General features: G+C 39.3%; 1 long non-coding RNA gene across 1 annotated transcript; it reads right to left on the reverse strand.

Annotated features, from left to right (window-relative positions):
- Positions 1–13815: 13815 nt before the first annotated feature.
- On the reverse strand, positions 13816–34258 carry LOC309657866. The gene is made up of 2 exons (XR_014261933.1): positions 28721–34258; positions 13816–28409 (listed from the first exon to the last, which is right to left on the reverse strand). It is a non-coding gene; the product is annotated as an uncharacterized lncRNA (long non-coding RNA).
- Positions 34259–72089: the final 37831 nt, after the last annotated feature.

Raw genomic sequence — 72089 nt, forward strand, 5'->3', positions numbered from 1 at the left:
AAGTAAACATTGTAAAATAAAGCACGTTGTTATTGGTAACTAAGTGTAGTTATTTTCTTTCCAAACTGCTTTGCAAAATACCTATTTATATTATTTTCTGTTAACCTTCTAGGAAAAGATATGCAAAACAAATCTGCTTTCAGCAAGTGCCCATTCAGGGGTCAAGTTATTCATTCTGATGAGAACTGCATTTATCTGAAATGATCTTCGTGAGAAGAGAAAATTCTAAGAAGACCTTTCTGAGTAGTCAAAGCTTCCTCTCAAGTAGTGCCACTTTAGTTAAGTGATGTGCCATGGCAATTCACTAGTCCTAATTTCCTTCTTTGCCCTTTTCCTTCTCATGTCTCTCCTTGCAGCTATCAGTTCTTCCTTTTTTCCCCCCTTGTGTTTGCTTGCTAAGCACTTAATTGGGTGCAAATGTTAAGTACTAAGAGACAGAAAAACACTCAGACCTGGCATATTTTCCAGAGACAAGGACTGGAGATACTAAAACTACAGTCTGCCAAAACATGGGAAAGGCAGAGAGAAAGCATTGCTTCTATAATATTCGATGCCATTTGTCAAGGCTACTGTATATGGAGTTAGCGAACTGGGGGGATACTGGGCAGGAAGCCCATTAGGACACTCCCAATTCTAGGCTCCTGGCTCTGCAACAAACTCAGAGAAGAATTGCTGTGTCCATCCAAGAAAAATGATTTTCAATTGTAAAGAAATAAATTTTTATGAAGTTGAAAGAAGAGCTAGAGATGCTGGTATTAAGAAGAAAACATGTATTTTAAAAAACTGTTCTGGGGGAGGTACTGATTTGCAGAGACACCAAAAGTACAATGTGCAGGATTAAGAGAATTGATAAGAAATACATATAAGTAGGTATGAGAGAGCAAGCTAATTAGAATAAAATAAGGGCCACTGTCCCCGGAGAGGACCCTGGTTTATGATAACAAAGGATAGCAGAAAAGAGAGAGATGGACGTTGAAGGGGAATGGGCAAGTCTTGAAGGAAAGGGTGGGGTTGGAGGGAGTCATACAGGGGTTAAGTTACCTTCAGCAAAAAGCAACCCAGAGACCAGAAACGTCAATATTTCTGCTTCAGGTCTTATAGGAATATGTAAGTAATCAATTTCAGAATAATTCACAGGCTAAGTACGTGCTTGAGGACCACCTAGAGCAGACGATGATGCCCACATGTGCTATTTGGGAAGAGACAAGAAAAGCAGGAAAACTGCAACAGAAAGCACAGGGGAAAAAAAAAAAAAAACTCGGAGGAAGTCATAATAGAATCACTTGTTGCCTACCCTTAGTCACTAGAAGGTTGTTTGAATGGTCGGAATATTGCCAGCAAGAAGGGGCATTTTTACCTTCCATATGCCACAATCTGACTTAAATTGCCTGTTATTTTTATGTTGATTTTTTTCCATTTAATCATCTGGCAAGAGATCTATAAAGAAAATTTCATAGACCTTGTCTTCTCCATGTATTAGATTGTCCCAAGATTGCTTGGGTGTAGCAGACATAGGCTGAGGGTTTAGAGGTTTTGAAAAGGTATGTCACCCAAAATAATGCCTGGTACACATCACTATTACTGTGGTTATTGCCTTGTTGTAATCCTGTTTTGTTTTGCTTTTTGTTTTTTTTTTTTTTAAAGTATTTCTTGTTCTCCTACTCAACTCTGAGCTCCATGAGGTCTGGAAGGCATCTTATTCTTATTCCCTCAGGTAGCCTGGTACCTGGTACAGACTTGCAACTCTATAAATGCTTGTTAATTGGGTGAATGAAGGTATCAATCTAGTTACCCAAGGATCTTATAGAAAATTGAACAAACATTTGTGTTAAAAACGTATGAGGATTTTCACTTCCAGGGAAATGGAGGAGATGTACTTTTCCTTATGCCTCTCACCAAGTACAACTGAAATACCTTTATCTTTGTTAGAGAACAAACATAGTAAAACTTTGAAAAGTAGGAAGAAGATAGACAGCCCAGAGAACTCAGAGACCCAAGGAAAGTTGTGGTGGTGATTTCCAAGGTTTTTTTTCCCCCTTCATATATCCCAGACTTGGAGCTGAAGAAGCCAGATGGCTGGTAATGCCAACAGGCACAGACAAATCAAGTCCCAACATAAAGCTTGCTCTTTCAAGCCGAAGAACCAGGAAGGGACAGCCTAACAATGTAGGAAACTTTTAGACAGTAACGGTTTTACTCTAATCAAACACCACAGGAAACTATGTCCTGATCCACACCCAGGTTGGAAAAGGCTGAGTAGGGCACTGAGATTACACTCTGGCCAGGTCATAATTGAAACCGTGCCCCACAGAGTTAACAAAGCTGATGGCTAACACAAATTCTTCAGTTTGTCTTGCAGGGCAACAGATAGAGGAACAGCTTGTTAGAACCCCTCTGCTTGTAAACTGCCTTGTATGCTTCCTTTAGTTTAGTTTTGTTTTTTCCTCTCTTTAATTGTATACCTTCCTGGCTTCACATAGCACAGTTATTTTACAGGAACGTAGAGTCAGCTCTTGTTCAGAGTGAGCTGGCTAAAGCTCCTTGGGACCACCAACCGTAAAACTGGGCCAGTGCAGGTGTCCAGTGAATGGCCTTCTGATGTTGAAGGGCCGGAAAACTCCACCCTCAGATCATGCTAAGTGCCTCCATTTTCGCTTATGCATGTCACCTAGATACACTTGCACAGAACTCCAATTACCTTACCTTTCCCCTTGCCTCCCATAACCTTTCCCCACGCCTAAGACCACCCTCCCTTCTTATCCTATAAACATTCCAACAGCCTCACCTTCAGGGAGGCAGATCAAAGACGTGTTCACCCATCTCCTCGCTTGGCTGCCTTGTGAATAAACTTTTCTGGGATGCAGGCTTTGGCATCTCAGCACGTGGCTTTCTGCACATGGGATAAATGGACCTGGTTCGGAAACATAACGAAGCACCGCAATTCCCCTGCCAGAGTGGCATTAAGTAAGGTTGAATAGAGAGCCTGGACTTAACATCCCCACCTAGCAGCAATAAAGTGGCCATCCCTTTCCCCGATTGGGTGGTATCAGACAAATCTAAGAAGGAGTAAGGATTTTCACCGCTGCCTAGTAGTAATGAGGCCACTCGCACCCCATCATATGCCCCTTTTGGTCAGTGGAGGCCATGTGGGGAGCAGTAACAAGACACTCCTGTCCCTACCAAGCGGCAGGGGGTATCAGTGGAGCCTAGTGGAGAGCCTGCACTCCCAACCCCACCCAGAAGTAAAGAAAGTGGGAATGTAAAAGTGTGCAGCCACTATAGAGAACAGTTTGACCATTTCTTTATAACTCAACACACAACTACCATACGATGAAGCAATGGCACTCCTGGTCATTTATCTCATAGAAAGGAGAATTTATGTGCACATGAAATTTTTACTTTTTGCATATTTTAGCAGCTTTATTCGTCACAACTAAAAAACTGGAAATGATACAGACACCCCTCAGTGAGTGAATTCAACATTCTGGTTTATATCCATACCATAGAATATTACTCAATAATAAAAGGGAATGAACTACTGATACACAAAACAACGTGGGTGAATTTCCCAAAAATTATGCTTAGTAAAAAAAGCCCATTCCAAAAAGTTACATACCACATGATTCCATTCAGAAAGCATTCTTGAAATGACAAACTTATAGAAATAGGCAAAGATCAGTGATTTCCATTAGTTAAGGCGCGGGTGAGGGCAGAAAGAAAATTGTTGTGTCTACAAAAGGGCAGTGTAAGGGATCTTCGTGGTGATAAAAATGTTCTGTATTTTAAATGTATCAAAGTTACTATCTGGTCATGATACTGTACTATAGGTTTGCAAGATGTCTCACTGTGGGAAATTGAGAAAAGGACACATAGGATCTCTCTGTGTTATTTCTTTGACCAGCATGTGAATCTATGATTATCCCTAAATAAAAAGTTTAATGGAAAAATTGTACTTTCTTACAGAGCAGAAACAATACATAAGGCCAAGTTAACTAGAAATGTAAGGGTCAATTTTTCATGGAGCCATGTATTCTTTTATATTCATTGTGACTTCCACAAATCTAGGTATTTCTTTTAATACTATTTTGTCCTTCACCACACAGGATATGTCATTATGATTACTTTTGATATTTTTGCTTTACAAAAACTTTAAGATTAGTTTTAATATGTTCTCACTTTTCACAAGAAAAAAAGATGAAGATTACATGTATAAAGTCTATATTAACTGGAAGTGGAGCTATAATCAAGATTTACAGCTGTGTCAGTACAGAAGCGTGACAAACAGTACAGAAGCGTGACAAACAGTACGACATAAAATGCCAAAATTCTCTTGCCGTGAGCATTAAAATCTACTGTAAATCAATTTTTCAATCCAAGATACAACAGTTTTCAACTATTAAAATCTCTAGTTTATACCACTGTTAAGTGGTCTTCTGAATGAGAACCAGTTTCTAGTGAATTTTCTCATTAAGTTCATAGGGTCAATTGATTTTTTCGACAGCTCCAGTCCTGGTTTGGGAAGCAAAAGTTATTGAAATTTTTACTCCAAATCTGACTCAGACCCAATGGCTAACTTTGAACAAGATATAGTACATCTTTAGGATTTGCTTTTCCTGTCAGGTTTATAAGAATCACATGTTCAAAGTTTCTTTAGTGTCTCTTTTAACCCTTTTATCCTTCTCTTGGCCAGGCTGATGAAGAATAAACTGAAGAACTCCAGCCAGAATCATGGTCATGGTTGATGCAGAAACAACACAACAGGCATCCAGTGGGAAAATTAAGACACAGCCATCATTCAAATGGAAGATACATGCCTCCCTTTTGTAAAATCAATTTCTGTAAGGTCCCATAGAACCTGCTCACACAAAGGGACAGATAGTGCCCATTTCTTCTGGGACTTTAGGAGGACATACAAGATATTCCTGGACTAATTTTTTCATCTGTTCACTTCTTCTTCTACGGGGGGAATGGAGAGAGACAGGGGAGGGTTGGGTCTATAAAATATTACATTTTAACCCACTGTTAGGTCTCTGACAAGAACATCTCTAAGATCATCAAAACAGGGGAATTGCTTAGTGAAGAAATGTCTCACCTTACAAATACTCTATAAGAAGTCTCAGATGATTGCCTACTGGGACTGTTAGGAAACAGTTTAGCAGATCCCTGGAATCTACAGATGTAGATTTAGGACTTCCCATGTTTGAGCCACACTTGACTGAAGAATATTTCTGACCATGAACTACCCAAGGCTCCCATAATCATGGTCTCCGCTCTGCTCTCCTTTCCCAAGGAAAGGAAAATAAGCAGAACTATTAAATGTTGGGAGCTCAAGATACTATCGGATGCCTAACAAGGGTAATCTTTTTTAAAACTAGAAGAATTGAATTAGAATCATCATTTCAAAGAACCAAACTAGACTTGGTAAGAAAAAGCTTGTAAGGATATGTATCTTCAGAAGGTAACTATGCATCAACATCTAGGGGATGGAAGGAAGTAACTCCACGTCATGTGTTCTAATCTTGGGATAGAGACCAGGGGTATATTATTGAGACTATAAAAGGTGCTAAACTTCTTTAATTTCTTCATTTGTTTTTATAATGGGTATATACATATATGAGCGGTTGGGGGGGGAGCGCACACGTTTCTACCACATTTAGTCAGGAAAATTGAAGTACAAATTATCATTAACTTAGAATGGTGTTTCCAAAGAGTATTTGAGGAATCATCTCATCACAGTCACCTGGGGGACAAATTAGAAATCTGAGTTCCTAGGCCCTAGTCCAGATTCACTGAATAGAGCCTCTGAGGCCCAGAACCCGGGAATCTGCATTTTAAAGAAGCTACTGTAGTGATTGCTCTGTACACTAAAGTTTGACAATGTCTTTGAGGTTATAACTTTTTTTAAATTTGAATTTTATTTTATTTTTATACAGCAGGTTCTTATTAGTTATCTATTTTATACATGTCAGTGTATATATGTCAATCCCAGTCTCCCAATTCATCCCACCACCCACCCCCTGCTTTCCTCCCTTGGTGTCCATACATTTGTTCTCTACATCTGTGTCTCTATTTCTGCCTTGCAAACCGGTCATCTGTACCATTTTTCTGGATTCCACATATATGGGTAAATATACGATATTTGTTTTCCTGTTTCTTACTTTACTCTGTATGACAGTCTCTAGGTCCATCCACGTCTCTACAAATGACCCAATTTCGTTGCTTTTTATGGCTGAGTAATATTCCATTGTATATATGTACCACATCTTCTTTATCCATTCTTCTGTCGATGGACACTTAGTTTGCTTCCATGACCTGGCTATTGTAAATAGTGCTGCAATGAACACTGGGGTGCATATGTCTTTTTGAATTGTGGTTTTCTCTGGGTATATGCCCAGTAGTGGGATTGCTGGGTCACATAGAAATTCTATTTGTAGTTTTTTAAGGAACCTCCATACTGTTCTCCATAGTGGCTGTATCAATTTACATTCCCACCAACAGTGCAGGAGGGTTCCCTTTTCTCCACACCCTCTCCAGCATTTCTTGTTTGTAGATTTTCTGATGATGCCCATTCTAACTGGTGTGAGGTGATACCTCATTGTAGTTTTGATTTGCATTTCTCTAATAATTAGTGATGTTGAGCAGCTTTTCATGTGCCTCTTGGTCATCTGTATATCTTCTTTGAAGAAATGTCTATTTAGTTCTCCTGCCCATTCTTTGATTGGGTTGTTTGTGAGGTTACACCTTTTTTACTGATTGCAGTCAAGTTTCAACCAACAACCTTTGATGGTAAATATAGTCTTTGCCTTCTAGGGAGACAGAGCTCTCGATTGATATTCTCCTACTAATACCGATTTCAAGAATATTTAAAATAAGTAGAACTACATTAAAATGTATTAAATTTACAGCCTTCACACTCAAATCTTCCATAATTCCCTGCATGATTATTGAGTAAACGTCAGTGAAAATCTAGCAGAAGATGCCACTTTCTAGGGAGACATTTGTCTATAAATATTCTTTAAAGAAAACTTGGTTTTTCTTTAGCCTTTGCTTTGTGACTATACTAACTGACTTGTCTAGTTCAAGTTGCAAAATGATACACAAATTTCTTTCCTTCAATCGCATGATTTCTCAGACAACCTGACCATGTATAGCTAGCAAAAGTCTTCATAAATGGGATAAGGAAACTCATTTGGATCAGGACATATTTGAAGACCCAGGTTTGAAGGAAAAAAAAATCAGGTTTGTGAACATCATGCTGTTCCTTCCACTGCTTATAGTAAGACAGGTGTGAATGCCCCAGAAACATGACATGCAGGTCAAATTTCTCTTTATATAAATGGGATTTCAAATTACGGAAAGGCAATGCGGCTGTTGCAGAACATCATGTGTCCTACACAACCTGCAATAGTTTAAGTTGTTTCTATTTACACTATAAATTGCAGTGGTATTAAAAATTCAGACTGTCAAAAATTCAGTCTCAAATCAGTCAACTTTGAGGTCTGTTAGGGGAGAAAGGAGGGACTCTTGTAAAGTTCTCACCAGTAGTAAAGACTGAAAAGGGACAACACTTGACATGAGAAAATCTGCCAAGATACAAATCATCAGTGAACCCATAAGGACTGCCTCCAAAGGATTTGAATCCAAAGATTTCCATCTCGGAAATGTTTCCCATCTAACGTGTTAGTAGGGGTATGGTACGTTCCTGTAAAGTAAGAAATATATAAAATTCAAAAAAAAATGCACACAGTAAGTAAGCATAGTTGAGAACACAGGTAAGTAAGATGGCACTTTGGAAACATGAAGGTCTTCTCTCTGTTCTTGGAATATAAAGGCACGTAGGCATGTGTCACATTTCTGATAAACAATACAGAAGTTAAATCTTCTCCTGAATGATATCACTTTACCATAAAGAGTAAATAACTGAGTTTTGAAAACAAGTTGAACTTATAGACTAGCCAGGCTGTCTTTATGAGTGTAAGAAAGTTTAAGTTTGAGAGATTAATGGAAGACTGAACTGTAGCTTCTATAAACACTAAAATGCCTTTTTCATGAGTGACATCACAAATGCAGTTGCTACGTATAGATGAGGTGGTTTGATTTACACATGTAATATTCTACAAAAGAGTTATGCAGATTTTTGCTTTTTGGCTTTATCTGTTAGGAACAGGGCAACTAAACCTCAGTCACTGAGTCTTGAGTAAGTGAGAATTTCTCCCATGAACACTAAAAATTATTTCAATAATTATATTCAGACAAGAAAAGACATGAATTTAAATGCCAAAGTGATTACCTTATTAACCACATCTAGTCAAATAAAGCTGCCAATCCTTGTATGTAATGTCTTTTATCTCATCACTTAAAATGATGAACATAGGATTTCATCTTTATAAACAAACAGTGACATCGTGAGAAGGATCCATGTCATTCCAGGGCCCTAGATAGTAAAAAACCTTCCATGGATAAGTGCTTTAAAAGCAGGCCAGAGGCTGAGTGAAGTCTGACCCACTCACTAGGGTAGTAGAAATGTTACTGACCAACATTTAATGAGAAAGTGATTGTGGTTACACCAGTGGTCAAGTCCACTGCACAGACAAGTTTTAGCTCTGAGAATCTGTTATGTTTTTCAATACGCCAAAATGCACTCTCATTGGTTTCTTATTTCACTTCTCCCCAGGGGACAGGGAAGCTTACAAGAAAAGCAATATTTATGCAGAATTCAGGAGTGAAACTTCCAGGGAATGAACTATGTATGTTGGCCAGTGAAAAGGAAACTGTCTTCCCAAGATTCATGAATAATCCATGTTTACCCCATAATAGCTATGAATTTATCAGATGCACACACACACACACACACAAATCTGCAGGGATCATGACTGAGGAACCAAGTGCTGCCATCTTGCTGGAAAAATTAAATAATATGATTTGTGTTTCAAAACATTCTTTGATAGCCTAGAATTACCAAAATTAAGGATGGTAATAATCTGGTAATTAACAGCAATTTCTTTCATCACCACAGAAATGGCATGATACAAACAGCAGTGACCTATAATTTCTCTCACATGAGATTTGCATATACTATCACCATATTTGTAATTACCCCAGCAGTCACCCAAAATATCACTCATCGTTTGCTCGTAAGATGCCAGGGGTGTTAAAGTAGACTGGATCCCCTTATTTTCCAGAGCTATTGAACAAAAGGTCATTGCAAAAGGGAAAGCTAAACACAATGTGACATGAACAGTAAAAAGGTAATTAGCACCATTATCTCTTTCTTGCCAACTCTCGGGTAATACAAAAGTGTGCGTGTATATATATTTATGTATATAAATATAATTTTTAAAAGCTAATTTATGTTGCCTTTTGTTGTTTCTACTGGAATTAAATAGCAGAGGGTTATGAAGTTAAACAAAATAAACAGTAACTGAATTCTAATGGAGAGTGATTCCTCTCTGGATCTATGCCTGGATCTTCCATCGGTGTGGAGGCTACTTATGAATGAACACCGTGCTGTCAAGGAACTTTTTATCTCAGCCTCTAGCAGTCAGATTTCTAACTCCTCTAAGGACACTCTACTTCTCTGCCTTCTTATGAAGTAGCCATTCAATCTCTCTTCCTGTGGAATAACAGAGTACAGGACTACCGTATCTTGAGTCACAACTTACAGCCTAGTGTTACACATCCATGTTCTATGCACATTTCTAGAGCGTCCATCCTACTACCATTAAAAGAAGATCAGTACCACCTCATTACGTTGAAACTGAACACTGTAATAGGGAATAACATATCTGACTCCATATTAGATCTGTTTAACTTTTGTATTCTGTTGCAAAACTTGTTCTCCTCAAGATTGAGGAGTATCAAAGAAAAGGGGGGAATTGCAACCGAGCAGGGCCCTATGGGGCCTTCCCTGGACAGGCCTTCCCCCATATGTTCTGCTTTAGCTCCTCTCTGAAGTACCAAGAAAAGAGTATTTGATGCACATTTCCTGAGTTGTTTTACAGATGTGAACCACCATCCACCCACCACCACCAAATGGAAGATGTTAACTACTTGATGACCATGAGCACATAGCCCCAGGCTTCCTGGAGTCTAAGGACTGATAATGTTAACCCTTGTGACACTGACACTGCCCTGTTACCTGACCACCAACCAATCAGAGAATTGTGCAGGAGCTGATCACACACCCTGAGGAACCACCCCCCCACCTAACCCGACTTTTAAAAATGCTTGGCCGAAACCCTTCGGGGAGCTTGGGTTTTTTAGAGCATGAGCCACCCCTCTCTTTGCATGGCCCTGCAATAAACCTTTCTCTGCTCCGAACTCCCATGTTTGGTTTCTTTGGCCTCACTGTGCATCGGGTACATGAACTTACACTAACAACATCATGTTATGTGAAGCCCCTTCACGTAGGTTTCTATCACATTTGACAGATAGCATGCCTGAATCCAACAGGGCAGCGTGGGAGTTACATGCCCACTTCAGAGGCAAGACAGCCTGAATCTCAACCTACATGGTCTGCCTAACCCAAGAGAGTCAGCGAGGGGTGGACCTTGGATATTTCATGGTTTTTATTTGTCCACCATATTTATGTCATCGAAAATTGAGTTTAAAGAAAAAGAAATTTGACTGGATAAGATCCTTTATCATGATGACGATAATGACTTCCCACACGATAAAAACATAGATGTCACTACTTACAGAAAGTTAATGAAAGACAAGATTTCAAAAACTAAGGTGTTATTTACCTTAATTTTGTTTACTCATATGCCTAAGGTAATAAACATAGAACATAATGTGTTTCTTTGATTGCCTGATTGGTTCACTTTTTTAAAAAGAAATAGTTTAGATGGCAAAACAAACCAAACAATATAAAAAAGCTAAACAAAGGAAAATAAGTCTTCTATCCTCATTCCCACTCTCATCAGAGCAACACGTCTTATAGTTACATATCCCAACAGAATAAGATCATACACACACACACACACACACACACACACACACACACACACTACCTGAATGTATGGAGGGCATCATTTATTTCAAACAAAAGGTAGCACACTATACACTGTTTTCTTCACCTTGTTTTTCACAAAGCAATAGAGCCTAGATAGTTTTCACTTTAGTATATAACCTGCTTCTTTCTCTTAAGCTCTACAAGGTTTCTATTTTATGGCTGTACCATGTTTTACTGAACCTGTACCTAACAAAGGAACATTTGTGATATTTCTGCCATTGTGCTATTACAAATACTGCATCAATAAATATCTTTATGTAGACATTTTTGTGTAAGTATGCGGATACCCTGATATTACGGTAGTAAATTATATATATATATATTTTAAAAATCAGTGTTCATAAGTATGCAAACCCAAAGAATTTTGACCTTGCAATACAGCCTTTATTTATTGAGACTTCTTGAAATTGATAAGAAATGTAGTGTAAAAGAAAATAAGTCAAATTCATATAAACAGAGAGAATAGTGATTGCCAGGGGCTGGAGGTGAGGGAAGGGAGAGATACTGATCAAAGAGTACAAGTTCCCAGTTACAAGATAAAGTTCTGAGGATCTCAGGTACAGCAATGGTGACTATAGTTAATAATAGCATATTGTACACTTGAAATCAAAGAGAGTAGACCTTAAGTGTTCATACCACACACACCAAAAAAATGGTAACTATGTGAGGTGATGGATGTGTTTACTTCATAGTAGTAATCATTTCACTTGTATTATATGTATAACAGAACAACACGTTGTACACTTGAAATATATACGATTTTATTTGTCAATTATTTACCAATAGAGCTGGAGAATAAAAGAAAGGAAAAGAAAGAAAAAATTCTCAGGGAGAAATGAGATTATGTTATGTTTTACAGGATTTTAATAGTTTAATCTAAGTGTAACCTATCATTTTCTAATTTCACTTTTTACTTTCTTCCTATTTCCATTTAATATTTGAAAAACCATGATGGAGAAAAAGTTTATTGCTTGTTTCATATACATACATATAACATTTCTAATTGTGTCTATTAAATATTAAGAAATAAAAACCGCACAAAATTACCATATAAACTGTTTTGATGTAAAAAAATATGTATATATGATTAGTAAATTCATTTTTTTAAAAAGTAAAACCTTCCTCTCTCACAGACACAGCTCTGATAGGACCTTCTCCAAAAGATAACCACTGTAAGATTCTTATAAATCCTTCTAGGTAAAATCTAGGGGGTCGGGGGGAGTACACATAGATAAATAATATATATATGTGTATATGTATAAATGTATGCATTTTCACACACAATATAAAAGTATGTATATTATTCATAATTTTCTGTATCTTATGTTTCCGTTTAACGATGTACTTTGAATATATTTACATACCAGCACATATAGATCTACTTCCTTTTTAAAAGAAGTATCTGGTACACCTTTACATGAATAGTGAAGCATAATTCATTCATCCAGTTCCCTCTGAAGGACACTTTAATTGTATCATCTTATTGATACTCTAAACAATTCTTCAATGAACATTGTTCACTGGGATAATTTTTGCAAATATATCCATAGGGTAAATTTTGTATCAATGTACATTTTTATTTTTAATATATATGTTTTTATCTACATATACTCCTGACAATGAAACATGAACCTGCACATTTCTCCAAATCCTCACTAGTACTTGGTATCATCAAATTTTGCATTTTTTTGGAAAGGAGAAGAATGACATTTTATTCTTGTTTAGATTTGCAATTAATCCTGAATGAGTTTGAGGTTCACATTCCCCCCCGCCCCCGACACCAAATTGCCAGTTCAAACCTCTCACCATTTTCTAGTGGGTTGAATTTGATGTCCTGCTTAGCAAGTTCTTTGGCCCTTCTTCCTTCCAGAGTCATTTCCTTTCTAACTTTTTTCCATTTGGAATTTATGTTGGTATAGGAGTGAGGAAGGAATGTTGCTCGATTTTATCTACACAAGCACTGAATGCTTTCCAACCAAACCGCTGAGTAATATCCTTTTTACCTGAAGATCTGAAGTGGTACCTGTATTGCAAACTATATTCCCATACATATTTGGAACTACATCTGACCTCTCCATCACAGACATTCCTAGTATCTATGCCATTCCTAACCAGTGCTTCTCAACTCCCTGAGGTTAGGCCTAAGGACTTCATTGCCAGGCTGAGACAGGGAGAATAACTATGTGCCATTCCTCAGACTTGCTCATCCTGCTGTGGAGACGGAAGAAAAGCTCTATGTTGCAACTAACGCTGCTAGAACCTACAGGAGTCCACATGAGACGGGGTCCCCGAGAGAAGCCACCTTACTGCTCCGCTGACCGACAGCAAACTTAGAGCACGAGCAAAGACAGAAATCTCACTGTGTAAGTGTCTAGGATTACAGGTTGTTTTTTTATTTGTTTGTTTTGTTTTTTAACCTAACCTATTCCCAGTTAATGCACTCTGATTTTCCGTGATCTATTTATCTATTTCTTCCCTATGGTCAAATATATAGTTGTAGTCATTTTTTTGAAGTATCTTTCAGCTTATTCTCCTCTATTTTCTTCTCAGAATTTTTCTAGCTGGTCTTCTTATTACACTTCTCAAGATAAATTTTAGCACTGTTTCAGGTTCTGAAAAATCACTATCGATATTTTCATAGGGATTAGATGTATAAATTCATTTAGACAAAGTTGACACTCTTAATAGAGGTTCAAAGCAGTTTTCCACATAGCTCTTCACAATTTTTGTTATGTTTACATCGTAATATTTTAACTTTTAGGTTGCTTTTAGAAATGAGATCTTTCAGCTATATTTTCTAACTAATTATTGTTTATATATCAGAAAGCAATTGATTTTTAGATTGATTTTTAGAACTGTTAATTTACTGATTTCTCTTAATCTTATAAATAGTTCCCCACTCAATTATTTCCATGTGTTCCATGTAAATAATATCTCTGCAAATAATTATTTCTTTTCTCTTCATTTCAAGTATTTTACACCCTACTTCTCTTATCTAACAATATTAGCTACTATTTTTTAGAACAGTGGTGGAAAATAGTGTCACTAGAAACAAACTCAAAGGAAAGACAGACAAAATTGGAAAACACAGGGAAAGAAGAAGCAAAGGAAATCCACATATGAAACAAAAAATGTGAGCTTGGGAATTCATAGAAAAGACAAGGACTTGATTTAAAACTAGAGGAAACAGGCTTCATACTCATGAATTCTTCAGGTAATGGTTTATTTTTAATTGACACACACTGAAAAAGAAGAGGTAAAAAGGTGCCAAAAGCTAGAGTCAATATAAAGCAAATGATATACTCAGTGCTGTTACTGTTAAAGCATATCTAATAAACCGTCTTTTTAAAAATTCCGTTTAACTCATGGGACCCACATTATTTAACAATGTGTTTTGATTTCTCTCCTTAGTTCCTGACTCTCCTGGTCTGTGTCTCCTTCCTTCTTTGTCCATCTCCCTCTCCTTTTGCTTTCTCTGAGTTTTGGTGCTATTTCTACTTGCCTCCAATTAGCAGCTGTTTCTTTAACATCATGCATTTTTGGGGAATAAAGAGTCCTGCTTTTTTTTTTTTTCCCCTAATGCTTCCATTTTGAAACTTTCAATAATGTGGTTTTAGGCAGACTGTACTCCCAGATTTGCCCTTGCATCGTGATAGAGAGCATTTCAGCCCTAGCCAGTGGTGTGCCCATGGAAACTGGGAGTCATTGTATCCTAGGAAACTACGGCAACCAACAGAGACAAGCTGAAAACAGGCCCATTGTCATTATTTTTTTAACAAGTAAAAGATGTGAGTATTCTCTACAATGAATCCAACTGCCATTTGCCAAAAAGAAGATGCAATTCAAGTTAGCCCCAATGATTAGAACAATGAAGTATTTGAAAGTGTACATATATGATTTTATCCCTAATGCTTTACAGCAATCAACACTTATTAAGTTGGTTCCTAAAATAACCAAGATTATTAAACAGATATGATCAGCTGTTATGAGCAACTTCTAACACAGTGTTATTAAATACACTGCACCCTCCAATGTTTTAGCTGTTTATCGATATACACAGATAAGTGGTTGTTAATGTAGCACAAAGATGTCCAGAGATAATTCTGATTTCTTCTGTGGCTCTATATATCTGAAATTATTTGAACAGTGAATTTACATTCTTACCACTCCGTTTTGGCCTCTCCGCATGCATTCAACATTTAGCCCCCAATTTTATTTACAATCTTCCTCAGACTCAACTCAATAGTTTAGCTGCCTAATCAAACCAAGTTAATGAGAAGCCATATAGGTCATCCATGTAGACATAGCATCTATTATTTTGACAAATGAGTTTACAGCATGAAAGCAGAACTCCCACTGCATTGCAGTTTGTCTGAGTTCATTTATTTTGCATATCACAGGAAGTTGGCCTCTAAAACTTCTCTCCCCAAGAAAATCTGGGTCATACCTTTCCTTTTCCCTTACAGAGCTGGGAGAAATGCTTACAAGGGTGGGTGTGTGTGTGTGTGTGTGTGTGTGTACACACACATGTATATTAATGCTTTTAACCTTACCTTTTTTCTTTACATGTCATGTGACATTTATTAAGCTCTAGTGGCTCCCAGAAAACAAAGACGAGAGAAGAGTGTAGAGTATCAGTGGTGGCACTTTGTAAACTGAAGGGTATACCCCCATAAGTAGTGCTACACAAAGGGAAAAATCAGTAAGATCCTTAGTAGAAGCCAATGATAGTAAACAGCTACTACGTGTAGAAGCTCATGCATTTGATAAAATCAGGTCTATTCCTTGGTTAGAGCAGAAAATCAGAAAAGTTGAACATATGAGCATTTTTAACTTAAACGTATTTTTAAAAAGTAATTCACAAATATTAATATGAGACCAAAGCCTTTCCTTTGATAACGAGCCCACTGATTAGAGTTCCCTATCTTCTACCTTGGAATAATTACATTACTTATAATCTCAAGTTTTAGTTCTTTAAGGAACATTGAAAAACTTAATACCCTTGTAAAACGGTGTTAAGTATAAAATCTTTATAGATTTTTACTAGTTTCAACCTTTCACAATTTTCTTGCCAATATCTATTTTGGCAGCATTATTTATTGGCAATTTTCCTTTCCAAAATTATATTTCATAGAAAATATTGTCTTTATTTCCAAACATATGTATTGGTTTATATAATATTCTATTAAATTACATAAGTTTAATCACAAACAACTAGAATAAACAGGTTTGGGAGCAAGCACAATTGATTATTAATAAGTATAATCAGGAGGGAGCAGAATTATGCAGACACACTAGGGAGTAGCCTACTGTCCATGAACACTCAGAGTAGAATGAAAAATAGTGTATGTTTTAGAGTGGAAATCAAAAGGTGTGAGTTGTGCTGACACTAGTAAAAAAAAAAAAAAAAATTCTATTGCACACACTCAATTTGGGGGTGGGAGGCTGTATAAGTGGTACCTCAGTGGTGCACAGGTTCCCATGTGAATGCAGGGACTGGGCCAGAAGTTTTGCACATCAACCTGTTCTCCAGTTAATGCTTAATAAGCTTAGGAGACCATCATAAACACAAAGTAGGTAGTCCACAGATGTTGTGTGTTCACAAACACCAAAATATGTTTTACTCAGGTGTAGCTCAATAAGGACAAAATAAAGAATTGGGTCTATTCAAATAAAGTACAAGCCATGAAAGAAGAAATAATATTCTGAAGATTCAAAAGGAAAAAAGTGTCTTTGAAAAAATGGTCTGTATCATGGAGATTAAAATTTCTTAAAACTGGCTGGCTCACAATAATGCAAAATAAAGCTGAGGATAAAACTTTAAGAGATATAACTGATGCATGAAAAAAGAATGCTTTGAGTATGTGGTGGGCTGGGTTCTGGGGCTGCCTGCGTAGCCTTTGGTGTGGGGGCAGAGAGCTGGGCACAGGCAATATGGTCCTGGCGCCCTATGAGGAGATGGTAGGAATGGGGCTAAAACAATTTTTTTAACAAATGCTTTTAATGCTTTTAATTAAAATTTTTTAAAGTTTTTTTTTAAAAGAATGTTTTCCTAGGAACTAATGTCTTAAAAGAAAAACATTGAAGTTCACTTTGGAGTCAAAAAATAAAGAGCTTGTAAAAATTCAAATCTGAGACATAAAAGGAAAACTCCAATTATGTTTCCCAAATTCAGAAGAAAATAATGGGAAAAAAGTTTATAGACATAAAAGACAGAGAAATAAAAATAACTGGATAATTTGGGTTCCTAGAGAATAGAAGGGAATGAGTGGAACAAAAACAATATTCACAGATATAATAGAAGAAAATTTCCTGAGCTAACTAAAAGATCTGTGTAGGCAAAGTGAATGGCTCACTGCATCTCTGGGGAAAATTGTGTTCATACATATTGGTTTTGCCCTTCTCCACCTTATCTTATTCCTTTTTTATCTAAAAAGAAGAAACAAAGCAACACTGCCTATCATTTCTAGTATTATCTCATATAATGCTAAAAGTACTAGCCAATGAAATTAGAAACTAAGGTAAAGGAAATTATAGCCTTTATAATAATAATATAAAATTAGTAGTATACTCAGATATGATGTATCCTTGAAAAACTCATAGAATTAACCACCATCATCATAGTAAAATATTAGAACAAGTGACTGATTAAAAATACAACACTAAAGTCATACTGCTTTTTCAAATCCAAAGTCTGTTATATACTTATCTCTAACATCAGACAATTTAATCTTTTCGAACTTTAGTTTCTTTATATGCAAAATAGATCTAAATTTGTACCCAACTCAAGAGTGTTGGCAGAATTAAATTATATAATTGTACAAAATTCCTTGCCATAGTATTTCACACTTGAGTAGAGTTCAATAATGTTAGCTCTTACTAATATTAATAATTTCCTATATGCCAACAATAAATAGGTGGAAAATATGGGGGGAATATTGTCCATAAGTAACAAAAAAATACATATATAAAAATATTAAAGTTTTGCTGAAAGGCGTAAAGGAAAGTGGAATAAATGTTGCACACTCCTGAACAGAAAGACATTGTTTTAAAATGTTATTTTCTCACTAAACTGCTTTAAAGTTTAACAGAATCACAATTCCAATGGGAACTTCTGAAGAACATGAAAGATAATATTCATGATCATCTAGAAAAAAGAAATGCAAAAATAAACTAGATCTTTTTTTAAGGATGAGAAATGAGGGGGAAATTATCCCATTGGTTAAAACATATTATAAAGCTACAGTAATTAAAACTCAGTGACACAGTTTAAAAAAAAAAAAAGTAGAAGACATATCGATAGATCAGAATGGGAAACCAATAAACAGGCCAAAAGTATATATGTGAAAGTACTATTTCAAATTAAAAGAGAAAATGACAGATTATTTCATAAGTTATGCTTTAAAAAACTGTCTAATTATTTGGGGGGAAAAAAGATTATTTACTTTAAATCTTACCCTAGAGTAAATTCCAGATAGATTAACAATCTAAATATGAAAAGAAAACTATGAAATATTTTAAAACATACAGATAAATATTTATATAATATTTGGTGACAAAGTTTTTTTTTCTTTCCTAAAAATGTGACCATAAGCAGAAATCTTTAAGGAAAAAAATGAATTGATTTGACTATGCACAAACTAAATACACACACACACACACACACACACACACACACACACACACAGAGTTTCATTTCCACTTAGAATATAGAAAGCTGTATGTGAACATCACTCCCAACTTAACAGTGAGAAAAAGACAGATAATCTACAAACCAGTAACTTTTCTGGAGCTGAACATGTTAGGCAAACAAATGAACAAAAAGTTCCAAAGAGTAGCAAGCCCTTCCTAGGAGAGGCAAAACATATCAACTGTTTCAGCTCTGACAGAGTAAGAAATAGCCAGCATACAAGCAAGGAAGAAGAAATCATCTGATATTGCTAAAAATTCATAAAGGCCAACGATGGGCTAGAGTTCAAGATGAAATAGCTGGAAACTCCAGACTCATGGGAAGTTGTATTCTCTGGCTAGCTCCTTTCCCACAAAGAAGCCTGGATGCAGGGCGGGGGAGACAAAAGAACTCCCACCACCAGTGTGAGGCCAGCCTGTGGGAGGTGATCCACAGCTGCTGGGGGAGAGGCACAAAATACTACCTACTTCCCCTGTCCCTTTTCTCCTAAGAACTGAATGCTGGGCAGAGGGCACAAACCTTTGTCTCTCCCATCCCCAGGGCCCAGGCAGTCATCCACTGCTTTCCAGGAGGGTCAGGAAGCCCTTCTTCCCACAGGATATTGCCAAGGATCTATTGCCATTGGACAAGGGATAGAAGCAAAATGTTCTGCCCTGGGGGAGGCACAGAGAACTCAACTCCCTCCTTACGACTGTCACATGTACCCACCCTGGCCTTTTATGTTCACATAACATAAAATTAACCATTTTAATGTATACAGTTCAGTGGCATTCAGCACATTTACAATGTTCTGCAGAAATCACCCTAATCTTGTTCCAGAACATCTTCATCCACCTCCCAAAAAATCTCTGTACCAATTAAGTAGTCACTTTCCATCACCCTAGCCACCATTAATCTGCTTTCTGTCTCTTTGGATTTACCTATTCTTGGTATTTTATATAAATGGGATCTTACACTATGTAGCGTTTTTTGTGTCTGTCTTCCTTTACTTAGCCTAATGTTTTCAAGGTTCATCCACATTGTAGTATGCATCAGTACTTCATTCCTTTTTATGGCTGAATAATATTCCAATGTAGAGATATACCACATTTTGTCTCTCCATTCACCAGGTGATGAACAATTGGATTATTTCTCCCTTTTTGACCTCAGCAATTTAGCACTAGCTGTTGCACTAACTGGAATACTCTTCTCCAAGATCACTACAAAGCCAGCTCCTTGTCATTCAGGTCTCAGCATAGATGTTATCTCTTTAAAGGAGTCTTTCCTGATCACCTTTCCAATACAGCTTCCCAATCATTTGCTGTCCCAATCGCAACATAGCACTTCTCGCTATCTAAGATTACTTTGCACACATTTCAGTTCCCCCTTCTGACTGCAATTATATCCTTACCTCACGTAAGAAGGGAACCTTCTGTCTTGTTTTACTCTGACACCCCCATCCCTTGAACAGTCCCTGGTACACAGTAGGCATTTCATAAATATCTATTAAATGAATGAACAAATAAACACAATAAAATACACAATGTGTTTTGCCTATCAGCTTGCCAAAAATTTAAAAGAACTCTACTAAAGAACACAGTGGAACATAAAGAAAAGAGCAGTGCCATACTGCTGGAAAGAAGTCAAAATGACAAACTTTCTTGAGGGCAATTTGGCAATAAGTATTTAAAAGCTGAAAACTGCATATTCTTCCGTGCCAGCCATCAATTTCTGTATATTTATACTAAAGAACAAGATTTCAAAGATGTGAGCTGAAGGATATTTTGCAGCATTTTAAAAATAGCAAGATGAAGAATATCTATAATACCCAGCCATAGGAAACTAGTCCTGCTACAGGGCAGGAATATAAGGAACTCTACTGGCCATTAAAAGAGATGATATGTGTACGTATCTACTGGTGTGAAAATACATTCATGAATTTTTGTCAATTAAGAAAGCTGGTTACAAAAAAGTACAGAGAGAAGGATCTAATGTTAGTAAAAATTATGTGTATGGTAATGAGAAAGGGAAAGTAAGAGACCAAAAGGATCAAAGTTATCGTTGGGCTATGTGATGGTAAGCAATTTTGTTCTTTTGGCTCATAGTTTTTGTTCTTAAGTCTTCTAAAAGTTTTATTATAATTGTAAAAACAAATGTCAATAAATAGGAATAACCTCAGGTATATAATTCTTCTCTTGGAGACATGAATCAGAAGTAAGGCATTTATCTGGGCATGTACATAATTTAAGCAAACACCAAATTGTGTAGGAATTTTCTGAATTTCAGAATATTTAGAGTCTCTGTATTGACACTCACCATTATTAGAGCCTTAAGTACGATGAATCATTATTTTTCCTCTTAAAATTTTCCAGTTCTAAGGGGTGGGGGAAGGATGGAGTGGGAGTTTGGGATTAGCAGATGCAAACTAGTATATATAGAATGGTTAAACAACAAGGTCCTACCGTATAGCACAAGGAACTATACAATATCCTGTGATAAACCACAATGGAAAAGAATATAAAAAAGAATGTATATATGTGTGTGTGTGTGTGTGTGTGTGTGTGTGTGTGTGTGTAACTGAATCACTTTGACAACATTGTAAATCAACTATACTTCAATTAAAAAAAGAAAAAAAAATTTTCCAATTCTAATAACAGCACATTATAACAAATTTTCCCACATTACACACAATTCCCTTATTGTCCAAAACCTTTGAATGTTATAAAGTCTGCTCATGATTTCACACCTCAGGGATCCTTTTGGATTCAGTCACTAAGCCATAGATACACAGAGCATATTCAAGGCATTATGGCCTATCCTGTCTCCAGGCCAAACTCAAGTTAAAACTTTCTTCGGTAGACTAGAGTCTTACTTTCTGCTACACACTTCACAGGAGGAAAGTACATGAATACCCTTGGAAAACAAAACCCTAGAAGCCTGAAAGAGTTCAGCAGCTTGCAAAGACATATCTTTACCTCAGGGTGTAGTTTCAAAGGAAGAGCAGCTCAAACCACAGTGTCCAGCTGGACCAGGTCTAGACAAGTCTTAGTGTTTACAAGGTCAAAACAAGTTGACAAGGTGAAGTGTATGGGGGCGGAAGGGGTGGCAGCAGGCTAAAGGACTTAAGGAACTTGACAATTCTGAGCCACCCGGTGGGTGATTCGTTAGGACACTGGGAAAGAAACCAAGACTGAAGCCTGGGTACAAAGTACACATGAACACTCTGGGACAGGAAAAGTCTATGGCCTGAGGCACATCTCAGGCAAGGAAAGGGGATGGGTTCATCTTTGGTCAGCTGAGGAAGGGAGGGAGTCATAAGTGATTTCTCCCAGTAGGGGCAAAGGAAGGCAAACATTGACACTGTAAATGACATAAAGGTATATAAAAACCGATCCCTGACCAGGTAATCACAATCTAATTAGAAAAGAAAGACATACGCAGCAGAAATTTAAAACCTTACATGTAGTGAAAATGGAGTGAGATGCATTTTGATTTGGCGAGGAAGATTAGCTGGGCAAGTCTTGAAGGTTGAATGCAGTGTTTATATTTTATCCTATAGATTTGGGGGAACCATTGAAGTTTTTGAGCATGGGAGTGACTTCACAAATGTAATGTTTTAAAGGGATGGGTCTGATTGTAGTGGGTATGGAGAAGAGACAGGCACGTTTTCTTAAAGATGTATTTTTTAAGCGCAATTTCTCTTCCCCTCTTTTGGGTTTTTCTATCTTTCCTTTGATGTTTTCTTAGAGATTCCTGGCTCTGCCCTGTCATAGGCATAGCATTCCAGCATTATAGGGCCTTGATGTTCCAGAAAGGAATATAGTAATAAAAGCTGCAGGTGTGATGACAGCAGTAACAGATATTTTGTAGCCAAGTAGAGCGATGGTTGAGAACAAACTTCAAATTTATTTAGGGATTTGCTAGAGGCAGACAGAATCTGTGACTCTTCACATCTCATTTTCAGAGTTCAGGGACTCTAGCCACTAATGAGCAAATGCCCAGAAGTAACCTTGAAACATTTTATCCCTTGTTGTAAGAATAAGGGAAGCCAGAGAATCACAAGAAAGATTCTCCACAGTGACGCTAACCCAAGTGTGAGTTAACTACATCTCATTAGGATACTTCTCTAGAGAACCAAGCAATATACCTCACAAAATGTAATGTCACTGGCCATCTTTTGTCCCACTTGAGTCTCTTGAAAATATATTTTTAAATTTTATTTATTTATTTATTTATTTTTGGCTGCGTTAGGTCTTCATTGCTGTGCCTGGGCTTTCTCTAGCTACGACAAGCAGGGGCTACTCTTTGTTGCGGTGCGCAGGCCTCTCATCACGGTGGCTTCTCTTGTGGAGCATGGGCTCTAGGTGCGTGGGCTTCAGTAGTTGTGGCACATGGGCTCAGTAGTTGTGGCTCCCAGGCTCTAAAGCGTAAGCTCAGTAGTTGTGGCACACGGGCTTAGTTGATCCGCGGCATGTGGGATCTTCCCGGTCCAGGGCTCGAACTCGTGTCCCCTGCATTGGCAGGCAGATTCTTAACCACTGTGCCACCAGAGAAGCCCAGAATATTTTTGTTTAAAACAAACAAACAAACATATCCTCATCCCCGCATCTGATGGTCACCTGCTGGAATTCTCATCAGTCCCCAATGTCTTTCTCTCTGGGATTTTGTCCATCTTCCCTTTTATTTCAAGTATCTTTCAGACTCCTAGACTTGTTCTGTCCTATGCCTATGACACTGCGGGTTCTCAATGTTCCAAGAAGTAGTAACAATACTGTCAGGATGACAATAGGAACAGTCATCAGTAATGACAACTGTTCTGTACACACACTATCACTACATCACTAATTGCAACACGATTGCAAAGCTCTGGGGCTTGAAGGAGGAAAGAGAGGATGAGGTCATCCAGAGCATTCGTCAGTCTCTCTAATTGGCAGCGTGCAGTTCCAAGGTTTCCAATAGAAGCCCTATTTTCAGGATTTTATAACTTGGCACTTGTGATCCACTGTCGACTTAAACTTGACGTGAAAGGCCCCAGGCGTAGGACCATAATCACCTCATTCTGAGTTATATTAAAAAAAACAGAGCACCAAACATAAACTCCAATCGTTCATAAACGGCACTGTTTAAAAGTGACATTTTACAAGTGACTTTTCCTCAGGTGACCATTCTGCCATCAGTGTCATGGCCATCACCATCCATCACCCACAGAGAATTCTGGAAAGCAGGAGCCACACACACTGGCAAATCACCTCTTGGGCTGTTGGGGAGAACATGTGATTTCAGGCCAGATCTCCATTGTTTCAGGCACATGAAAATTATCTACTATGTATTAAGGATTTTATTACTATTTAATTTTTCAAAATGTGTATTTGTACCAGCAATTTGATTTGAAATGCATTTTGCAGGGGTTTCAGCACTTTTCTTCCCTCATCAGTGCTGGTCCCCTGGTGATGACTGGAGGCCACAATTAACCAACCAGCTGCCCTTGGCTAGCCTCTGCTCGGGGTGTTCAAAGCCCCTCAGACGATTCTCCACATGTCAGTATCATCGCTAAGCAACGACTGGCTAGAACTGACCCTGCCTGAGTGAAGCGAATGGTGTGTCAGAATTTTACAGAAAAGCACTGTCGTGCAGAGACCTAGCCAACCACCTGAGGAAAGAAAAAAAATAATAAAGCAATGCTCATGAAAATAATAATGACAGTAGGGTCTATTTCAGGATACACATGTGAAAAAGAAAGTCTGCAATTCCCCACTACCAGGTGCCAGTCAAGCTGACCGGGGTACATTTTCTTAGCTTACACACATTTATTGGTCATTTTACACACAGGCAGAATTGTGAAAAGTCAGGACAGAATTCCCAACTAAAGGGGTTCATGATGTAGTTATAAAGACACTACTATACAGGAAATCATCCATGAAACATCAAGATAACTATTAAATGTTAATTTGTGAGAGTGGAGAGGAAAGAAGATGCCCAAGGCTGGAATAGTGAGGGAGGCGTGGATGAACGGTGGGATTCTGATGCATGGAGCGAGGAGCAGACACTTTCCAAATGAGAGCTGCCTGCTTAGAAACGGTAAGAGATGAGTACGTGTGGGGTGGAGGTGTAGATTTCACTCCACGGAGCACCTAAGTGAAGCACCTGGATGTCACTGTCACACAGTCAAAGGGCTGCTGCATTCTGACATCCAAAAGCCGGTTAGAAATGGAGACACTCGGGCCTTGTCCCAAACCTAATGAATGTGGATCTGCATTTGTACAAAATCCACAGGGCATCCTTACACACGTTCAAGTCTGCTAAGGGTCCCTATGGACCCCTGAGAACAACTGGGAAGTGTGGAGTGGGAGTGGGTGGGTGCACGTGGGAGGAGACAGGAGAGCTGAATTCACCACCCAGTTCCTTCACTTATTTGCAGAGAGAACTTGGAAAACCATTTAACTTGATAGGGCCTCAGTTTCCTCGTCAATAGAGTAAGGTTGACTAGAAATGTTCATCACAATTCCATAACAGAAGAACGCTGACTGCCAATCAGAGTCTTACATGAAACCTGAATGTGGAAGATAGTTCCAAGTCAAACGCCCACTCATCCCACGTAAAACGCACCGTGACACCAAAATCAGAGGGCTGTGTATTAATGCTGCAAAGTACTATTTTTGCTGATTTTTGAGGAAACATCTTGGAATTCTTCTGTTAATCAGAGAGAAGCAGATATAGAAGAAACAGTAGGGAAAATGCCAGGCAGTACTTCCGTTCTATGTTAGGGTACTTCCAGCCATATTTTCCACCTGGGGTTATATATCAACTTCGTTATCCACTTCAGATCGACAAATATTTATTGAGTTATTATTTTGCCTAGAGCAAACCCATGCTCTAGAAAAGAGTTAACCTAAATATTAAATATAAACATAAACACAGATACACATGTGTTTCAGAATGTGGCTGTTCGGGGGGAAGGACATTAGGAAACTCACACGTATCGAGCATATACCAAGTGCCAGGTTTGGTGCTTAACACTTTCCATGAATTATCTCATTTAGTTTATCAGCAGCCATACAGGAAAGTGCTATTATCATCATTTTAAAAGGAGGACACAAAACCATAGAGGTTACTTTTCCCAAAATCACACAGAGAGAAAGTGATCGAGACACCCTTGGATCCCAAGTCTCTCTTTCTCTCTAAGCCTTTTCCTTAGTTTCCAACTCACGCTGATGTCAATAAACCTAACCGTCAAAGTGGAAAGGATTACAAATTTCCCCAGCAACAGTGCATCATGATTGCCTATGACAATTCTATCTACATCAGTGGTTCTCAGACCTGGTTGGACGTAAGAACCACTTGCAGAGCCTTTGAAAATCCAGATGGCTAAGCTAAACCCCAGCCCAATTAAATGAGACTCTCTCCTGCCTCTGCTCGAACGGAACCCAGGTTTAGCTCTCAGAGCCCCAGGTGAAGTGCTATGGAGACTGAAGATCTCAAAGATTAGTTTACTTTCTAACTAGGAAAACTTCTCTAGGGAAAGCTTTACCAGCGTCAATGACTACATAGACAATTACATACACCTCGGGAGCTAGGCATGCTAGGAAGCCCTGACTTTTCCATCTAGTTCTTCAGATCAAAACGTTCCATTTTAAAACATTTTCTAAGACTTCCTAATTCAAGTATAAATGTCTTTCACTTTTAACTAACCAAAGGAACACATATGAATAGGTCCGGGAGGTGTTTGGCTGAGCCTCACTTGAAAAGCAGTTTCAAAATGAACTGAGTTCATTCCAACTGTTGCCACAACTGCCATCTCCTGTTTATTCCCTTGGCAGCTGCCACCAATAGACACGTTCAGTGTCTGAGATCAAGAGGGTGCCCACTGGATTCTGAAACGCCAAGAGGAGGAATCAGAGGATGGACAGCAGAGAAGACGGTACGCTCTAAAACCTGAGCACCTTCAAAGCATGATCTCTGTTTGTCCCAATTAAAGCATCACTTGGCATTGATGGATAAAGAAAATCTCAGACAGGGATTGTGGGCAAGCCTGCAAAATAGCCATGTATCCTATTGCTTTGTGTTCTGTTAGGAGCGCTGGTTCCACCTCCACCCACAATGAGGCACAGGGTTGCCAGTTCAGCCTGTGGGTTCTCCTGAGCTGCTCTGATCACCACTGCTTAAGCAGCCTACTCTTTTTTCCAATTCCAAGTTCTTCATTCAGGGTCATAGAATCCAGTTTACTTTTATATGTCATTTTTTAATCACTTGTATCTACATTTTCAGCAAGAGTTCTAAGATTTCTCACTGAATTCTGTGATTAGATTTCCATTGTCCAATTCTCTAAATTTATCCTGGTTTCAGTGAACCCTGCCGATCTGTTGACACTTGTTGTTTTCTTGTGTTTTCCTTTGCTTTTGGTCAGCCGGATCCACTTTCAAGCACTCTTCCGGGAAAGGGCACGCCGTGTTCTATCCTTTAAATCTAGCAGGGGCTGGAAGACCTTGAAGAATAGGCTGCTTAAAATCTGGAGGATGGTATGCCGGTACAAAGACTCTGAGGCAGACGGGGATTATTCAATTATCACCAGACTGCGACTTCGGAAAAAAAATTCCCAAGAGGAGCCTCGAGAGAGGGGAGGTAAAAATGCATGTAAGGTTAACTGTGAGTGTGGCACTGCCTCATTCAGAGAAAAGAGAATGTTCCCAGCATCAAACAAGAGCATGGGCAGGCTGACCTAACTCTAATGGGCACTTTGTCCTCAGAGAGTCACAAAGCACTCCTCTCAGAACTGCACCAGTTCAAGACCTGGCTCCAACACACACCAATTATGTGGCCCTTGCAAGTTACTAACAGTCTCTGAACCCACTGTTTACGATGGGATTGTAGTAGTTCTTATCTCATAGGGTTGGTATGAGGTAATGCTTAGAAAAGGGCCTGGCCTATAGTATATGCTCAGTAAATCGCAGCTTATTATTATTTCTGTCAGTATGTTCCAAACAATTCATCCCTCTAGGTCTAATCTATGTACATATGACAAGTTAAAGTACTGGTGGTCTACTCGTTCCCAATTATCCTTGGAAGCTAATGAGGCAGTGATTTTCTGAAGACCACTAAGTTGAATGTAGCTTTGTTTGGGAAAAAAAATCAGAACAAAATAAAAGAACTCAGAAAGCCAGTCGTGTGTGCATAGGTCTCTGGGAACAGCCTCTGCTGACCGTTACTACACAAGCAAAAGCAATCTCAATCCTTTCTCACTCTTGCCACTGACTGTGTGTGCTCTCCCCTCACCCACATTCTTCTCACTGCAGCTGCTTTCTTTGGCCAAATCGGCCAACTTGATGGGTATGTTCAAACAAAAGGATCAAGGAAAGACTAAAACCATGGCACGGACACGCTTTCAACCCTCAGCATTTATGCATTTAAGCCTTCAGAGCTTAACCAAAGTTTTGGCTTTTTATAAGAAGTGTTTGATGAAAAAATGGACATATGCGCTGGGTCAAATGCCCTCAGTGATAAAAACAAAGTCCCAATTCTCTTTTGCTTAACAAAATATTCTCAACAATGAAAATCAATTTAGTGCTGCATTAAAGTACGAGGTAATAATGGTATAAATGAGTCAGACTGACTGATATTTTGACCAAGTAACATTTTTATTATTGTTTTTTAAGAATATTCGTAGGTAATATATAAAGGAAGCAAAAGTGGGTCACCAACTTGCCGTTCAAAAGTAATGTTTCAGGGCTTCTCTGGTGGCGCAGTGGTTGAGAATCTGCCTGCCAATGCAGGGGACACGGGTTCGAGCCCTGGTCTGGGAAGATCCCACATGCCGTGGAGCAACTAGGCCCGTGAGCCACAACTACTGAGCCTGCGCGTCTGGAGCTTGTGCTCCGCAACAAGAGAGGCCGCAACAGTGAGAGGCCCACGCACCACGATGAAGAGTGGCCCCCGCTTGCCACAACTAGAGAAAGCCCTCGCACAGAAACGAAGACACAACACAGCCATAAATAAATAAAATAAATAAATTTTTTTTTTTAAAAAGTAATCTTTCATAAAACATTTAGATAGACCCATTGCATTTTAATGAGAGGCAGTACTGTACTGGTTAGTAATGGCAACCTGGGTTCAAATCCCAGCTCTGACACTGCTATGTGACCTTAGGTGAGGTAATGACTCTCTGGGGCTTCTCTCTAAAATTGAGACAATGATACTAGTACTACCCTATAGAGTTGCTTTGATATGAATTATCTTTAAATGAGTTAATTTGAAGCACTTAGAATGGTGCTTATTAATGCTATTTAAGTATTGGCTTTCATTGTTATTTCATAAAATATTGAGGAAGTCAGTCTTTTTTGGAGATGAGTACTGCTGTAGTATTGGCTTGGGGTGGTGGTGGTAGTTCCTTCCTAAGATATAAATAACCACAATCCCTCTTGGGCTGGAGTTTACAATCATGATTTCTTCTCTCAACTCCTAGATCATTTAGAAGGTTTATTTTTCCATCTATCATTTGCTGTTCTGTATGTTTTTACTTCAACATTTAGATCTCAAAGACACTCCAAGCTTTTTCAAGGAAGCATGACTTTTTGGTTTCCTAAACCCTTTAACATCTAGTACAAAGTAATGCTCTATAAATCTTTGGATGGCTGGATGAATGAGCCTTATTCATTGCTAATTAATATATTTGTAGATAATTTGGAATGAGCCCATAGGTTCATTAGCCAATTAACTGATGACCTAAGACTGTTAGCTTCTTGAGGACAATTTAGGTCACGGACACGGGTCCTCAACAAGTACGTAGGTACCTCCATGATCAACTTTCCACTTTCCAGCCTTCTTTATCATTTCAGTCTTAGTAAAACTAAACTGCTTATATTTTCCTAAACATATCAGAATGTTTATACCTCTGTACTTTTGCTCCTACCAATTCCCTTGACTTTCTTCTATGGATAACTCAAACTCATCTTCTCACTCAAAATAAGTGACCTACTTATGTAGAAGAAGGTCATGTTAAGCAATATACCTTTAACTAAGAAACCTTCCCTAAAACTTGAATAAGTAGACCAGTTATCTATTTTAGCATAACAACCACACTGAAACTGTTAGTGGTTTAAAACAAGATTGTTTTTATTATTTCTCATGTTTCTGTAGGTTGACTGGGCTAGTTGGATGGTTCACATGCAGAATGTCCTCTAAGGTTGCAGTCAGATGTCAGTAGGGCAGCAGTCATGGAAAGGTCCAACTGGTCAGGACACTGAAAATAGCTCTTTCTCATGGCCAACAGCTAATTCTGGCTGTCACATGGGAGTTCAGCTGTGGCTGGTGATGAAAGCACCTGTATACAGGCTCACTAGGTGAACTGAGATTCTCACATCATGGCAGATGGGCTGCCCAGAGGGTACACTGCAAGTGTAAGCCTTCCCAGACAGGAAAGGCAAGCTGCCAGTACCTTAGTCACAGAGCCCAACCAGAACCAAGGGCAGGGAACAAAGACCCCACCTCTCAATGGGAGAAGCACCAAAGAATTTGTAGCTGTCTTATCTGGCAAAATAGTTACATGTGCTCCTTTAACAATCCACATATACCTATTTTTAACAGGGATTATGTTTTAACTAGAATACTTAGAGTATAACATAAAGGAGCTTACAGGGAAAGAGTCTAAGTGGCTAGCACTGTGCAGGATACAAATTAGATCACAGCCAAGTGATCAAGAGGGAGGTTAGTTCAAGGGCCAGAGAGCCTGGTGTGGAAGCTCCTCGCCTCTTTGTTCCTGGCAATATCACCTTGATCGTGTCACTTAGGAATAAGAACCTGAGGCTCAAAGTAACTAAGTTTTATATTTAAGTGAATTCATACTTAAGCTTGATGCCAGGCACCGCATACGCCTCTTATAAATGGTAAATACTACCTTCTCCTAAAATGCTTAATACGCTTTTTCAAGACTCATCTAGTCCTGGTCATATATTTATTAGCTAGCTATGTTCTCACACTTATGTGAGGACACAAGCTTTCTTCAAATATCTGAAGAGCCCTAAAACAACTGCTGTTTTATATGAACGGCTTAATCATCTTTTGTATTGCTCTGAGATGTAGAAATTACAGGTATGCAGATTTAATCTCAAGGTAAGAACTTGTAGTCCATTTCCTCTACAACATAATCCTCTAAAACATAATGAGTTTCTAATCACTAGAAATGCTTAAGTGAGACCAAATGATTATCTTCAGAAAGAGATTAGACTCATGATCTCAAAGGTTGCTTCTAGTTTAACGTTTTATGAATTAGGATTAAGTACTTTCAATTTATTCCCTTTTGGAATAGAACTTCCCCCTTTTCCCATGCACCATGGTCAAAGGAATCCTTTCAAATGGAGCAGAGGGTTTTCAAAAGTCATTTGAAATAACTGAATAAAAAACAGAACCAAAGTAAAAAGTATTTCTTGAACTTGACCTTAGTACTCAGATTCCCAAGAGTGTATCCAAAATAATGAGACATTCTTCTTTAAAAAAAAGAAAAACAAATACTGTATTCTAACACATATATATGGAATCTAAAAAAAAAAAAAAAAAAATGGTACTGATGAACATAGTTGCAGGGCAGGAATAAAGATGGAGACCTAGAGAATGGACTTGAGGACATGGGGTGGGAGGGGGAAGCTGGGGTGAAGTGAGAGTAGCATCGACATATATACACTACTGAATGTAAAACAGCTAGTGGGAAGCAGCAGCATAGCACAGGGAGATCAGCTCGGTGCTTTGTGATGACCTAGAGGGGTGGGATAGGGAGGATTGGAGGGAGGCTCAAGAGGGAGGGGATATGGGGACATGTGTATGCATGTGGCTGATTCGCTTTGTTGTACAACAGAAACTAACACAGTATTGTGAAGCAATTATCCTCCAATAAAGATTAAAAAAAAAAAAGATCAACTTTCTCTCTATGCCTGGGCTCTTCAGTTGTAGATTTTATGGTAATATATGGCTACAAAAATCCTGTGCCACCTTGTCTTTGTGAGCTAATCCCCATATCACATATTACCTGATATCATCTTTCTATTCAGAAGCTCACACAAAGCAGACAAATGCTGGGTCAAAACCCTGAATTCACAAGAAGTTATTTAGAGGGAAGGGATTAGGGAGTCCCTGTCAGATGTCATTCAACTCTCAGAAAATCCTTCAGTTCTAGTTCTTCCCATGGAAAACATCAGATAATTTTTATTATTTGTTATTGTGCAGAAAAAAAATGCTAGATATCCAATACGGTTCCTACCAAACTAGCTCTCCAATGTGGTATGTCGGATGCCATAATGGAACGTTTTCAATCAGTTCCCTTTGGAGGTCACTTGGTTACTCAGAAGCATGTTGGTACATGTCTCTATAAGAAGGAGCAGTAGTTCCTGTCATCTGTCAATCAGGATTTATTCTTCTTTGACAGAGAAAATAAACAAAATATTTTCAAAATTAACAATCACTTCTAGAGCTTGATGTTAAGAAGCAAAGCAATAATTTGCAGTTTCAAGCAAAGACTTCAAAAGCATCACAAATGAAATGCACCGAGTTTCTTCCCATGCATTTGACTTCAAACTTGGAGAAAAAGATAAACATGACATGTATTCTCTCTTCTTTATGCCTAGCTTTACTTATTCATGTGGATTAATTTTGATGAATGGATTAAATTTCTCTGAGTTATATCTTGTCTCTTTTTCTTTGCTTACAGCTTACTTCAGTCAAAGAGTTTAGGGATATAGACTCTGATTATCCTCAGCACTGGAACAAATTGTATTAGCTACTTATGAATAGTCAGGGAAACCAGAGAAACCTGCTTTTTCACTTTGTTCATTTGCTGCTCTCTCATCCATCCTGCTATGAGTTTGTCAGTCTAGTTTTTGCCCTTTTTGTAGCCCTACTTATTTTGATAAACCTCTACAGCAATTTATATGTACAAAAAACACATCGTCAGACTTCTATTATTAAATAGAACAGATTTAAATACCGTTACAAGGAAGACAATGGCATAAACACACCATTTGATTGAGGTAGTTGTATGAATGTACCTAAAATAAATTGTTATTCTTCAGAAAATAACCATCTCTCCAAAATTAGAGTCCAAAATCTTGTTATAGTTTGTTGGTGTTCATGCCTCTAGGAAAGCTGATCACAGGCCTGTCAGGATACATGTCTGGTGAATGAACCATTGAATGCACTCTCCAGGGAAGTAGTAGACACACTCTAGAAGATTCCCATGTAGAAATGTTTTAGTTTTCAACTTTTCTTTGCAATACTGAAGGTACCACTAATTGATACAGAAGACTATTTAAACAACTATGTTTAATTGTGCTATTAATATACACAATCTGTGATAAATGCATATTCAGTCCAAAATGGTTGTCAGCTACTGCTATCCCTTCCAATTTTCTGATATAACAGGTATAAAATCATTGAGAGAGATCAAACTCTTAACACTGGGAGAAAAACTAGTAAAAATAAGAAAGAGCTATAAAATCTATGGAGTGAATTTGGATTAGTTATTGGCAACGGACACAGGCTTCCCAAGCAGAAAGCAATCTGATTCACCAGCTTGAAAGCAGTCAGGGAGACTCCTTTGGTTGGGCTATTCTTTTGCCTGTCCCCTAACTAGGTAAACCAGCTCTGTACCAGTCAGTTCAGCCACTGTCCCACAGCCAAGAGGTGGCTAGAGAAGTACCATCTAATAGAAATCCCTTTTATAGCCACTGGACAGTTTCAACAATCCCATAATAATAAAATAGGAAGTGAAGGGAGGAAGGGGTCATGTCCCCTTATGTGTGCATAGGTTTAATTCCTGAAGAGTACCCAAAGAATTGGGAAGTCAAGAGTTTTTTTAAAAGCCTCACAGCAGGACATTCCTGAGATGATGTATTTTCAGATGCTCTGCTGGATCAGACTGCCAAAGAACTGGTGTTAACATGGGAAGGAAAGTTGCTATTATGTCCAATGGCAAACACTGGGTCTGCTGAGATTCTCCCTCATTCCAGGATGAATAAACAAGAAAAGAGCAAAAATAAAAAGATACTTAAGAAAATATACATTAGGACAATGAGAGAACTATCATCCTGAAAATTCAGAAGATTATAATGGCTATTTGTTGGGTTTGACTACCAAAGATCTAATTCCTCTCCTTAACAGATCTCCCCTTAACATTTGAGGAACTAATACCTTCGTGGCAGAAAATGTGTTTGGGGGCCCTGCTGGTCCCTAGCCAAGAGGCAAGTTATGACTCAGTTAAGATAAATTAGATACTCTTGCCTGGTATTTCTATCTTCGAGGGTGGTTGAAATTTCCATCCCTGCCATCAGTTGATGGCTCCTCCCATCAGCCTGTTACTGTGGCTCGTTCCAATCCCACTGCTTCTTTGAGCCACTTACAGTGTTGACTGTGTTCCCTCTTCCTTAATTTACCAAGAACCTATCTCTGTTGAGTTCAACAAAAGAACCAACTGACACAAAGAACACTCTGAGAATCATTTCTGAGGGCAACCAGAATCAAGCGTCTTTTACCTACAAGCATGTAGAGTAACCTTCATACGTTGCTGGTGGGGATTTTAAATTGCTGTGAAAACTTTAAAACAACTTTATAAGAAACTGCCAAAGATTAACATTTTCCTGCAACTCAGAATTTCACTCATAGGTATTGACCCAAGAGAAATGAAAACTCATGTCTGTAAAAAGTCTTGTAGAAGAATGTTTACACCAGATTTTTTTGTAATGGCAAAAAACTGAAAATAGCCCAAATGTCTATCAATAGGAGATCACATAAGCACTTTATGGTATTCATATAAAGGAATACTACTCAGCAATAAAAAGAAACTACTTATACACACCACAATATGAATGCTTCTTAAAGACATGCTGAGCAAAAAAAAAAAAAAAAAAAAAAAAAGACAAAACTAATTTATAGTGATAGAGTTAAGAAGTAGTTGACTATGAAAGTGAGGATCAACTTCAAGGGAGAATAAAGGGACTCCCTGGGATGATTAAAATGCCCTATATCTTGATTGAGGTGGTAGTTACACAGGTGTATACATCTATGATGATTTGTTTCAAAAAATTTAAAAGCCATGAAAATTCATATTTTGAAAAGTTTTGCCCCAAAATATATGGACAAAGTTAGAGAAAACAATCTTTAGCAGATCCCTATACACATTTGACAGACCTAGTAGATAATAATTTTAAAACTTGAATAATGTAGTTTTAAGTAATGTTAAATGCTTAGATTACCAAAAAATTTTTTTTAATTTTATTTAAAAATTATTAAAATTTTAAATAAATACGAACTAGTTTTAAGTAATTATTTTAAGTTAAATAAAAGAGATATCAACATGACATCAAAGGAACATGTTATGAGAGAACTGAATGTGTAGTCAACTGAGGAACAGTTCTTAAGGGGCTTGCACGGGCTCACACGGCTACCCCTCAGGGCCCAGTACAGAGGTAGCAAACTGAAATGTGCCATCTTTCTGTGGAAGAAGCCTATTTGCTTATCTCAACACTTCGGCCCAAGTTGCAGGCATTCAATTCAACACACGACTAGGGGCCTACTAAAATACTCTCCAAAAGAGCAGAGGTTAGCAAGTACCATCTTTGCACTCTTTCTCTGCCTTACCCCAGGTCAGTGGTATCTCCAAGAAAGGAGCTTGTACACATATCTGGCACCCTAGCTTTTGTGGCTGCCGTCCAAAAGACACAGTCCTTGATAGCCCGGCTCTGGTGGCCAGCAGGACTTGGGTTCATTGGGATGGGAGCAAACAAGGAAACAGTTCTTAACCAGCTATCAGACCAGGGCTCAGTGCAGAAGGAACAGACAGAAACACCCATCTCCCAGTCTTGCCCTGAAATAGATATATTTGCAAACTTTATAAGCTGCAGCCTGAGGATCCAACAACCAATTAGCTTGAGTCTATATGCTTACTGAGATCCTCCCCTGAGGAACACTGATAGGTCTTGGCACACCCTCAACTACTAACAACAAAGTAGGCTGCTTGGGTCATCACAAATGTTGGAGAGACAACCAACACCTAGGCAAGGTTAAACAAAAAGTTTCAGTTCCTTAATCGCTGAATCCTCAACTCAACAGTTCATTAAAAGGATCACACACCATGATTCAGTGGGTTTATTCTAGGAATGCAAGAATGGTTTAACATTTGCATTATCAATGAGCTTTATCACAGCAACAAAACGAAGGATAAAAATCATACAGTCATCTCATAGATGCAGAAAAAGCATGTGACAGAATTCAACATTCATTCATGATAAAAATTCTCATTGGGTATAAATAAATACTATACTCTCAGGGAGTATAAAGAGAATGTACCTCAAAATAGGTAAAGGACATATATTACAAGTCCACAGCTAACATTATACCCAAAAGGAAAAGCTGAGCTTTTCCTCTGAGACTAGAGATAAGACAAGGATGTCCACTCCTGCCACTTTTATTAAACATGGTATTGGTAGTCATAACAAGTAATTAGGCAAGAAAAAGAAATAAAAACATCCAAATTGGAAAGGAAGAAGATGGTGTGATCTTATATATAGAAAAACCCTAAAGACTCCACCAAAAAACTCTTTAGAACTAATACATTCAGTAAGGTTGAAAGATACACAATCAACAAGCAAAAATCAGATCTATTTCCATACACTAGCAATGAACTATACAAAACAGAAACTAAGAAAAAATCTAGCTTACGATAGCATCAAAAAAATAAAATATTACTTAGGGATAAACTTAACTGAAGAGGTGAGAGATCTCTATACTAAAAACTCGAAATCACTGATGAAAGAAATGAAGAAAACACAAATAAATGAAGAGCTATCCCATGTTCATGGATTGAAAGAATACGGTTAAAGTGTCCTTATTACCTAAAGTCATCTTTAGGGTCAATGCAATCCCTATCAAAATTGTAATGCATTTTTCACAAAAGTAAGGAAAAACCCAAAAATTCATATGAAACCAAAAAACTGTAACTAGACAAAGCCATCTTGAGCAAAAAGGACAAAGTGAGAGGCACCACACTACCTAGTGATTTCAAAATACACTACAAAACTATAGTAATCCAAACAGCGTGATACTGGCATAAAAACAGATATATAGACCAATGGAACAGAAAAGAAAGCCCAGAAACAAACCCATACATATATGGGTAATTAATATGACAAAGGATCCAAGAACATAAAATGGGGAAAGGACAATCTCTTCAATACATGGTGCTGGGAAAACTGAATAGCCACATGCAAAAGAGTGAATAGGACCACTATCTTACACCATACAGAAAAATTTACTCAAGATGGATTAAAGACTTGAATGTAAGATCTGAAACCATAAAACTTCTAGAAGGAAACACAGGCAGTTAACTCCTTGATTACAGTCTTGGAAATGATTTTTTGGATTTGACACCAAACACAAAACTCAACAAGTGGAACTACATCAAACTAAAAAGCTTCTTCACAGCAAAGGAAGCCATCAATAAAATGAAAAGGCGACTCACTGAATGGAACGAAATATTTGCAAGTCATGTATCTGATAAAGAGTTAATATCCAAAATACATAAAGAACTCATACAACTCAGTAGCAAAACCACTCAAGTGATCAAATTTTAAAATGAGCAGAGGATTTGAACAGACATTTTTCTAAAGATGATGTATAAATGGCCAGGAGGTACATGAAAAGGCATTCAACATTACTAATCATCAGGGAAAAACAAATCAAAACCACAATGAAGTATCACCCCACACCTCTTGTCTTTTTAGTAATAGCCATTCTAACAAGTGTTGGAAAGGATGTGGAGGAAAGGGAATCCTTGTGTACTGTTGGTAGTAATACAAATTGGTACAGCCAGCTTGATGGCCAGGTCAGCAGGGTCCCACATTTGGTTTAATGCCCTGCTATTGCCATCTGGAAATTCTTAATTTTGAACACCAGCTCCAAGTACTCATTTTGCCCTGGGCTCTGAAAATTATGTAGCTGGTCCTCCAGGGCAAGCTAAGAACTCAAAGGTAGAAAGGCTTTCCAAATAGTGAAGTTTAACAAAGTTCACACTCTGAAATCTCAAGGATATTTGCTTGACTTCAAAGGAAGTTCCCTACTAGTGTCAATTCTGCAGAAGGTGGAGAAGGCAAGAAAGGTAAAACAAATGGAAAATTCTTTTTATTTCTGAAAAATAGATAATTTAGTTATTTTGTTCCTGTTAAACATGTCAGAAATAGCCAGATTGATTATTTAAGACAGACTTTTCCTCTACTCTGAATTATTTTCCTAATAAGGTGAATGGAGGACAAATAGGCAGCATAATTAATGTCAACTGTAATATGATAAAGAGGAAAGAAGGTTGTCCTTCTCTTTTCTAAGCCTTTGGAATAATTATAATACAGGTAGGTAACACATGGACACAATATTATATCAGCCTCATGGCTGAGAATTTCTTTACTTGCCACATAGCCCGAATCCTGAGCCCTTGGCAAGTGTTACGTCAATTCCAATAGATTTAAGTAGGAAACCTAAAATCAGGAGCATGGTTCCATCGTAAAACATTAAGGGTTGTAGAGGAGCAGATCAAAGGGCCGATCAAAGGAGATCTTACATAAGATCAGCAGAGTGGGTGTGGGTCAAAATAGAAATAACCTACCCTACGGAAAACTCCAACCCATTCTCCCATCCCTTTTCCTGCTCTATTGCACTTTTCCTTTTTACCAAACTTTTTAATGTAAGCTCCAAAAAGGCAGCAATCTTTCTTCACTGATATATCCTGAGCTGTAAGAACAATGCTTGGCACATAGTTGGTTGAATGAATGACTAGACCACTGGGAGGATTCTTCATTGTACTTGCCTTGTTCCTGCTGGGCGAACAGCTAGAAATCTAAAGCTCAGAGAGGAAAAACAGGCTGTAGCAAAAAGAGTAGTGACTGATAATTATACTGTAAAAAAAAAAAAAAAAAAAAAAAAAACCCCGAAGAACTTGAGCTAGGTTTGAAAATGAGTAGGACAGAAACTGCAGGAGCCTTCTGATATTCATCATTTGTGCTCCCAAACTCTTTTTAAAATGTTAAAACCTGAAACATGTAACCACAAAGCCTGCTTTCCATTTTAGAATTAACTGGTATAGGTCAACGCACGAGTTAAAGTAAAACTGTCTTCTAAAAGCCAGATACCTCTAAGCTAACAGGTTAGCTAATGGTACTTAATCCTCGCTGGATGCCTCTGGCTTACTTATGGCTTTGTCGGCTTATTTGTGACTGCTTCTCACATCAGGGGCCTAATTACCTCTTTAGTGCTCCCTGTCATCCTTTCTGGGGGCGGGGCTGAGAGCTCATAACAGCTCTCAGCCTGGGCCATTCTCTGTCCTGCTCCAACCCCTTCCTTCCCACTGCCTGACCTGAATTTAGTCACAAAATGCACTGGTCCCGTTATTTCTCCTGCTCAGAATCTTCTATGGTGAAGCAGCTTTCATAACCCGGCCCTGCTGGGGTTGTTTAGTTCGGTTGTGGGCGTTTGTTTTATACAACAGAATTGTACTGAGCAGAATGCACTGGGAATCCAGAGCTGCTACCACTCTCTTAAGTTCAGTGTCTTCGTACGCCAAGTACGGGTCAAAGCTCCTGCCCCCAGTGCCTCGTAGCTCATCCTCCCGTGCAAGGTTGGAATGAGATAATGTGATAAAAATATTTTGCAGGTTGCAAAGGCTAGCCAGGAGGGAACCGGTCTGAGCCTCACTGTTCCTAGGCTTGACTGAAGAACCCACAGTTTGGGTCCGTAGGACACTTTCATGACAAATAATATTAACCAAATCAAGTTTATGTAAGCAAAACAAAAATGGGAACCTGTTACATTCATGATTGGGAACAAAGAGCCAAAATACAGGCCTCAGGACGGACCAGAAAGTGGACAGCCTTGGGAACATGCTTCATTCTCCTATCTGTGGGTCCACTTTTTTTTTTAATCTGCAGACACTTCCTTTGTGCCTCAGTTTACTCCATGCAATGTGGTCCTACCCACTCCTGAATTTACACGTGACTACTCCATCTGCCCACTGCTCTGGGTCCCAATTCCCCCATCTCAGTTGATTGGCTATGTCAGAGTCATGTGTCTACCTCTGAACTTCTCTATTAAGGCAGGGTAAGTCACCATGGCTGCTAGGGACACACCCCCTGTACGGACACCCAGAGTCCCTTCACAGGTTCTAGGGGAGTCCCTGAAGGGTAATCACAAAAACTTGAACCTAAGGGAAGAAGAGAAAACTGAGGCATATAGTATGGCTCAGGGTCAAGGAGTCAGCATCTGATTGAGGCCTGATTTTGAGACTGTCATATACCATGCCCTAAACCCAATCCCCAGGAATGGAGCCAAGAGGTTGAAATAAATAATGTCTGAAAAGTCCACCTGTATTACTTTCCTAGGGCTGCTTTAACAAATTTTCACCAACTCGGTGGCTTGAAAGAGAAGTTGATTCTCTCAGTTCTGGAGGCCACAAGTCTGAAATCAAGGTGTCCGCAGGGTCACACTCCCTCCAAAGGCTCTAAGGGAGAACATTCTCGAAACTCTTCCAGATTCCAACAGCTCCAGATATTCCTTGCGTTGTGGCAGCAAAATTCTGATTTCTGCCTCTGTCTTCACATGGCCTTTCTTTTTTGTCTGTGTCTTTTCTTCTGTCTCTTATAAGGATATTGTCATTGGATTTAGGGCCCACTTGGGTAATTCAGAATGGTCGCATCTCAAGATCCTTAACAAATACCCTTTTCCAAAGTAAGGTCACATTCACAGTTTACAGAAATCAGGACATAGGCATATCTTTTGCAGGGGCCACCATTCAACTCACTACAGCATCTGTTTCACTAAAGAACAGCATTCCAAAGCTCAGAGGGCTGAGGAAGAAGAGGACTCTTTTGCTTGGGGCTTGTGATTGGAACATGTGAAAACATGGACAGAAAACCTCTAAAATCAGAAGCTAAGGGTTATCGGATATTGGGCCTTAGAGGACCTTACTGGCTCCAGAAACAGGATAAACAGCAGGCCTAATGGCCATGAGGACAAAGATTGGAAGGATTCCCCTGAGGAACTCCAAAGTTACTGAATACAAAGATGAGAGGGCGAAGTGCCTCCCTGCCACAAAAAAAATTTTTCTTCGAGTTTTCTTATGATTGCTGCTAGTCTATTAACCTCCATAGGCTGGTGTGCTCCAAGCCATCTCGGTTTCGAATACATATATGGAATTAAAGTTTTCAGTTGCTTTTTCTTCTAAATAGCTTAACATGAAATAAAACATCCTAGTTTTGTAAAGGACATAAAAATCTTCTCCTAAGGGAAGCAATATATTAGTCCCCTAACACCTTGATGTATATTTGGTTCACTGGATAATTTTTTCCCCGAATGGCAGTAAAAACAAAGCCAATAGGCAAGGGATAAGCAGACATCAATGGGACCAACATTTATTGCTCACACCCTGCTCTTTAAAATCCCTGTGTAGACAAACTGGAGGATTACAAAGAAATCACACCCATTACCTTTGATCGACAGCATCCCCATCCTACAAAAACAGCTCTAGAATATTTGCATCTGAGGGAAACATGAACCTAGACGTGTAGTTAAAAGCAGAGGAATGGGGTGGCTAGAATATAGATTTTGCCTCTTTCACAATTTTGCTTATCAAGTTTTATTTGATTAAACTAATCAAAATATAAAACATCAACAACAGTATTTCTAGGTATGATGAGTACGAGAGATGCAGAGAAACTGTTGCCCTCTTCATGAAGGAAAAAAACATTGCTAAGAGAAGAGAGTAAAAATGCAACTTTTGAGTTTAAGATTTTCTTTCGCATTATCTTCACACAAACAATTGTGGGTTTGTTTGGGTTTTTTAGTATTTTTATGTAAGCCCACTATGTTATGCAAATACCTGGCTATAAACCTCATAATGAAAACAGTCAAAACTGTTCTTACATTTTCATCTTTGTCAGGGGTGACCAGACTGTAGCGAGAGTGGCTTTGGGTTTTGCTGATGGAGAAAATCTCCTTATTTTAGTTATAACTCCATCTCTAACAGGCATACTATTAAAAATAAAACCTCACATTTCTCTCAAAGTATATTCTCGCATTTGCAAAATCTCATCTGACATGAGAAGGCATTTTCCAACATTCCTTCTCGTTGGAATGTGAGCTTGTAACTTTGGGGAGTCATGGTTCATTGTCTGAGATCGCAGACTATAATCCCAGTAGAACAGTTTGAGCCCATACAGCTGCCGTATCTTGTCACACAGAGGACCAGAAAAGGGAATGTGTAACTGAGTGATGAGGGTGGGAGTGGCTGGGATTTGGAGTTGAGGTGGGGCAGACATCCGGGAAGCAATACAGGACACGGCAGGGAGTCCTGTCAGGCAGACAGGTACCCAGAGCCTATGATCCGAATAGCCAGGAAGATCCCACAGGCAATGGTTATCTAGAAGCATGGGACAGTCCAGAATGCAGGAAGGCCGTAGGCACTTCATCTGGCAAATGGCATCCACTCATATGCCTCCCTCACAATTACTGTCATCACCATGTACCTACTTTTCCACCGTAAGTACTTACTATTTTCTTGAAATAGGTATACTTTATTGAAATAAAATTTTAAAGAACTTAATGTTTGTAAATGAGAACACAGAATTACCTGCCATCATTAGTAGGTAACCAAAATAATCAATGTTATTAAATGCTGGCCAACCCTGTTTTTCTGCAGGCCTTTACCCTGCTCTATAGACCTCTAACAAAATGAGATCTTCTCTCTTTGTGAACAAGAGATTAACAGGTTTTAGAGTGTTTGAAAAACATAAGCTGAGCAGCAACTTTCTCCTGGATTTATACGGAAATGTTAAAAGCCGACTGAAATAGACAATGCCCATCCGTGGACCATCAATAGTCTGCCCAATCCACACTTGGGAAATTCCAGACTTAGCATTAACAAGCGTGTCAGGAAGTAGCACGTTGCATGCACACCATTCAGTAACAGGACTCCAGGCCTGTAGATAAGCAGGGCTCTAGAACAAGGGAGGGGGCTGGTTTGCAAAAGAATGGAAGCAAAGTAGCAGAAGAGGAAACAGGGAGGGTTCCAGTGATAAGTTAGAATATATACCAGATCTCTAGTATGATTCACTATGTGTTATATATTATTATATACTCACTATGAAGTATATATTATATACTATACATTACTATGTTACAGTATATAGGTAGTATAAGGTTATGATTAAGTGCCTGGATTCTGAAGTCTGCTACTTAGGATGGAATCTGACCTCTTGTACTTCCTAGCTCTATGAACTTGGATGAGTTAACCTCTTTGAACCATAGTTTACTCATCTAAAAATCCACCTGAAAATGGGCATATAATTAGGATCTATCTCAGAGAATTGTTATGAGGTTTAAATGAGATAAGTATATATAAGGAACATTAAGAACCTGCTAGATAGTAACCACGATGTAAGTGTTTGCTGGGAGTGGTAGACAGAATAAGGCTCCCACCCAAAGATATCCACATCCTAATCCCTGGAACTTGTGAATATGTTACTTTATATGGAAAAGGGGACTTTGATGGTATTATTAAGGTTAAGGACCTTGAGATGGAAAGATTATCCTAGACTACCTAATCATTTGGGTCCTCAGAAGAACCCTTCCTGGCTAAGGTCAGGGGGGGGAAGGAGATGTGACCATGGAAGAAGGGTGAGAGAGATACAACACTGTTGAATATGAAGACAGAAGGGGCCACAAGCCAAAGAACGTGGGTGGCCTCTAGAAGCTGGGAGAAGGAAACTAGTTCTACTCTAGAATCCCCAGAAAGAACAACCCTGTCAACACCTTATTGTAGTGTCCAGTGAGACTTGTGTTAACTTCGTACCTAGAGAACTATAAAGTAATACATTTGTGTTATTTCAAGCCACTAAGTTTGTGGTAATTTGTTACAGCGACAATAGAAAATACATTGTGATTATTACAAGGTGAGGACTTGGACTCAGCTATATGGCAGGAGCCGGTAAGAAGCATGAGATACATGTTGAGTCTATACTGTGGGTATGGACTACACTTTCTCCTTTCTCCCCTGACTTTTAAAGTCATCAGTCCCAAACCCAGAGGCAAGACCACGTCTTTACATGGAGGTAGCAGGGTAAAGGCAATGCTATCTGTTTAGAATTTTCCTTTCCTCCAGAGGAGGAAAAGAAAAAAAGTGTATGTTTTACCCATATTACATCTTGGTAAACTATTCTGGACAATGAATTATGGAGAGAAGTCAAGTTTGCCACTTCCAAGCCTGGCCCCTGAAATACCCCAGATGACCTTCTCAGAGCTCTTGATCCAAGATGCTCTAACTACATAGTCAAAAAGGCAGCAGTACTGAGATTCCTGAGTAAGCACTTAGAGAACAGATGCCTCAGGGGACCTCCCAAATCCACTTCCAAATGTGACTTAAGCAAAAAAAAAAACAAACATTTTTTAATTGTATGGATGGGTATGTTTCTCTTATGATATTTCAAATACTTATACCAATACAGAAGCAGCGAGAGGGAAAGAGCATTATTTTCCTTGCATCAGCCTTATCACAGGAACAGCTGCAGAACCTAGAAACCAGGTAAGGACTGCAGTAGCATCTGCTGATCTGTGATCTGTCTACCCCTCCCATGACTTATCAGGCAATCAGTAGCACCTCCCCGTGTCAGGGTCCCATTCTGTTTGTGATGAATCAAGTGAGACAAAGAATAGCTCCTCTCTAGCCCCTCTAAGAACAGACCCCTGATTTAAATACTGCATAGCTAACAAGAGGATAAATCTTAGCAAACCTATCTACTTTCCTTCTGTGACAGCATGACGGCCTCCATAAACAATACGTGCAGTCTGATTTGACGTCTCATGTGACCTTTTCAATCACAGAACAAGTAAGGATGGTCCAACTACAGTCTTGTTGATGTGACTAACCAACCCGAGATTTGAACTAAGAGTAAGTATCAAGACAAGGAGATCTGCGTGGGTCTCTCCCATGCGCGTGAATCACGTCAGCAATTCTGCCCACCCGGGGAAATTTGACTTTAAACATATTAAGCAATAGTAGATGAGGTATGTGTATACAGCAAAGAGTTTTGAAGATGTTACATATGAATGAATGAAATAATAGACAATGTTTTCCATAAAATTTTCTCAGTGTTTCTCATAAAATTTTCATATAATATTTGATAAAGTGCTATAGTTAGAACTCTGGAACAGAAAATATTTTAAATGTCAATAACAATTGATGGACTTCAGTCAGGACAAGCGTATAGTAATACCTAAAGACAAACACCTGCAGTGCAAATAGTAGACTAAGAAATAAAGGCTATACAGAAGTACAGGTGGAAAATATCTAGGCAACACAGTGGACTTAAATAACAGCAAGAATGGATATTCAAAAGGTCCCTTTATGTGGAAATGTTAGCAAGCTCATTTCAGACCCCTCCCCTCCAGCCTTGTGAGAGGCAATGTTGATGCACGTGACGAGGATTCAAGGGTGGGCACACAATTTTAGGTCACCAAATGCCACTGGAGAGAAAGAACTGGAAATCCATGAGTGGGTCTAGGCACAATTTTTCTCACCTTTTTCAAGACTAGGTTGAGAATGGGGAGGAGAAGGCAGCCAGTGACATGTGGCTGAGAAACACCATTCAGGACATTGGTAGAAGCAGCATGAAGATGGTAGAAAACCAATTCATGTGTGTGTAACCAGCAACTGACTAAGATTCAGAAGATGAGAGCTGATGGCCTATCGGAATGCTAAGAGTAATGCTGACAAGTGAACAAAGATGTGACTCAAAAAACCACCGTAGGGGAGGGAGCCGACTGACATGGTAATGGTGGGGGTAGAGAATGGGTTGAATTGGGGAGTTGCACTTTTCCGGGTGGTACACAAAGAATGGAGTAAGGCTAGGAAATGACTGCATCCCTTGCTCATGAGGAACCTAATGGTCCCACTAAATAAAAGTTACCGTTGCGATACAGTCATCTTCATGAGACGTAAATGTTTAATAAAAGGAAAAAGTGGGCCTTCCTTTGTAATATCCTAACAATGTTTTCCCCATATAATTTGTGTACTTTGTTATGAAGTATTAATGGGATTTTTCCGTCAACTAAATACTGTAGGCAAATGCCATCAAAATGTAATTAGTGGTAAATTCAAAGTGGCCACGAAATGGAAACTGGTGTGAGAATAACCTATCCCCTACGGATTAATAAGAGCTACCATTTGTTGAGTGTTTACTACGTACCAGGCAGTGTGCCAAGGACTTAGAGCCATCATTTTATGGCATTTAGTCCTCCCATCATCCACATAAATGTAGACACTAGGTTTCCTCGATTTAGGAAAGAAGTTGAGACACAGAGAAACCTAAGGAAACTGTCCCAAATCATTCAGCCAGTAACAGCAGAGTAGAGCCAGTCCAGCTTCCTGACTCCAAGCCAGGCCCTTAAACAGTGCACTGCCTGCTTCCCTACAGCTCTATCACCGTGGTCTTAGGCAGGAGGAGAGACTGCTTCTTTCTCCCCAGCGCTCCACTGCTCTTGCATGGGCTCTGGAGTATTCCAAGGAAAGGCGTATGCTGACAGGAAACAAGTTCTGCCTCCCATGAATGAACTCTCTGCTAACTTCCAGCAGAGCAGTCGAGCACAGAAGTTCCAAGTTAGGGTCTACCGGCTTTATAACCCAGGGAAGAACAGCTTTTGGTTCTCTACTCTACACCTATAAAATAGGGAAGATGATAAAAGTATTTACGTCCTAGGTTGTTGAGATGATTCAAATATTTAATGTGTATAAAACTTAGAACAGTAACTGCACAAAGCAAGCACTCACTAAGTTTAGTCATTGTTTTCACAAGCATCAAACTAATGCTTATTGCACTTCAGGATACAGATTCTTTCCCGCCGACTTGAAATTCCTGGGGCCCCAACCTGAAGACTCTTTCAAAAGGTGTTCCTCACTAAATGCTAATACCTTCTCTCTCGGGTAGGAGAAAGCTAAATACAATCCTGGGTAGCCCTTCTCAAACATAACATTACTCTCCCCTAACATCTCCTGGGGTTTCTCCTTATACCCAAACTCAGGTCAGGCTTTCTAGATCACTTAGACATTGTAGCACAGTTTAAAAGAAGCACTTATCACAGCCCTCTTATTTCCATCTTCAATCTTATTAGCTTCCAAGATACTCAGCCCACATTCAGCCCCCCAGGCCCTCTCATCTGCCCACCTGCCCATCGTTCCCACTGCATTTGTCCCCCGAATAAGTCAATCTCATCCACTGACCTAGGGCATGTCTATGTGTTATTCATCTTTGTTCTTCTCCCATTACTCTGTCTTCTCATCCCGAAATAAATTCCGTAGGCATTATTTGTTCAAGAAATGATTTCTTAAACAGAAATCATTAAGTTCTCCTGTGTCAGGGATCCCCAAGACCACCCCAGGTCCAGCTGACTCCCAAGACCCAGCACAAAGACATCAGTGAAAGGATACAGAGCAAAACCAGCAAAGGGAAAAGGCACATAGGGTAAAGTCCAGAGGAAACTAGGTGCAGGCTTCCAAGAATTCTCCAGCAAGATCACAGAAGACATGCTTAATTCCACCAGCAACAAATTGTGACAACAGCTACCAAATGTTGTCTACCAAGGAAACTCAGAGACTCAGCATCCAAGGTTTTTTGGAGGCTGGTCACATAGATATCCTCTACCTAGCATGGACCACAATTCCAGACTCCCAGAAAGAAAAGCAGTTTTTCCACATAAAGTGTGTTGTTTGCACAGTCTAGACACATTGAGCCACCCTTACCATTTAGGAAAGTCCTCCTAATCAGCGTAGGGAACTCTTTTTCAGTCAAGTTCCCAGATGCCAGCCAAAGGCCACCCTTACAAACAGACCTTTCAATAACAGCAATCTCAGGCCTGGCTATGTTAACCTTTTTCTGCACTGGCAAAATAAAATATGATATCTAGAATGTTCCTTTCAGCTTCTTGGAGTTCTCCTTTTCAGGAGTAGTCCGTAAAAATGTGAGACGATCCCAAGTAACTTAGTACTAATAATCATTAAAATCGCAAAATTCAATTACATAAATTAATGAGAATTCAACATCATCCAAGAGTAGTGGTACTTGGTTGCTTTCTGCTAAGATTTCTTTTATAGGAGAGAAAGCTTCAGGTACAGTTAATGCCCTGAGACTCGCACTGGGCAGGTCATCATACTTCTCATTTGCTGCAGAAAAGGTAAGTTCAAAGTCTGATTTAGTCAAGCTCCCCAGTTAAGAGATTTAGAAACTGAGGCTGAAGAAATGCTTTCCTCATTCTCAGGTAGCTAATAAGGGGTAGGTACACAGTGACAGGGATGTTGCCTTTGAACCCAAAGGAGTCCCTTATCTCTAGACCTTTCCTTATTTTTATTATAGGGAATAGTGGTTTTGCTTGTTTCCTTATTTCAACAGTCTCTTGGTGATAGCTTTCCAGAATTTTTTCAGGTCAACTAATATTTAACAAGGGAGCCAAGATTATTCAGTGGGGGAAAGGATAGTCTTCAACAAATGATGTTGAGAAAACTGGATAACCACATGCAGAAGAATCAAATTGGCTCCTTATTATACCTCTCATAAAAATGAACTCAAAATGGATTAAAGACTTAAATTTAAGATCTGAAATCATATAACTCCTAGAATGAAAGGGGAAAATGCTCCTTGACACTGGTCTCCACAGTGATTTCCTGGATATGACACAAAAAGTACAAAGAAAAGCGAAAAACCAAGTTGGACTACATCCAACTAAAAAGCTTCTGCACAGCAAAAGAAACAATCAACAAAATGAAAAGGCAACCTATGAAACTGGAGAAAATATCTGTAAATCATGTATTTGATAAGGGGTTAATCTCCAAAATATATACTGTTAAAAACAAGATACCAGGCCCGAAATTGAGTCACTGATGCTAAACCCCACGTCACCAAACCAAGACTTAATTACAGTTTTGACTCTCCGAGAAACTGAAACTTAAATGAGTCCATTAGGAATCCCCCGATCAGCACTAGCTAGGTAATCTGCTTCATAGCCCCCTGCCATCCCCTAAAGAAAGTAACCTTACCCTAGACCATCAGAAGTAGGTTGATTATGACAGCTTCCTTGTTCCCACTTCCTTTTGCCTATACAAGTCTTCCATTTCATACTGCTCCTCAGTCAGTGCTCCTTTCAACTTGCTAGATGGGATGCTTCTTGACTGAATTAATTTTTGCTCAAATAAACTAAGATTTTTAATATGCCTCAGTTTCTTTGAACAGCTCTAGTTTTATAAGAAGAAACATCAGACTCACAATGGCCCCCAGAAGCAATGAGCAACCAGGTGAAGGTACATGCTGAGCCCCTTGAGCTCACAGCTTGCTCACTGCCACTGGAGGTGGTGGCCAAGTCCCTCATGGACCCTAACTTCTCAGTTTTTGTGTTATGAGCTTTCCAACTTGGAGCATTTCTTGTTGACACAGGAGGGCATGACACAAGGGGGCCCAACACAAGGGAGCCTTAATTTTTAGGTTCAAGAAGCAGATTAACCTTACCAAGGATGATCTTGGACTACAGTGACCACAGTGAAGAACTTTCAACCCAGGTAATTCATCCATTTATGAGGTGCCCTAGAGAAAAAGGAGTCTCAGCAAAGCCCTCACCATAAAGAGCAGAAGGAAAATTCTTCTTCCTCCTCTACAGTTTCTGGAGATAAGGAGGAATCCCTCTGGGACACCCCACTCACTCAAAAGCTGTAGACAGGATCCTGGGAAAACTTGCAAAAGCTAGCAAAGGGTGACAATTCTTAACAAAGTCAGCTCTCTCCAGATCTTTATCTGTGGAGCTTGGTTGGGAGAAAAAGGTAAAATTTCACTTGTCCCTACCTTCCCAAATTCAGATTGGCAGGCAAAAAAAATTAAAAATTAGATCTTTGAATTTGCTTTCGGGTACTCACTGGTTATCAATCCTTTCTCTCCCAGGGACAGTACTGCCTTCTGGTCTCACTTTGTGTCCTGAGAACTTGACCTGGCACATCAGATAGGGGGGCCCCAGAAATATGAAGAGAAATGTGGGTTGCACCCCATTAGTGGCTCAGGTCCTCCTGAGTGTTGCTGGCTCTCAGGAGAATTTTCTTTCTTTTGGTTATCTCTGGGAGTGGCTCTGGATCTTGGGAAGGTAGCATCTTTTGTATCTCTTTAAGGATGCCTGTGGCATCCATGAGTTTGTTCAATACTCTTCCAGGGATGTTTACTGTTTGTCCTGGCTGAAACCTGACAAGATGTTTGAAAGACTATGGCCAGGGACTTCCCTGGTGGTCCAGTGGTTAAAAATCTGCCTTCCAATGCAGGGGACATGGGTTTGATCCCTGGTCAGGGAACTAAGATCCTACATGTCACAACTACCGAGTCCGTGCACTCTAGAGCCCGTGCACCACAACTAGAGAGCCTGTGTGCTCCAACTACTGAGCCCGAGCACTCTGGAGCCCACGCACCACAAATAGAAAGAAGCCCTTGCGCTGCAATGAAAGATCACGAGTGCCGCAACAAAGAGCCGACACAGCCACATAATTAATTAATTAATTATTTTAAAAAAGAAAGACCATGGCCAGAAGTTGGCCATACTGGAAGCTGATATTAAGAATATCCACCAAAAAAGAAGAGTCAATTCTTAAGTCTTTAAGTCTTCAATGAATGAGAAAAGGAAATAAAGCCTAGAGAAAGGAAGGGAAGAAGGAAAATGAGTGGATACAGGAAAATAGAAGAGGTTCTCCTGTTATTTAGGATCAAGGGGAAAGAGGACCTAGGATTGTATGAAAAAGTGAATTCTCGGGGGTCCTCGGGAAGATGGCGGAAGAGTAAGACGCGGAGATCACCTTCCTTCCCACAGATACAGTAGAAATACATCTACACGTGGAACTGCTCCTACAGAACACCCACTGAACGCTGGCAGAAAACGTCCGACCTCCAAAAAGGCAAGAAACTCCCCCCGTACTTGGGTAGGGCAAAAGAAAAAAGAAATAACAGAGACAAAAGAATAGGGACGGCACCTGCACTAGTGGGAGGGAGCCGTGAAGGAGGAAAGGTTTCCACGCACTAGGAAGCCCCTTCGCGGGCGGAGACTGCGGGTGGCAGAGGGGGGAAGCTTCGGAGCCACGGAGGAGAGCGCAGCCACAGGGGTGCGGAGGGCAAAGCGGAGAGGTTCCCGCACGGAGGCTCGGCGCCGAGCAGCACTCTCCAGCCCGAGAGGCTTGTCTGCTCACCCGCCGGGGCGGGCGGGGCTGGGAGCTGAGGCTCGGGCTTCGGTCGGATCGCAGGGAGAGGACTGAGGCTGGCGGCGTGAACACAGCCTGAAGGGATTAGCTCACAACAGCTGGCTGGGAGGGAGACCGGGAAAAAGTCTGCAGCTGCCGAAGAGGCAAGAGACTTTTTCTTCCCTCTTTGTTTCCGGGTGCGCGAGGAGAGGGGATTCAGAGCGCTGCCTAAACGAACTTCAGAGACGGGCGCGAGCCGCAGCTACCAACGCGGATCCCACAGCAACAGGGGCGCAGAGGGAAAAACGGAGAGATTCCCGCACAGAGGCTCGGCGCCGAGCAGCACTCTCCAGCCCGAGAGGCTTGTCTGCTCACCCGCCGGGGCGGGCGGGGCTGGGAGCTGAGGCTCGGCTTCGGTCGGATCGCAGGGAGAGGACTGAGGCTGGCGGCGTGAACACAGCCTGAAGGGATTAGCTCACAACAGCTGGCTGGGAGGGAGACCGGGAAAAAGTCTGCAGCTGCCGAAGAGGCAAGAGACTTTTTCTTGCCTCTTTGTTTCGCGGCGCGCAAGGAGAGGGGATTCAGAGCGCCGCCTAAACGAACTCCAGAGAAGGGCGCGAGCCGCGGCGATCACCGCAGACCCCACAGCAACAGGGGCGCAGAGGAAAAAAACGGAGAGACTCCCGCACAGAGGCTCGGCGCGGAGCAGCACTCACCAGCCCGAGAGGCTTGTCTGCTCGGCGGGCGGGGCTGGGAGCTGAGGCTCGGGTTTCGGTTTCGGTTGGATCGCAGGGAGAGGACTGGGGCTGGCGGCGTGAACACAGCCTGAAGGGGTTAGCGCACCACAGCTGGCTGGTAGGGAGTCCGGGAAAAAGTCTGCAGCTGCCGAAGAGGCAAGAGACTTTTTCTTGCCTCTTCGTTTCGCGGCGCGCAAGGAGAGGGGATTCAGAGTGCCGCCTAAACGAACTCCAGAGAAAGGCGTGAGCCGCGGCGATCAGCACGGACCCCAGAGACGGGCGTGAGACGCTGGGGCTGCTGCTGCCGCCTCCAAAAAGCCTGTGTGTGAGCACAAGTCACTCTCCACATCGCCCCTCCTGGGAGCCTGTGCAGCCCGCCACTGCCAGGGTCCCGTGATCCGGGGACAAGTTCCCCGGGAGAACGCACTGCCCGCCTCAGGCTGGTGCAACGTCACGCCGGCCTCGGCCGCCGCAGGCTCACCCCGCCTCCTCTGTACACCTCCCTCCCCGCGGCCTGAGGGAGCCAGAGCCCCCGAAGCAGCTGCTCCTTTAACCCCGTCCTGTCTGTGCGGGGAATAGACGCCCTCAGGCGACCTACACGCAGAGGCGGGTCCAAATCCAAAGCTGAACCCCAGGAACTGTGCGAACAGGGAAGATAAGGGGAAATCTCTCCCAGCAACCTTAGAAGCAGCGGATTAAAACTCCACAAACAACTTGATGTGCCTGCATCTGGTGAATACCTGAATAGACAACGAATCATCCCAAATTCAGGAGGTGGACTTTGGGAGCAGGATATATTAATTTTTCCCCTTTTCCTTTATTTGTGAGTGTATATGTATATGCTTCTGGGTGCGATTTTGTCTGTATAGCTTTGCTTTACAATAGCTTTATTTTACTTCACTATATTATAGCCTCTTTCTTTCTTTCTTTCTTTCTTTCTTTCTATTTTTTCTCCCTTTTACTCTGAGCCGTGTGGACGAAAGGCTCTTGGTACTCCAGCCAGGCATCAGGGCCGTGCCTCTGAAGTGGGAGAGCCAACTTCAGGACACTGGTCCACAAGAGACCTCCCAGCTTCACGTAATACCAAACGGCAAAAATCTCTCAGAGATCTCCATCTCAACATCAAGACCCAGCTTCACTCAACGACCAACAAGCTACAGTGCTGGACACCATATGCCAAACAACTAGCAAGACAGGAACACAGCCCCATCCATTAGCAGAGAGGCTGCCTAAAATCATAATAAGGCCACAGACACCCCAAAATACACCACCAGACGTGGACGTGCCCACCAGAAAGACAAGAGCCAACCTCATCCACCAGAGCTCAGGCACTAGTTCCCTCCACCAGGAAGCCTACACAACCCACTGAACCAACCTTAGCCACTGGGGACAGATACCAAAAACAACAGGAACTACGAACCTGCAGCCTGTGAAAAGGAGACCCCAAACACAGTAAGATAAGCAAAATGAGACGACAGAAAAACACACAGCAGATGAAGGAGCAGGGTCAGAACATACCAGACTTAACAAATGAAGAGGAAATAGGTAGTCTACCTGAAAAAGAATTCAGAATAATGATAGTAAGGATGATCCAAAATCTTGGAAACAGAATAGACAAAATGCAAGAAACATTTAACAAGGACGTAGAAGAACTAAAGAGGAACCAAGCAATGATGAAAAACACAATAAATGAAATTAAAAATACTCTAGATGGGATCAATAGCAGAATAACTGAGGCAGAAGAAAGGATAAGTGACCTGGAAGATAAAATGGTGGAAATAACTACTGCAGAGCAGGATAAAGAAAAAAGAATGAAAAGAACTGAGGACAGTCTCAGAGACCTCTGGGACAACATTAAACGCGCCAACATTCGAATTATAGGGGTCCCAGAAGAAGAAGAGAAAAAGAAAGGGACTGAGAAGATATTTGAAGAGATTATAGTTGAAAACTTCCCTAATATGGGAAAGGAAATAGTTAATCAAGTCCTGGAAGCACAGAGAGTCCCATACAGGATAAACCCAAGGAGAAACACACCAAGACACATATTAATCAAACTATCAAAAATTAAATATAAGGAAAACATATTAAAGGCAGCAAGGGAAAAAAAACAAATAACACACAAGGGAATCCCCATAAGGTTAACATCTGATCTTTCAGCAGAAACTCTGCAAGCCAGAAGGGAGTGGCAGGATATACTTAAAGTGATGAAGGAGAAAAACCTGCAACCAAGATTACACTACCCAGCAAGGATCTCATTCAGATTCGATGGAGAAATTAAAACCTTTACAGACAAGCAAAAGCTGAGAGAGTTCAGCACCACCAAACCAGCTTTACAACAAATGCTAAAGGAACTTCTCTAGGCAAGAAACACAAGAGAAGGAAAACACCTACAATAACAAACCCAAAACATTTAAGAAAATGGGAATAGGAACATACATATCGATAATTACCTTGAATGTAAATGGATTAAATGCTCCCACCAAAAGACACAGGCTGGCTGAATGGATACAAAAACAAGACCCATATATATGCTGTCTACAAGAGACCCACTTCAGACCTAGAGACACATATAGACTGAAAGTGAGGGGATGGAAAAAGATATTCCATGCAAATGGAAATCAAAAGAAAGCTGGAGTAGCAATTCTCATATCAGACAAAATAGACTTTAAAATAAAGACTATTACAAGAGACAAAGAAGGACACTATATAATGATCAAGGGATCGATACAAGAGGAAGGTATAACAATTGTAAATATTTATGCACCCAACATAGGAGCACCTCAATACATAAGGCAAATACTAACAGCCATAAAAGGGGAAATCGACAGCAACACAATCATAGTAGGGGACTTTAACACCCCACTCTCACCAATGGACAGATCATCCAAAATGAAAATAAATAAGGAAACACAAGCTTTAAATGATACATTAAACAAGATAGACTTAATTGATATTTATAGGACATTCTATCCAAAAACAACAGAATACACATTTTTCTCAAGTGCTCATGGAACATTCTCCAGGATAGATCATATCTTGGGTCACAAATCAAGCCTTGGTAAATTTAAGAAAATTGAAATCGTATCAAGTATCTTTTCCGACCACAACGCTATGAGACTAGATATCAATTACAGGAAAAGACCTGTAAAAAATACAAACACATGGAGGCTACACAATACATTACTTAATAACGAAGTGATCACTGAAGAAATCAAAGGGGAAATCAAAAAATACCTAGAAACAAATGACAATGGAGATACGACGACCCAAAACCTATGGGACGCAGCAAAAGCAGTGCTAAGAGGGAAGTTTATAGCAATACAAGCCTACCTCAAGAAACAGGAAACATCTCGAATAAACAACCTAACCTTGCACCTAAAGCAATTAGAGAAAGAAGAACAAAAAAACCCCAAAGCCAGCAGAAGGAAAGAAATTATAAAGATCAGGTCAGAAATAAATGAAAAAGAAATGAAGGAAACAATAGCAAAAATCAATGAAACTAAAAGCTGGTTCTTTGAGAAGATAAACAAAATTGATAAACCATTAGCCAGACTCATCAAGAGAAAAAGGGAGAAGACTCAGATCAATAGAATTAGAAATGAAAAAGGAGAAGTAACCACTGACACTGCAGAAATACAAAAGATCATGAGAGATTACTACAAGCAACTCTATGCCAATAAAATGGACAACCTGGAAGAAATGGACAGATTCTTAGAAAGGCACAAACTGCCGAGACTGAACCAGGAAGAAATAGAAAATATGAACAGACCAATCACAAGCACTGAAATTGAAACTGTGATTAAAAACCTTCCAACAAAAAAAAGCCCAGGACCAGATGGCTTCACAGGTGAATTCTATCAAACATTTAGAGAAGAGCTAACACCTATCCTTCTCAAACTCTTCCAAAATATTGCAGAGGGAGGAACACTCCCAAACTCATTCTACGAGGCCACCATCACCCTGATACCAAAACCAGACAAAGATGTCACAAAGAAAGAAAACTACAGGCCAATATCACTGATGAACATAGATGCAAAAATCCTCAACAAAATACTAGCAAACAGAATCCAACAGCACATTAAAAGGATCATACACCATGATCAAGTGGGGTTTATCCCAGGAATGCAAGGATTCTTCAATATACGCAAATCAATCAATGTGATACATCATATTAACAAACTGAAGGAGAAAAACCATATGATCATCTCAATAGATGCAGAGAAAGCTTTCGACAAAATTCAACACCCATTTATGATAAAAGCCCTGCAGAAAGTAGGCATAGAGGGAACTTTCCTCAACATAATAAAGGCCATATATGACAAACCCACAGCCAACATTGTCCTCAATGGTGAAAAACTGAAACCATTTCCACTAAGATCAGGAACAAGACAAGGTTGCCCACTCTCACCACTATTATTCAACATAGTTTTGGAAGTGTTAGCCACAGCAATCAGAGAAGACAAAGAAATAAAAGGAATCCAAATCGGAAAAGAAGAAGTAAAGCTGTCACTATTTGCAGATGACATGATACTATACATAGAGAATCCTAAAGATGCTACCAGAAAACTCCTAGAGCTAATCAATGAATTTGGTAAAGTAGCAGGATACAAAATTAATGTACAGAAATCTCTTGCATTTCTATACACTAATGACGAAAAATCTGAAAGTGAAATTAAGAAAACACTCCCATTTACCATTGCAACAAAAAGAATAAAATATCTAGGAATAAACCTACCTAAGGAGACAAAAGACCTGTATGCAGAAAATTATAAGACACTGATGAAAGAAATTAAAGATGATACAAATAGATGGAGAGATATACCATGTTCCTGGATTGGAAGAATCAACATTGTGAAAATGACTCTACTACCCAAAGCAATCTACAGATTCAATGCAATCCCTATCAAACTACCACTGGCATTTTTCACAGAACTAGAACAAAAAATTTCACAATTTGTATGGAAACACAAAAGACCCCGAATAGCCAAAGCAATCTTGAGAACGAAAAATGGAGCTGGGGGAATCAGGCTCCCTGACTTCAGACTATATTACAAAGCTTCAGTAATCAAGACAGTTTGGTACTGGCACAAAAACAGAAATATAGATCAATGGAACAGGATAGAAAGCCCAGAGATAAACCCACACACATATGGGCACCTTATTTTTGATAAAGGAGGCAAGCATATACAGTGGAGAAAAGACAGCCTCTTCAATAAGTGGTGCTGGGAAAATTGGACAGGTACATGTAAAAGTATGAAAATAGAACACTCCCTGACACCATGCACAAAAATAAACTCAAAATGGATTAAAGACCTAAGTGTAAGGGCAGACACTATCAAACTCTTAGAGGAAAACATAGGCAGAACACTCTATGACATACATCACAGCAAGATTCTTTTTGACCCAGCTCCCAGAGAAATGGAAATAAGAACACAAATAAACAAATGGGACCTAATGAAACTTAAAAGCTTTTGCACAGCAAAGGAAACCATAAACAAGACCAAAAGACAACCATCAGAATGGGAGAAAATATTTGCAAATGAAGCAACTGACAAAGGATTAATCTCCAAGATTTACAAGCAGCTCATGCAGCTCAATAACAAAAAAACGAATAACCCAATCCAAAAATGGGCCGAAGACCTAAATAGACATTTCTCCAAAGAAGATATACAGATGGCCTACAGACACATGAAAGAATGCTCAACATCATTAATCATTAGAGAAATGCAAATCAAAACTACAATGAGATATCATCTCACACCGGTCAGAATGGCCATCATCAAAAAATCTAGAAACAATAAATGCTGGAGAGGGTGTGGAGGAAAGGGAACACTCTTGCACTGTTGGTGGGAATGTAAATTGATACAGCCACTATGGAGAACAGTATGGAGGTTCCTTAAAAAACTACAAATAGAACTACCATACGACCCAGCAATCCCACTACTGGGCATATACCCTGAGAAAACCATAGGTCAAAAAGAGTCATGTACCAAAATGTTCATTGCAGCTCTATTTACAATAGCCAGGACATGGAAGCAATCTAAATGTCCATCGACAGATGAATGGATAAAGAAGATGTGGCACATATATACAATGGAATATTACTCAGCCATAAAAAGAAATGAAATGGAGGTATTTGTAATGAGGTGGATGGAGTTAGAGTCTGTCATACAGAGTGAAGTAAGTCAGAAAGAGAAAAACAAATACAGTATGCTAACACATATATACGGAATCTAAGGGGAAAAAAAAAAAAAAAAAAAAAAGAGGCCATGAAGAACCTAGTGGCAAGACGGGAATAAAGACACAGACCTACTAGAGAATGGACTTGAGGATATGGGGAGGGGGTGGGGTGAGATGTGACAGGGTAAGAGAGTGTCATGGACATATATACACCACCAAATGTAAAATAGATAACTAGTGGGAAGCAGCCGCATAGCACAGGGAGATCAGCTCGGTGCTTTGTGACCATCTAGAGGGATGGGATGGGGAGGGTGGGAGGGAGGGAGATGCAAGAGGGAAGAGAAATGGGAACATATTGTATATGTATAACTGATTCACTTTGTTATAAAGCAGAAGCTAACACACCATTGTAAGGCAATTATACTTCAATAAAGATGTTAAAAAAAAAAAAAAAAAACCACAAAAAAAAAAAAAAAAATGGTCCACATCAAAAAAAAAAATCTTAAAAAAAAAATAAGAAAATATTTTAAAGCAAATGCTAGACCAAAGTCATTTCATCCCCACTTACTTCAGTATGGATCTCATAAAGGATTCGTGTTCTTATAAAGGAGAGCCCACTGAGCTCCCTAGCCCCTTCTACTATGTGAGGACACAGCCAGGAAGGGCCAGCCATGAACCAGGAAGAGGGTCCGCACCAGAACACAACCCATGCTGGTACCTTGATCTTGGACTTCTAAGCCTCCAGAAATGTGAGAAATAAATTTCTGTTGTTTATATGCCAAAAAAAAAAAAAAAAAAGTGAATTCTCAGGGAAATTCAGTGAAAAGAACCATACCCACTGCTCTCTTTCGTAAAGCTGCTGGTCACTCTTTTTCCTGTGGTCCCATAACACTTTGTTTATTCTCCTAGTTACATGCAGTCATCACAAAAATAATGTATTATGTCTGTCTCTCACACATACACTCACACAAAGCAGGGGCTTAGTCCTAACAATTTTGGGTCATCCAGATAGTACCACAGAGCCTGCAAAGAGGAAGGAACACCTAAGGCTCTCATTAAAATGAACTGTTAAAGTAGGATAAATACACAAACAAATGAAAATCATGGATGAATGAAGAAACTGAATGGTGCTTTGAAAAAAAATGCCTGAATGGAGTCCAACGGGACACCAATTCTCTACTGTGAAGAACACAGTAATTGTAAAAACTGCTAAGAGAGAGGTTTCTGGAGCTTTTCCCCTCCTTTCCTAGACATCTTTCTTTTGACCTCAACTGTTCCTTTCATTTAGATCTATTGGAAATGCTTCTACTTGGGTTCTCTTTAACTCTAGTTCTGAATCCACACAATACCGTAACTGGGTGTGTGTGTGTGTAAAGGCAGGAGCGAAGGTGTGTAGGCGTAAATGTCTGCACATGTGTTTTAAAGTCTCATTTTATTTCTGGATTGCTAGTGCTAGTCATGCTAATCAGAAAAGCATACAGTTGTTTTTAAGCTTAAGTCCCAAGAGTAAGCAGCTCCTACAGCTAAAAATGCCTTCCAGCCAGCATCCAGAGGTCTACTCTAAATAACCACGCATCTGTCTGCAGATGGCTGTAAATCACGAGACAAACTTGTACGTTCTGCTCCTTGGCTGAGGGAAAGTCATTTTTAATATAATTTCTCTCTGAGTTTCAATTACAAATGAATTTTTTAATTTCAAGTAATGAAAAAATAAGCAAAGCAGCAGCTGGGCTTGCAATAAATCACCAGATATATGTGCAAAAACTGTGTAGACCAAGCAAAGAGACAAGCACAGCTGCCATCGCTGGGACATTCCATTCCATGCCAACAAGGCTGATCTGAGACACCAACCACCTCACAACGAACAGCACTTCTCAGGTCACTGGACCCTGAAAGATCTACTTCTATAGACAAAAATGATACCAAATCAGAAGGAGAGTGCTATTCTGAAAAAAAAAACCAAAAAAAGTCAGCTAATATTTGAAGTTTCTCTGGCTTTCTTAGCCCATATACTTCTATCTTTAGTTAATACACAAGAGAACACAATCTTCTTTGGCTTTTTAAAGTCATTAGCACGGTGGAGGCAGCAAATCTGAAAAGACAGAATAACCTAAAGCAGGTTCACTGAAGATGCTTTCTGCAACCTGCACCCACAAGGATGTCCTCAGGTAGAGAATAAGACTTTGTAGACCTAAGTTCATTCCACACTTCCCCCTGTTAGCTGGGTTCACCACTGTGGATCACAGCCAGCACCTTTATGGTCGACAGCTCCAAGACATACAGGACTTCTACCGGACACTAATGGGAGACAAAGGGCACTAGCAAAGGGAGAGGAAGGACAGGCATGGCTGATGGCTTACAACCCCTCTTCTATTTCAATCCACTTCAAGGCACTTGTAAAACTGGCATTTCCTACCTTCTATTTCCATCAATCTGCTGAAGGTAACATTGTTATTGTAGAGCCAGAGGGGTTACGAACAAGTAGAACCAACAGGTAAAATAGAAGAGACAGGTTTTTCATTTCAAAGTTACTAAGAAGCTACATATTCCACGTGTTAATGCTTTTCAAGCCATATTCTACCTAATCTGACCTGAGTTCTGATTATAAAAATAAGGCAGTTTGCAGATAAAATTAGGAAGATTGTCAAAACCCACATGTGCTTAGCACATAGTGAATACATTGTTATCAGTTCAGTGAAATAATTGGTTTTAAATATGTCTAAATATGTTTAAATTCTCATGACACACGATACTTGATAAAATGTGAACCTTTTATAAACATTCTGTTAGAGAAGACTAGGTCTGTGTTGTCAAGTAGAAATTAAGACGGTATTTCTTATATTTGATTAAAACAGTCAATTGGTATAACTAAAACACATGTAAGCACACACATGCCCGCTTTTCCTCAAAAACTTTAACTCCTGCAGGCTAAGAAACCACATACACAAAACCAGAAAGCTGCTTCTTAACTCACTCAAGGGAGTGTTTTAGGCACTGAAGGAAACTGGCTCTTTAAGTAGCTTTTTATAAATTACTAGCATGCTGCTTTTGAAATAATCTCTTTTCTCCCACGTTAACATACTTCCCGCATTTCCCTTCCTGCACATAGTGGCTCAAAGCCCTGAGTGAGACGCCAGAGCATCTTTAAGACAGAGGAGAGCTGTCAGCCACAGCTGAGAATGCCCTTCCCTGGGCAGAGAGCAACTATGCAACGGGAAGAAATGGGGTGGATGAGAAATTTCAAACGAACAGATATTCTTTTAAGAGTGTCTTTAGCCAGAAATATGTCAAGCTCAAAACAGCATTAAAGAATTATCAAGCAGACCATCAGAAGGGAGCTGTCCTTTCAGTTTGGGGGGGGGGGGTGTTTTGTTTTTTAAGAGCATTAAGTTGATTCTTTTAAAGTAACTTTTGGTATTAATACTGACAGTCCCAAAACCAAGCTCTTCAACATTGTCAACTGTGTATCCTACCCACCCAACCTAGTTTGTTGTGACGTAGTTTAGAACCATTTCTCTCAGGACCTCATTTCTTGAGTTGATCTGATTTTTCCTACTGTACAGTCCAGCCACCAAAACTCCTTTTATTCAAACCTGATACCCACAGTAACCACAGAGAAACTCACATGACTTATTTTTATTTGCACTTGGATGAGTTCCTTTTAATACATAAGTTTCTCAGGAGTTGTGTTCAACTTCCTACGTGTTCAGTAATGAGGGAGTTCTGACACTGACTTAGGAGACATAATCTTAACATTCTAAGAAGATTAAGCCATCGAACAATACATTCACGATTTGAATTGCATCAAGCAGGTGCAGGAGAAACACCTACTTAACTGAAAAGCATATGTGTTTGTGTTCTCTCTTCAAGTCAGTATATAAACATATGCCCCCATCTAAGTTCCAGCAGAGAGATGATGGGGATCTAGATGTGTGAGCTCTTATTTCTATCCAGGAAAAAGGCAACCTCAGAGTCAGTTTCTCCCAGTGTACATAACGTGATGACAAGAAGTATGGGTATCAAACATCCAGTCTTCCCCCATATGGTGCTTAAACGAAAAAGGGTGGGGGGCTATTCAGGATTCTGGCAAAGCAATTTCAAAATCTGATGATCAGGGGAAAGTCGCGTCAGGACCACAAAGTGTCACTCACCATTCACCATGCTGCATATTTTGACTTGTATAAAAGGAGGTCTTAAAGCCTTTAGAGTAATAATAAGCCAAAGAGTTCAGATCCCCTATGTGCTATATTCCATTTAATTGCAGCCTTTGCAAGAAACATATTGGAAACAGACTACACTTTGGAGAAATACTTTAAACACTCCGAAGGACAAGCTTATAAGAAATCTTGATTTGAGTATGTAATCTGTTATGATGACATTTCATTTTATGCAAGCTCATGCTTAGAAGTTAACATTGGAAGGTTTATCAAGCCCTTGAAATACACATGAAAGAGAAAGGAAAAATATACATACTGTACATTTATATGTATATGCATATTTTAAATATACATATACACATAAACATGTGTGCAACAACATATAGTTCCACATGGAATGGTCTTCAACATCAACTTTCAAGTAACTTTCAGCAATGAACTAAATCTTCCCCTTTGAAAAAGCAAAGACGCAGAAGACCAAGGTACTCAGATTTTTAAGTGAAGTGTTCTTGAAACACCAGTACATCTGACTATAAGAAAAAAAAAAAAAAAACTAATAGTCTTATGGGTTGACTTTAAAAATCATATTCTAAGTTTATTCTTGGGGAGTGAATAAAATAGACAATGGTGAGTTTTCATAAAAACTAATTGAAAGAATTTACATGGAGCTTACATCTGTGCCATATATAATTCTCTTTCATTTCATTCAAATAATTTGAATTTGAGGGAAAATTTACTCTATGTTATGATTCATTTCCATACAAATCATAAAAAAACACTGAATGATGCAGTTTCAGAAGTATTAAGTTTTTGTATTTCTTCCTTCAACCACAGGAGGTGGCACCTTGCCAAGAAGACAAGAACTTACATATGGTGTAACTTCTGCTCACCTACCCAGGGGGTGGGAAGTTTGTGGGCTACTGAGGAAGGGTGTTTTGAAAAGTAATGATGTACCTATGGGTACACTTTGAAGTTTGTAGCATTTTCAGCTCATGGGATTGGTGGTGTTGAAAATCTAAGAGCGTTAAATAATATTATTCTGGTTGGTTCCTGTATACTAATATATACTAGGGTTACCAAAGTATATAAAAGGAAATACTTTACCCATGAGAAGTGACAGATGTTAGCTTTGTGAATTATGTCTTCTACTTGAAATTAATCATGTCTTTGTTATTGGTCGGTTTTCATTTCACTTTTAAGTGAGACTTTTATTCCTGGCGGAAATGTGCTCACCCACCTGAATTCATTTATCAGGGTACATTAAGAGTGGGAGAGCCCTCTGATTCACAATGCAAGAAGCTTATTAAGAAAAATGATGGGGCTTCCCTGGTGGCGCAGTGGTTGAGAATCTGCCTGCCAATGCAGGGGACACGGGTTCGAGCCCTGGTCTGGGAAGATCCCACATGCCGCGGAGCGGCTGGGCCCGTGAGCCACAACTACTGAGCCTGCGCGTCTGGAGCCTGTGCTCCGCAACAAGAGAGGCCGCGATAGTGAGAGGCCCGCGCACCGTGATGAAGAGTGGCCCCCACTTGCCGCAACTAGAGAAAGCCCTCGCACAGAAACGAAGACCAAACACAGCCATAAATAAATAAATAAATAAATAAATAATTTAAAAAAAAAAAAAAAAGAACCTAAAGCTGGAAATGGGGATGACGGAGTATATTAAAAAAAAAAAAAAAGAAAGAAAGAAAAGAAAAATGATGGTAGAGAATCCTTGTAAGAGCCTCACTAACTCATGGTAATCTCATCATCAGAACTAAACTAACCAATTGCTTTCTCTCCATAGACTCTTAGTACCTATTCCAGGTTGCTAAGTGACCTGCACTTGATGGTAGAGAAGGTAAGAAGCAATAGTCTCTAGTCCCTGATGCTTATACAAATTGGCTTGACTTAACCACCATGAGTCTGAACCTCATTTTTTGTGCTGTGATACTCTACAACACTACTACTGAGGGTAGAGGGAAGAAGGAAGAAAGAAGCCTTTGTGACCAATGACAGAATAAGGTGAGGCTGAAATAGAATCATATCAGTTATAATCATCACAGTTTGGTATTTGAATTATACTCCAAAACCAAACCCATGTATTCTGAGAGGATCTAAAACTTAATTAACAGCAAGGCTAACATTGCCCTCTGCTCCAGATTTTAAAATTAGATTCAAATGCCCTTTTAAACACTTCGGAAGCCCAAGAAACAGACCTCCTTAACATAGTAAGATGGGGGGACCTTATTTCAGACCGAATCATGCAGTCAGGGCTTAGAGAGGTATAGATGGGAGGGAAGATTTGCAACTGAGACCTGCTAGCACATGTTAATACCACAAACTCCTTGGACTGGAGTTGTCTTTATCCTTAAAATTATTGAGGCTCCTCAAAGAGCATTTTTACATGGGTTCCCAGTATTTACCATATTTGAAATAAAAACTATTTAAAATTTTTATTCATAAATTTTAATAAACCTATCATGTTACCACAAATAAGATCTTTTTATAAAAAGTATTTCAAAATGAAAAAATTTAGTGAGAAGGGTGGCATTGCTTTACTGTTTACATCTTTACAAATTTCTTCAATGTCTGCATGAATAAGAGATAGCTTTCTATTGTATTTTCTTACTTGCTTCTGCATTCAGTCTATTGCAACATGTTGTTTTGATGGAAGTGTAAGAAAATATAGCCTTATTAGAAAAATAATTGTGTATATTATTTTTGGATACCCCACTAAAACCTGGCAAGTGGTAGTTGCAATTTGGAAATTTGAAGTGATAGAAATTAATTTCTCATGCTTTATTATATGAAAATCCATTTGTCTGTCTTGCACTTGGAATGGATCCTTTATATCTACTTGATAGGTTCTGGAAGTCACGCATCAGCCACTTTGAAAATATTAGATCCCTGTGTTCAGAGGTAGATCTTCCAAATGTTAGCATATTATACCTTATCAATTATACCTTATCAATAGAAATCACATTTGTTAATATTAACATCAATGTCATAGGAAAAAGCTTTAAGTATTTCAAAAATGTCAAGCTCATTTTTGAATGCCACTTGAATCTATCATAGTGATAGATTCAAGTTTTCAAATAATTTTTATTTGAAAGCTTAAATTTTTATCATCAGCAACACTGTCAGTTGTTTTCTTTGAAGTGGTATTTTGCATAAATTTTATTTAAAAAAATAAACCTAGGTCTAAGTAACCATAGTTTGTCAGTTACACTTTCAAATAAAAGAGTATATGGTTCTTAAAAATAAGGTGCTAGTTCAACTCACAACTCAAAAAAAAAAAAATCAGATGTCTCTTCCTCAGGATAACCATCATACTTCACTTGCAGCAGAAGTGTTTGTGTACTTCCCACTTTGTCACACAGAATATTACAAAGATGTTTATTCATGTGTCAATTAATCCTTTAGACTGCTTTATCAAGACATTACTTCAAACTAGCCCTTTTTTGTACTATGAGTACATAATATTGAGTTTGTGCTAAGATGTCAACAGTTTTACCCACCATTGGATTTATAATATTAGTGCAAATGTCTACACAAAGCAAAAAGCAAGTTAGGTCTTAGTATTACTATAAAGACTGTTTTAACCCCCTACAAGTTTCCTGGGAAACTCTTGAGAATCACTAGCTTATATAAAGCTTTGGGATGGATAAGACTTGTGTGAAATGGGAGGGGTGCCATAATATAGTACCCAACGGATCTTCATTTGATCCTTTTAATTTTTCAGTTAAATAATCGGCTTGCAATAATAACTTGATTCTTTCTTCAAATATTATCATCCCTTTTGTTGTTATAGTATCTAAGTGCATTAGCAAGCATACCCTAAACATGGTTAAGTCACAGTGTTGATAACAAGCTCTCTTCAAACTACTTACTATTGACAATTCATCACATGTTTCACCATTAAGCTCTATACTACCTGTTAGTTTGAGATACCTATTTTTTAATGAATTTTTCAATTACAGTTTTAATTAAAATTACTTTGAGAATAGATATTCAATTATATTAAATGCATTTTTGGCATTTAAAGAGCTGATCTAATGTCTGTTCACACCTAAGACCATAATATAGTAAATACAGTAAAGTCATAAGAAACATTTTAATATCTAACCAGATATGTATTCTTAGAACAAACCCTTCATAATGGACATACCATATTAATGCACCAGCATCCCTTTCTTTGAGAGGCTACCTCTCCCCCATTCCATGTTATTTTACATGTTTACTTTGCCCCTCAATTGTTGCCAATAGAGAAGGGCACAGAGACAAAGCCTAGAAAAAAATTAAGTGGGTTTAATGAGACAGAAGCCAGCATACGACACTAAGGTCAGAGTTCTCTCCTAGGTTAGAAAACATGAGCAACAAGTTGCTTTCAGCCATCTTCCCTTCCCTACAAAGGAAAAAAGGAAGGTGTCATCAACTGTTAAAAGATAAATTTTGATGTGCCACAGTTAAGAGTTTTATTTAAGCATACACCAATTCCAATCAGACTGCACCAAACCAGAAGTGGTTAGGAACCCTTCAGTGATAGGAACGGGGGAAGAGGTTTTTATAGAGACTATGTAGAAGCAAAGCAAGGAGATTATTCGACTGCCTATCACTTAGGCAGTTGCCTTATTTGGGAAAGCCTAGTTGGCTGTTTGTCCTGGTTGTTCTTAAGTTTCATTTTCCTAGATTGGAGTGCACTGACTCTGGCTTATGTAAGCCAATGAAAACCTAGGTTACCAAGGCATTAGAACCATCCCAGGCTAATGGCCTCCTTGTTCAATTACTTTAACACAAAGGGAAAGCAGAACTGATAAATAAAAGAACACATTGTTTGAGCCTATGGATACTTTTATGTCTAAAGCCACATTGAAGCCTGGGCCTGCTGATTCCATAAACCAATGTGAAATCTTGAAGGATCTCAGTCGAGTCCTTCACATACAATCACAAAAGTTGTAATATACCCTATTTGATTAGGGTTAAAATTTTTTCTTAAATTCTATTTGAAATTTTTCTATTTAGAGTTGTTTTATCAACATTTGTGAGTAAAAGTAATCTATTCTATGTAGGAGTGGGTAGGTGGGTGGGTATTGATGTGGTCAAGGTAGATTTCCTGGGTGGAGTTGGGTGGGGCCGGAACCAGATAAAACAAAAGGAGAACAGTAGAAATAACATCGGGATTATTTGTTGCTTAAATGTTTAAAAGAACTCCTCTGTGAAATCATATGGTTCAAATCTTTAAGGTTTTTTTGGGGTTTTTTTTTTTTTTTTAATATTCTCATCCTTATGATTATTGGTCTAGTCAAGCTTAACTTTTCTTGGTTTTGGTAATCCATATTTTCCTTGAAAAGGAGTTTTTCATCTACATAAATTCACCTATTTTTGCATACATTTTTGGCTATATTCTCTAATTGTAGGTATTTCACATTTCTCATGCCTAATTAATGCGTTTGGGTATTCTTTTTCTTGATTAGATGAGCTAATGACTTAATGATAACAAATAAGATTTAACTGTTTTATTATAAAAATAGATAACAGATACTCTTTTTTTCTTCTAATTTATTGTTTCCTGAGCTTTATTTGTCCTTGTTCATTTCCTTTGACCTGCATGGTTAGTTCTTTGATCTACATTTAACTTCCTCTCCCGAGAGTCATCTTGACAACTTCGAGCACACCCCCATACAACTTATTCCCACCCATATTCTACTAGTTCTTTTCTAACTTGTTTCTGACTAACCACAGGAAAAAATAGTGAGGAAAGCACTACCTATTCCAGCTGAAAGGACCAATTTTCTATATTTAAAGAACTTTTCTTAATGCTTTTCAGAAAACCATTCAGCCAGGAACCAGCCTCAACAGAAACACAGATGGATCAAATAGGCCACCTTGGATTCAAACCCTGCACGATCAGGAAAATAGCTCCAAGAAATATACAAATGATTTTGTCAAAGTAGAAGCCAATTTGGGGCTTGGGAGTAAAGAGGAAAAACTAAGACCCTTGCTAAAATATGTTACATCACCTCACTTCGGGTACTGGGTTTAATCCTATGCTGTTTATTGAATTAAACATCCATTAATCTGCCTTTAATGCCTGAATGCCTTTAATGCCAAAATGCCTGAATCTGTTAACGGAAAAAATTACACAAACACATCAGAGAGAAAACCAAGGACTTGTCCAAGGGCAAATTGTTTTCGTAAGAATTAAATATAAGGCAGTTTGACCATTTCTAAGAGGCACTGCAAAATCAAAAAAAAAAAAAAGCTTACGGTTTTAGCTACTATGAGAGATTATTTATAATAGCTCTGGTTATTCCAATGAAATCCTGTGCGAGACAGGTCTCTAATGTAGATGTATGGCTCCCTGCAAGTTCCAGGGGGAAAAAAAAGGTGCTTCAAGGTGGTGTACTGTTGTCTGTACCCTGAAATAATCATCAAAATCAAAAGAATTTTCAGTCAGTTGAGTTGGGATTGCTGAACCTCAGGGTTTTGTAATATATTCAGATGGTTTCCAAAGAACCATTTCCAGGGTATTGTGTATTAATACAAGGATTGAAGTGTCCCCAGAAGGCCTCTGACAAGATAGATCATAACTTCTCCAAAACAGCCATTATATTCTAGTCCGTTGGTGATTCTGAGACTGAATGCCTGGGTCCTAAGGATGGGTAGCCGGGAGAGAAGGACCATGACTGAACTGGATTTCTTTTGTCATGACACAGGTAGGAGTCGTTCATCTGTTTTTGCATTCTGTTTTGAATAAAGGAGAGGAAATGATTCCGCTCTGGAAAAACTTTTACCCCCTCCCTAAGTCCTCTGTGATTACAGTTGAACAAAAAATTTGTCCTCCCTTTCACAAACCAAGACTGCTGTCTCCTGTTCTGGGGTATTGAACAGCTGCTGTCTGCTGTGCCAGGGGAGAGAGCTGCCATTCAGGGATTAATTGAAGTAATTTCCCTAGAAACAGTAGAACTTGTGTGGCTAAGTCAGTCTGCAAAGACCAGATGAACCTTGTGAAATCATACCCAGCCCGCATTTACTTACAGTAGAATGTTAAAAAGCTTCCAACTCAGGGTGAGTCTTGGTAATGTTTTCAAGGTACATTTCCATAGTATATGTGATTCCAAGTTACTATTCCCGTTTTAGATATAAGAAATCAGAACTCCAGAAGTTAAATTAATTACTCAAAGTCACTGTTTTTTGTTACTTTCAAGGCCAGTGGTAGGCCTGCAGGTATCAAAGCGCATGCTCTTTCAATAGCATCTAAAGGGCAGAGCTACATAGATGAGGAGCAATAAAGAAAGAAACCAACTGGCACAGTCTTTCTTGATTTCGCTCAGAGAAGATAGGCCTTTATCTTGATCTCCTTTTTTCCCCCCAGCTCCAGCTTCTTCTATACAAAAGGACATCATTACAAAACACTTTTCTCTAGTTTCTTGTTTAAGTATGAGTCTATTTGAAGACTAACAAAAGTTAACATTTACTGAGTGCTTAGTATGTTAGGCATTGTTGTAATCACTTGGTATTTATTGTCTATTTTAATTTCCCCAACAGCCCTATGTGATAGGGTAATAATATTACCCCCATTTGAAAGGTTAGGAAACTGAGGCAGAAAAGTTACCTTAAGAAGTTCACAAGGATGGAAGGTGCTAAAGGTGAGATTTGAACTTCTATGAGATCTGGACTCAGATTCAACTGTGGTTCAATATTTTTTTAGCTTTGGCGTTTATGGGGTACATTTAGGAATAAAAGAAGAAAGGAAGGGAGGGAGAGTTGAGAGAGGGTTAGAGAAGAAGGATAAAGTCAAGCGCAGACCAGAGGAGTAGCACTACCTAACCTATTAATTTATGAGGAATTATTGGAGAGTTCGGAAGATTAGATTCATAAATCCAGTTTTTTTTTTCCATTACTTCAACACTATTGGTTTATTTCTGTGTTCTCTCTCTAGCATTCAAATATTGAAACCAGGATTCAGAGTCTATCAAAAATATTATCAACTAACCATTATCTAAAAGGTACAGGAGGTTTGTCAAAACTTCCTTTTAGGAAGAACAATTTTTTTTTCTTTAAATATGGAGTTAACTTGTCTAAGTGATGACAAGAATTAATTACCACCATCTACAAAAAAACAAGAAGAACCCAGAAGTGAGGGAAAAGACAGTGTGTTTTGAAGATCTGGCAGCTGAAAACATAAAGATACATTCTTCCTTGTTTCAGAGAAGGCTACATCCTTATTCAATGCAATTATTTGTACTTAGTTAGAAGCATGAAATAACCATCAATCTCACTTGGCCTGTTTCAGAAGTAAAGGGCAAGGCCAGAGCAAGGTTGACAGCACAATGGTGTTGTCCAGTGGCAGCCAAGACTAAGAGTCCAAGCAATTATGAAAATCAGCATGAATACTAAAAGTTAAATGGCAAGAGGTCCTGGTCCAAAGCAGTTAATATGATGGAAGAATCAGGGAGCTACTAGGTTACCTAGGTGTAACCTAGATCCCAGCTTGATCCTCTGACCAAAGGTCTCTGCATTCCCTGTGACTTCCCTACCCTTGTCCCTTCTAGCTTCAAGTTGCCATTCCTACAGAAACCTACATCTTACTCCTCTCTCTAGATTTGTGGCTTCTTCTGCCCCTCCCCTCCGCTCTCCATCAGATGTAGACAACTGTCTTAGTTCTCATACACAACAACATACACAGACGCTAAAAGCATTTCTGTGTAGCACACATTACTGAAGGCTTGGGCAAAGAGATGGATTTACTTCCTAACAATTAAAATAACAAACTCTACAAGTTCTCTAGCCACCTCACCATGTGGTCCAGGCATCCACTCTCCCCTTATTCCCAGTTCCCTTCACCAAAACGCTCCCCATCCCTCCAAATTCCTTCTTAACTTCCATGGACAGCAGATTAGCAATTACATTGTTTCCAATTTAAATACCAACGGGACTCTGAAAGTTATTTTGGAATCTGTATCTTGTAAACAAAACTCCCCACCTAGTGTTGGGGGTCACCCTTATCACCATCACTGTCATCTTTATTTATCTAGCTCTAAGGTCAAGTTGTCTCCTAGTTTTTCCTCTCATTTGCTTAATCCTCTTCTTTCTGACCTCCGAATGTCAGAAGGACACCAGGGTTCAGTATTCTGACTACAATGGGACAGAGTATAAAAAGAAACTGAAACATTACAAAGCCTCAGGGCTTTAAATGACAAATATAAAATTTGAGAGTCAATAGCTCATCTCCAGCTTTGATCTCTCCCTAACCACAAGCTCCTATATCCACTGATGTCCCCTGCATCTCCCCTAGATGTCAACTGGACACCCAAAACAGTATTCTTGATTATAGCCCCCCAACCTATTTTATACCCCAGTGTTGTCCATCCCAGTGGACTCTTCTCCTCCCAAATTTTATCCAACCCACCAAAAATCCAGTGGATTCTGCCATCAAAATTGTCAATCTGACCATTTACCCCTACCTCCACCACTAAATTAATCATTATAATCTGTCTTGGGTATTTTAATAGCCTCCTAACTGCTCTCACTCTTTCGTCCATACAGTTTAGTCTCTACACAGAAGCAGAGTGATTCTTTCAAAACAAAAATGAACACGTGCCACTTTTCCTCAAAACCCTAAAATGACATCCCTTTACACAAAATGAAATCCAAAGTCCTTGCCACCTCTCATACCCTACTTTCTGTGTACTTTTCTGACTTTGAAGGAGACATTTCTCCACCGGGTTTTTTTTTTCTGCATGTCTTTGCATGTGAGGCACAAACTGCACTTTGTTGCAGATGATATTTAAGGTGTTCGTATAGCAAAGAGTACATTGTACTACATTTAAGGTGTTAAATACTTTAAGGTTTAAAAGTTAAAGAGTACCTCCCTGTGGGGCAAAGGGCGGGCATGCTTACTTCCCATTATAAAAGAGTTGGGTTCCATGAGCTCCGGGTTCTTCTCCTCTGACACAACCCATTGTATGTGTGTCATCTTTTTCATATTGCCCTACAGAAGTAGCACCAAAAAATGTTGCTGTTCTCGCTAATGCTAATTGTCCTTTGTCTCTGACCCAGGAGCACTGTATCTTCAATTAGCATCCAC

This window comes from Balaenoptera physalus (genome assembly GCF_965194825.1).
Source record: "Balaenoptera physalus genome assembly, chromosome: 3".
Lineage (NCBI taxonomy): Eukaryota > Metazoa > Chordata > Mammalia > Artiodactyla > Balaenopteridae > Balaenoptera > Balaenoptera physalus.